The sequence below is a fragment of the Myotis lucifugus genome, unplaced genomic scaffold, assembly GCF_000147115.1.
Source record: "Myotis lucifugus unplaced genomic scaffold, Myoluc2.0 scaffold_61, whole genome shotgun sequence".
NCBI classification, from domain to species: Eukaryota; Metazoa; Chordata; class Mammalia; order Chiroptera; family Vespertilionidae; genus Myotis; species Myotis lucifugus.
In genome coordinates, this window is record NW_005871109.1 from 2,793,004 (window position 1) to 2,865,092 (window position 72,089).

General features: G+C 44.5%; 1 non-coding gene and 1 pseudogene across 1 annotated transcript; both read right to left on the reverse strand.

The window, feature by feature from the left end:
• Positions 1-19,391: 19,391 nt before the first annotated feature.
• LOC106697323 lies at positions 19,392-35,470 on the reverse strand (annotated as a pseudogene).
• A 454-nt stretch (positions 35,471-35,924) lies between these two features.
• LOC111826223 lies at positions 35,925-36,030 on the reverse strand. Its single transcript, XR_002829510.1, has one exon. It is a non-coding gene; the product is annotated as a U6 spliceosomal RNA (small nuclear RNA).
• Between the last annotated feature and the right edge of the window lie 36,059 nt (positions 36,031-72,089).

Here is a 72,089-nt window from a genome sequence, read left to right on the forward strand (position 1 = left end):
ATAAAATGCAAATCAAAATCACAATGTGATATCACCCTATCCCTGTTAGGATAGCTATTATGAAAAAAACATCCCAAAATATAAGTGTTTCAGGGATATGGAGAAAAGGAAACCATTGCATATTATTGGTAGGCATATAAATTGGGGCAGCTACTTTGCAAAACAGCATGAAAGTTCCTCAAAAAATTAGAAATACTGCCCAGCTAGTGTGTCTCGGTGGTTGAGTGTCAACCTATGAACCAGGAGGTCACAGCTCTATTCCCAGTCAGGGCACATGCCCGGGTTTCGGGCTTGATCCCTAGTAGGGAGTGTGCAGGTAGCTGATCAATGATTCCCTCTCATCATTGATGTTTCTATATCTCTCTCCCCGTCCCTTCCTCTCTGAAATAAATAATATATTTTAAAAAATTAGAGAGTTCTATGAAATCCAGCAATCCCACTTTTGGGTATACAGAAGTGAAATTGCAATCAGGATCTCAGAGAGTTTTCTGTAGTCCCATGTTCACTGCAGATTTATTCACAATAGGCCAGACATGGGAGCAAATCTGAATGTCCATCAACGGATAAATGGGTAAAGAAAATGTGGTTTATGCATACAACAGAATGTCATTTAGCCTTTAAAAAGAAGGAAATCCTGCTGTTTGCAACAATGTGAATGAACCTGGAGGACATTACGCTAAGTGAAATAAGCTAGACACAGGACAAACACTATGTGATAGCATGTATATGAGGAATTTAAAGTAGTCAAATTCACAGGCACACAGAATGGAATGGCAGTTGCCAGAAACAGAGGGGAGGGAGAGATAGGGAGGTATTAGTCAAAGGGTACAAAGTTGTAGATATACAAGGTGAATAGTATGGCAAAGTGCCTATAGTTAACAGCATTATGTATGCTTAAACATATGCTGAGGAAGTAGATCTCAAGTTAGGTATTCTTATCACACATACAAATAAAGAGGGCAGTGGGAAACTTTTGAAAGTGATGGATATGTTGATGGCAAAGATTGTGGTGATGGTTTCATGGGTGTATACTTATCTCTAAACTGATCAAGTTGTATACGTTAAATATGTACAGCTTTTTGTATGTCAATTATATTTCAACAAAGTGTTTTCTTTTCTTTTCAAAAGGATGGTGAAAGTGGACACCTTGCCTTCTTCCCAATCATAGGGAGAAAGCATTCAGTCCTTCACCATCTAGTAGAAATGGCGTAGTAGGTCCTAGGCACTATTGAGGGTCTGGGCTTGTTGAACCACAAAATCATTGCAGCCCCGAATTCCTCCTCCCTGTCCCCTTCCTGACACTGCTTGCAGGGAGGATTCTCATGTGTGACTGATTGGGGTTTTAATGCTGGAGAGAAAAACTCACCAAGGCTTCATCAATAGGCTAAGGAAACCGCATGCAGGAGGCCATCCTGTCTGCAAGTTCAAGATTGGGTTTGGACTCTTTGGCCTTCTTTTGACCCTGTAGACAGCAGAGGCACGACCAGGGAAAGGGATGGCATCACTTGGGCTCAGCTAGGGTGGCACTCTAAACAAGTAAGTGAGGCTTTGATCGATGGGCAAGCACAAGATGGAGCATAGGATGTCGAGTCTTACAAACTCATAACCCCTTGTCTACCTTGGCCGGCAGAGTTAGCCCGGCACACTTCCTAACCAAAGGAAGGAATGAAGGAAAGTACAGCCAGGAGAAGCTGAAGAGCTGGTCCTTTGTTGTGTCTTATGTCTTTTAATCAGTGCAATGGGGCAAGCTATTGTGTGTGTGTGTGTGTGTGTGTGTGTGTGTGTGTTTAAATCTTTCCATTCTTTAAAAAAAATTTTAGCTTTAAAATATGAGGCAACCAAGCTGTTGGGGGTGGGGAAGGGTGTTAAGTAACTCGCTCAAAGCCACACAGCTAAGTGGCAGAGTAAGGACTCAGACTCAAGTTTGAAAACCCAGGGTCTTTTCACCTTATCAAGCTGCCTCACTTAGTGGCTGGTGTGTATTGTAAACTGGACACTAAACTAGAAATCAGCTTTATTCCCTCTTTCTTGTTCCTCAGGTTGTAAAAACACATTTTAAGAAGTTGGGGAGAGCAGTGCCTGCTGAGTTAGTCACTGGGGCAGAGACAATAGTGGTGCCTGAGGGTGTCCCATCACATCTGCGGACACACGTTCCTGTTTCCTGTCTGAAGGGAAAATGCCACAGAAGAAGTGGGTGCGATGTCGCCCTCTCTCCCAGTTACCTTATCCAATGAATGATTTAGGAAGGAGACATCTCAGAGAGGCCCACTTTAATTACGCCCACGAAAGAGGAGCTGCTGAAAGTGCCTCTGCTGGATTATTTATGAAGATGGAGAGGAAAGAGGCTTGGAAATAAAGAATTGTAGAGAAGAGGAAGCAAGTGATGCAAAGGCGAGGAGAAAGATAGGGATGGGAGAGGGGAGGGAGGAAGAGAAAGAAGCCAGGACTATTGCTGCTTTTGGGGAGTGGAGTGGGGATGTTGGTAAGGCCAGGGGGAGAAGGCAGCTGGGAAGTGCTGAGTGAATGCTTTCTGTTATTACAAACCATTGCAGAAGGGATCTCAGCTTCTGCTGAGAGGAGATACATTTCTGTTGATGCTCATGTTCAGGTTGACCCCAGCTGATAATGGAGTGACCTTCTATCCACCCTTATGGTTCTGCATGGGAGAATTCCACAAGGTGAAATTATCCTGTGGGACTTGGTCTTTCTTAAGTGACCTTCCCCATACATCCTCTGGGACCTTCCTCTGATCATCATTCCCTTTCCCCCCTTTTTAAAAATTTTAGTTATCCCCTCTCCTTAGGGTCCTTCTCTCTCAACTTGAAAACAGAACTTCCTTTCCTTAAGTTGATTAACCTCTGTAAGCCTCAGTTTGCTTGGATGTCAAAATGGAGCTAGAGCCGTCTCCCTTACATGACTTTGGGGGGTGGAATTAGGCAATGTTGTGTAGCACGGCCAGTTCCCAGGAAGTTTCCATTACTGGGTGTGTCTCTCCTTCCTTGCTTTTCTGTCTTCCTTTGAAAACTGTGCTGTCCAATATGATGGCATTAGCCACAGGAGGCTACTGACACTTGAAATGCAGCTGGTCCAATCTGAGAGGGGGTGTCTCTGTGTGAAGCATAATGATTGCATCCTAACACCTGCAAGTCCCTTACTGGTCATTCTTACCCTGGTCTCATGATTCATGTTACATGTATTTCCTTCTGAGATAGTTCTAAAGTGAATTTTATATATGTCACGTGGCATACACACATATTTAAAGTAATAGCTTTATTGAGATATAATTTACAGGCCATAATGTTTATCCCTTTAAAGTATACAATTCAGTGGTTTTAGAATATTCAGAGTTGTGTGACCATTACCATGATCTAATTCCAGAACATTTTTTTTCAGAACATTTTTATCACCCCAGAAAAAATGCTGTACCCATTCCAGTGTCTTCTCATTCTCCCATTTCCTTAGCCCCTGGCAACCACTAGTCTGCTTTCTGTCTCTATGGATTAGTCTATAATCCATGAGTATTTCACATTAAATGGTGTTATACAATATGTGACCTTTTCACATAGCTTATATATGAGAACATCCCAATTATAATCTCCACATCTGGTGACAATCCATGCAATGTATTTTGTGTGATGTAGTGACAAGCAAGTGCATGGAAATGTAATTTTATTTATATACATGTACCCTTATGACCACGTTGTTGTTGTTTTTTTAAAATATATTTTTATTGATTTCAGAGAGAGGAAGGGAGAGGGAGAGATAGAAACATCAATGATGAGAGAGAATCATTGAACGACTGCCTCCTGCACTCCCCCAAACGGGGGATCGAGCCCACAACCCGGGTATGTGCCCTTGACCAGAATTGAACCTAGGACCCTTCAGTTCGCAGGCCAACACTCTATCCACTGAGCCAAACCGGCTAGGGCCCCTTATGACCACTTTGGAAAATATTGTCTCCATTTCACAGGTGAGGAGCCTAAAGCACAGAGAGGTTATGTAGCTGGCCTAGGGTCACATTTCTATTAAATGGAAGAGCTGGGACTCAGATTGCTTTTCCTACTGTAATCTCCAATAGAGGTATGTGGGGATCTTTTTCTTCTTCTCTCCTCTGAACCAAGCAGAGTATCTGATACTCATGTATATGTTTGTGAAATGGATGAATAATTCAAGGAATGAATCAGCTGAGATATCAGGTGATGGGGAGAGGGGAGTGGCCTCGGAACCCCAGGTATTAGCCTGCCAGACCTCAGGCTGGCGTTGCTGTGGCTGCTGCTGAGCAGGCCCAGCAGGCCTTGTCACCCATGCTGTGTAGTACATGCTGCCTGCCCGCCCTGGGATGCTCGGCTATTAATCCTGGCTCTCCTCCTCCCTGGGCCATTAGTATGTCACTGGGGTGCAGCGGCGAAACCTCCCAGGGCACTCTCGGGGGCAGCATGCTTCAGGAGGACAACTTTCTACAAATCAGGATAGATGGACATAGGAGCCAGTGTCTGCTTGGGTCACCTGGAGTAATTTAGCGTATGAATTGTTTTCTCAGCTGGAGACAGTGTGGGTGTCTTGCTTTTCGTTTGTGCTTCATTGTACATATTACCTCATGTGGAAAATTAACAGGCAAGTTAACCCCTCTGCATGGCCGAGGCTGGAGCAATGGACAAGGCTCCTGTTTAGAATGCAAAAGCTTAGGGTAAGCAGAAGGCTGACCACAGGGCCAGGGCAAGGGGGAGTGTCCCAGGTACCTGGGAGCATGTCCAACCTGCATGTGGGCTCCATCAGCCCCAGGGCACCAGAAAGGGAGCCCTGTGCAGTTCCCTCAGATCTGTGGCTTTCTGGTGACTGTGCTGTGCAGCCAGGTGGGAAGGTAAATTAGACAAAATAAACAGGTTAATAGGCGCTCCAGACACTGGCAAGGGTGCCCCAGAATTTCTCCCAGAATTCTGGGAACACCTTATTTATCCTTTGTTTCTCCCAGAATTCTGGGAACACCTTATTTATCCTTTGTTTCTGACAGTCTCTTCCCTATTACGTGTCACATCATCTTCTGTCCTACATGTCACATCACTTACTTAAACTTCTAGTGCAAAGGTCCTCTGGCCTCCCCTGCTTACCGTCCCCTCCCGCCCTGCTCCCCCAGCTCGGCTGGTCCTGCTCCTCATTACTCTCGCTATTCTAGACACACTGACTTTTCGTTCTTCCCTCCTTCATTCAGCCCCACGTCTTTGTACATAGTTTCCTCTCCTTGCAAACCCTTATTTTTTCTTGGAGCCAAACTCCATTCAGTTTAAATGTCACTTCCTCGGGGAAGCATTTTCTGATTTCACACCTCTCACCTCAAACCATTATATATGGTCTCAGTCTGCTATATTTCCCTATTAATAGCATTTGTCAAAACTGCAATTAAATACTTAGTCTGTAATTAGTTGTTTAATGACTGCCTTTCCTGCTACACTGTTGGCTCTGAGAGAGCAGAGACTGTGTCAGTCTCATTCACCTTTGTATCTCCAGGGTTGAGCACATTGCCTCGGGTTGAGTAAGCCAACAAAAACGTATTGGATGAATGAATAGCTTTCTTGTTAGTTTTTTTTTTGTGTGTGTGTGTGTGTGTGTGTGTGTGTGTGTTTTGCCTTAGCAGGAGGTTCTTTCTGAGATTTAAACTTGGCATTTCCAGGAGGAACTAATTACTAAGTACATTTAGTTCTGAGACTCATGTTATAATCCACATATAAGCCAAAGTACCACACATCACAGGCTAATCTTAGAGCAGTGTCACAAGCAAAGGAGCACAGTTCAATACCAAAATAAATACCCCTTCCACTTCTAGCTCATTTTTCTCTCCCTGCCCTGACCTCTAATTTCTACGCTTTATTAGGCAGATTGACTCAGGTTTCTTGATTGAGCTGGGTGTGCAATGGTAATCCTTACCTGTCAGGAACTTGTAGTTTGATTACATAAAAGGCTCTTGTTATAGTCCAGGCAAGAGATTATGGTAATTTGGAAACCAATGAGGTAAACACATTTAAGATATATTTTAGGAGGTAAAATTGAGGAGGGGTATCAAGGATGTTAGGGCTGGTACTCCATATTAGCCATAATCCAGATGATTTGTCCAAGTTGTTCATGGAATTTCGTCATCCTATTTTCTGGGGATTAATCGTAAAATGGTCATGTGATTCAGTGCTGTCTGTTTCTGAGATGTGAGAAGTCCAATGGAGACTTTGGGGAAAGAATCACCTTCCTCTTAAAGAGAGAACCACAAAGGGGAACAATATCATTCTTTTGCTGAATGTGAACCAAGAACATCTTCTCTACTTGTATCTCTGGCTACTGCTGCTACAAGACTGGAGGGGACAGCCGCGGGAAGGCAGGTTATGGAAAGAGCCTGAGCCCTGGCAGACATCACTGAGTTGCTGATCACAGTGCCCACCCTCCCTGGGATTGTGGATATGTGACATAAAGAACTTTCCCAGTCTTTAAGCCGCTTGGCTGGATTTTCCATTACTTGCAGCAGAAAGCATCCTGAATGATAGGAGGAGCAGTGGAAGCTCAGTGGGCACAAAGGTGTCTTTGTCTTGCTGGAAGATTTCCAGTCACAGGGACCACCTCGCAGGGCTGGGGCTCCCAGTTTCCCTTCTCACCTGCTCAGAGATGGAGCTGAGGCAGCAGGTGGGGGCCTCACTACCCATAGTTGGGAAGGGGTGGAGAATGACCCAGATCAAACAATAAATAGTGAATTCCTCTTTTGGGCTTTCAATCTGCAGTGCAATGGGAAGATAGTTACTTACTGATTTACTTGTTTTTCACCAGCTTATGTTCTAGACTTACTCTTCTTAGATAATGTATTTTTGAGGCATTTCCTCCCCAAAGAAATACTGCATTACAGTAACAGTAATAGAAATTAACATATAGAAAAGGATAAAAAAAATCTCTATTATCCCACAACCAGCACAAACTGTTTTCTTTGCCCATGCTTCCTTAAAATTCTTGTTTATATTCATACAAAAATGTGCACAATGGTAATCGTATCCAGGCATCATTAATTTTTTATTGAGATATGACATTTGTGCTGCGAATTGCCCATATCTGTACAGCTTGATGATTTTTCACATGTGTTCACTTTTGTAACCACTGCTCAGTTCAAGATACAAAACACTTGACTGGGTATCATTTTGCAGTTTTATTTTAAAATTTAATGTCATATCAGAATCATGTTACCCTGCTGTTTATCCTAAGAATTTTTTAGTATGCTACATGGTCTTCATACTGATGACTATTAAAGGCTTTAAAACTTCAATCAAATGGCTGTGTCACAGATATCTGAGCCAACCCACATTACTGGACACTAAGATTGTTTAAAATTATTCTATATCATAAATAATGCTTCAGTGCTCTGTACAGTGGAGGTCAGAAACTGGAAGCCTGTAGCCTGGATTCTGCCCACATACCCATTTTGTTAGTCTCAATGTTGGCACACAATATTTTTAAGACTATCTGAAAAAATTTTTAAAAAGACTATCTAAGTTTTGTTGTAGACTTGTAAAACTTGAGAGAACTCACATGCAAATCTAGATTTCTTGACTCCTTGATAAAAGCAGAAGGTCTGGTCACACGGTCTACACTCCCAGGAGTGGCAGTCATGTGCAGACGAAGGGACTACCTTCCTTAAAAGAATATGCTCCCAGTTTGCCACAGTCCCTGTGACTCCTGATTTTTCAGCCTGTTCACTAAGTTACAGCATCTGCCTTGGCCCAGTAGGCAATTGAATTTGCTATTCCTGGCATATGGCTTCTTTTTCCCTGATGCTTATAAAGATGTCATTTATGCATAAAGTTGTTGATAACTCCAAGAAAATAATAAATAGAAGCACTTTCAGAAGAGCATAGTGAAGAAGAGCCTGCCTATTGTATCCAGGGTACCCTAGTAGCAATCACAGCTCATGACTTTGGTCCAGTCACATCCTCTGTGGGCTTCAATTTTCTCAGGCTTCAGGTGAGAATACGACTCCCACTTCATGGAGCAATTGTGAAGCTCTACTAGAGCATAGCACACAGTAGGCAATCAGTAAACGGTGGCTAAGTTAAAAAAAATCTATTGAAACTGTTGATTGATTCAACATCTTAAAGAGGAACTAGAACATTTACTTTTATAAAAATAAGATTTAATTTCCTCTGAATATTTGTAGTTCATTCAAAAAGTCTTCAGAGGTTGTATAAAGTCTTAATAACAGCAACAATAATAATGATAATTGGATAGGATTAAATAAAGCTGTGTCTGAGTGTCTAAAGAGTGGCCTTCATACTATGATTTCATTGAAGTGGTAAATTAAAAGTGTGCTGCATTAACCCACCATATTAAGGAGGTTAAAATGGGAGAGAGATGGTCCTTAACATTGTTTGAGCTGATACTTTTTTTAGGAGGATCATGATTGCCAGCTACTCCGTTTGGCCTTTTCCAGTTGATTTTAACAGGTCCAGAGATTCTTTGAGGAGAATCTCTAATAATACAGAGGTTTGCCTCCAGAATTTTGAGAGCATAAGTGATTGGCCTCCATATAAGAAACCTTGCCTAGAAGATGATTTGTCTTTCTCTGGTTCAGGGTCCCACCATCTACTGGAAACCTAGGAGTCATATTTACCTTGTTTTTCTCCTCCACATCCAATCTATCAGTAAGCCTGTCAACTCTCCTTCCTAAATATCTCTCAATTCAATTTACTTCCCATCCATAGCAATACCACTCTCACTTAAGCCACAATGCATCCTATCTCTAAACAGCAAATAAGGTGATCTTTTAAATTCTCAACTCAATTCATCTCACCCTACTTCTCAATACTTCTATGACTCTTATTTCACTTCAAACAAAATCCAAACTCCTTATTATTGCACACAAGGCTCTGTGTGATCTGTCCCCAAATTCATCTCATACAAGGCTCCCCCTTTCTCATTACACTCCAGCAACATTGATCATCTTTCACACCAAGTTCTTACCCAGCCCAGAGACATTGCACATGCCTTACTTCTGCCTGCCATCCCAGCTCCTACCCCTAGTTCTTCAGCTCTCTTTATAAGGTTGGCTTCTTCAGGACTCAGGTTCAAAGTCACATTTTCATCCTAGGGAAGCCCTTCATTATCTTTTCTTACAGCATCCTCTTCCTCATACCCCTCACACACTCTCTAATGACTTCGTTTCCTAGTTGGTAGCTTGTTTCCTCATACTAATGTAAGTTTCACAAGAACTGAAATCAAGACTCTCTTATTTACCAGTTATATCCCCAGCTGCTAGCACATTGCTGGGCACATAGTAGGCATCAATAAGTATTAATTTAACAAAAGAAAGAGTGGGTGGATGTAACTGCTGTGAAATTCAGAGTAGTCTCAGGAAGGTTTTGCTAGACTGTGATGTCTAGAAAGAATTTTAACCTAACCACCTATATCGGCATGTGTATGTGTTTGGTATTGCTCACAGAAGCAAGTGTTTCAAAGGATGTGGAAAAATTATCACCTTATCTCTAGCACTGTCCAGAGGAGGTCCTGAGTTCCAGACCAATTATCGCTTATATTTCTCTCTGAAAATTAATGACTCAGCATTGGGCTTATTGATCAGTATCCTGTAAGTTTGATTAGTATGTATTAGAACCCTTAACCTGATGAGTGCTGAGAGAGCTGACAAATCTAATCTGCTGAGGCTTGGATGCACCTTGGTCTCTCACTGGCGCTCAGCCCTGGTCACTGACCCATTGTTTAGCTGTGACCCAGCTCTCATTCTACACTTAATCAGGATATTCAGCTCTGGCCCTGCCTACTCTCTCACCACTTGATGACCCTGTGCCTTCCTCCTCTCAGCTTCTACAATCTCCCTTCTTCCCATTGTATGCCTTCACATAGTCAACAGATTTAAAACTTAAAAACCATTAAGTCAGGATACTTATTGATATCAATAAACTGAAATTAACTTATGAACCAAGAGGTTTGACAACATCATGGACAACATTATGCCAACACGATTTGCCTTACTGGTGAAATGTGATATTACAACCCAGCTCTATGACATGTTACAAGTGTCCAGGTGAAAAGATAGGAAGAAAGCAAAATTCTGGGAGCTATTAAGTGGGACTTGAGGACTGATGAGTTCTGGAGAATAGGAACAAGACAGAATTAATAACATGAGATATACGAAAGAAAAGTAAATTTCTAAATAAGGAGCATATTCCTCTTAGGGTCAGGGCCAGCTAGGATCCTACCATGATTCTGGAAAATATGGAGGAAATTATTCTTCTTAGTCTTTATTTTAAATTCTCTGATCTCAGTTTAGTCATTATTTCAACACCATGGAACCTTCTACTGGGAGCTTTTGCTGTGATCTGGTAACTTGTAGCTCATGGGAATGAGAGTGCTCAGAATCTCAGATCAGACAAGTCTGGCTTTGATTATAGCTGGCTACTTTCCAATCCAGGCCTGTGCTAATGTGTAGTCTTAGGGAAAGTTGTGAGGTTGGACAAATTTATTACCTACTAGAGGCCCAGCACATGGAATTCGTGAACGGGTAGGGTCACTAGGCTTGGCCTGTGATCAGAGCTGATCTTCCCTGGCTGCTGGCAGCTGGTCCCGCCCCCCTGCCGCAGCCGCCACCAGTCACCCTCTGTGTGTGGGGTGACTGGCTGGGCGATCAGGCTCCCCCCACCCCCTGCAGCCCGCATCCGCTGCCACCCATCCCCGGTTCCAGGTTCCCCATCGGGCCATCCGAGCCTGCTGGCCTGGGGGAGAGACCAAGAGGTTGGCTCACAGGCCCCTATCGGGTGATTGGGGCTTGCGGGCTGGGGGCAGCTCCTGCATTGTCTGCCCCCTGGTGGTCAGTGAGTGTAATAGCCAAGTGGTCATTCCACAGTCTGGTTGATTTGCATATTACACTTTTATATATGTAGATGAATTTATTCTATCTTGTTTGTACCATATACAACCCTCAGAGCCTCCACCACTTCCTATTCCCTTAGGTCCACTATTCTCATATTTGTAAAAGGAACAAAGTAGAAATAGGGGTAGTAACAATAATGATGATGGTATCAATCAGGATTCACTGGAGAAAAAATAAGATCTGGGTTCAAATACTAACTTCGCCACTTATTAACTGTGCTTCATTTTGCTTTTAGCAATGTTAAAATCACAAGGTTATTGTGAGGATTCAATAATGTTTGCACTCATCACTTTTCCCCTTTTCAAGTATAGTGATATGTTTTAAAGTTATCTGGAGAGGCAAGGATTAAAACCAAGGAATGCTGCTTTAATGATGTAATTTTAGACAGTGGGTGGCATACATATTTTTGGATTACAGTTTCTCCACGTGCTCCTGACATTATAATATGGAGGTGACTTCTTCCTCTGCCTACATATAATGGGATCTGGGCTTTGACACTATGATTTCAGTATGATGAACATCCCTGGTCCTTGGCTCTGGCCTGTGTAATTGATCCTGTTCAGATGGAAGAGAGATTCTTTAAGTTTTGTTCAGGTCTATTAAATTTTTCTTGAATGCACTCCTTCCTCTCCAGCCCCTCACTACTGTCATGGTTCAGGAACTCATCATTTCCTATATGCATCACTGCATCATCCCTGCTGCTGGGCTCCAACTCTGCTGCTCATCCTTCACACAGCAGGCAGGGTGATCTTTCAAAAGCATGCATGTGATTCCGTCAGCCCTTCACTGAAGAGCCTTCAGTAGCAGTGTGCTTTCCAGCCATAGTGGATCTCAGCCTCTCTTGTAACACACCAGTTTGTCACATCAGTTATAAGGCAGATTCATCCATCTATCCATTCAACAAATATTTATTGAGCATCTACTATGTGTTAGTTACTATTCTATGTTAAGTATTTGAGGGGTACCTAAGTAAAAACAACAACAACAATGACAACACCACCAACAACAAAACTCAGACAAAAATCAATGCATGTTGTCAGAAGCTTGTTAAAAAAATAAGAGTTAAAGTCTGGAAGATTGTGGATGACTTATCTGTTTGAATATATAGTGGCTACATGTTTATTTCTACAGTAACATTTCCCTAAATCACTTGCATGGTGAGGTGCTCCTTGATGGGGAGTGAAAGGGGAATTTATAGCTACTAGTCTGGGAATTGTGTGTAAATCTGCATATTCCTTTGGCAGTGTGCATCTGAACAGTATCATCATTTGGCTACAGAAAAAATGTTAAGTGTTTCTGCTTGTCTACAAGATAGGGTACAAAGCTTTTGGCCTTCATTATTTGGCCTGGGCTTACCCCATCAGCCTCATTCTCTGCCACTCCCTATCTTGTACTGTACCCTCGCTGGTCCTCTCCCCCTAAAACTGTTTCATATTGATTTAACTTCCCACAAATAGAAGGGTTTGGATCATAGATAACTGAAATATGTAAATAATTTCCTTGCAAGGTCAGAGGTTGTCTTGTGGGAGTGGGTACTAAGTCCATGTTGTAAACTGAAAATAAGGAGTGAAGATCACATTTCTAGTGTTTTAAAAAGGTACATTTCTTGGCATTTAGACAAAAAATAGGCACAATCGTATGATAATAAATCTGAAAACATTTATTGGTATTGGTATGTTATTATTCAACTGCAAAAATAGCAAACACGTTGGAGGATGGGTTAGCTTTGGAGGATAAGAAAGAAGTAAAACTTCTAATTAGTGTAGAGATGATCCTAATTTGGTCCATGTGTGAGAATGGAATGGACAAAAATGAACTGGAGAAGAAGACTTTTACTACCCACAGGACGTAAGAAAACTCTCAAAAGATGCAAATAGGAGCCAAGGCCAGGTGGATTCTGCAAACATCAGAATTGCTCCCCCTTGCAAAGTGGACTTGCAATGGAGCCTTAACTCTGAGCCACATGCTCCATTCATCTTATTGTCAGAATAAAGTTTTTCTCTTAATTCTCCCAACTTCTGATGCTGACACTTGTCTTCTCGTGTATGACATCAAAAGTGATGCTTGACACAACAGTGGCAGCTTGAAGAGGGAGAAAGTAAGATATCAAAAAAGCTGCTCTTACTAGGTTTTTATAGAAAGGTGTGAAAGGGAGAATTTAGGCAACACAGATAGGGCTGTTGAACACAATCTGCCTGGGAGTCCACAGATGGTATTGGATGGAGATTCCCTCATGCCGTTTTTTCCCATGACACTCAGTATGGCTGGTTGGTGGTTCATCAGGGCGAGATTCACTAAGAGGTGTAGGAAAATGGAATAACATCAAAGACACCCTTGGGGTATATCTCAGTGTCTTGAAGCAGGAAACAGAAATAGGGACTCAAAGCCAGGAGTCATTCTGGGAACATAAAGAAGAGCATAATAAGCAGGTTGAGGAGTATAGAGCCTATGACTCTTCTGCTGTTGGGGTGACCTTGGGGGATTATGCCACAAGGTTCCCAGAGACAGGGCATATAAAGAGCGGGGCCTCTCCCCATCCCTTTCTGCCCCCACTAACAGGGCTGGACAATTCTCACTTCGAAAGGGCCACTATACAGTTATTTTGGTCTTTGCAGCCAAGACTTCAGTGCTTGGCTTCCCTCCAACAGTGGGTGAAATGCGGTGAGGGGTCATTCTGGGGTGACCCTCACTTTGTAATTAACCTTCCTAATTAGCATCTCACTTGCTTCCGATGGGGCAGTGCACACATGTTTGTGGTTATGTAACTGCCCAACAGGGCTGGGCCAGCTGTTTGTTGGCATCCTAATTGTCTCCAAATCACAGGGAAATGAATTGCAGTGAGAAGAGTAATGAGGAGTGGAGCACCCTGGCAGCCAGCCAACAGCTGCACACTGTCAGTGGCAAAGCTGGGGAATCTGCCATCAAAGTAGGGCCCTGGAGAGCCAGGGAAGGCAGATTCAGGTGCCATCCTGCTTAAGGAGGACTCGGGGGGGAGGGTGGTAAGGAAGAAAAGATTGGGACCCAGGGAAAGAGAGCCCTTGAGTGGGGACAGAAGGAGAGGTTCAAGCACTTTCTCTTCTTTGTGACCTCTCTTTGTTCTCTCCTATCTTCTGACCCCCAGCAGCCTCCAATACCACGTTAGCAGTGATCTGGAGAGCACAGGGAAGTGAAGAGAGGGCAGGGCAGGGCACGAAGAGGATGGGAGTTGATTAAATGGGTCTGCATAGATGTAAATGATGAAGAAGAGCAAAAAATATTAAAGAACAGTTATTCTCCACCCCATGTGAGTTTGCTGTTCCTACTGCCACTAAGGTGATGGTGCCGGCCCTGTCACTGAAGTTGTGGCTGCTGCTGCTGCTGGTGTAGTTATTTAAATGATGGGAATGGAAACCCTAGAGCCTTAAGTCAAATGAGTGAAATGAGGAAGATTAAAAATGTCATAGAATGAGATCAGCACTCTGTAAAAACATCCTAAGAGTTCATAAAATGGGAAGTTAGTAAAAGGCAGTCAGTAAAAAGGAGTTTAGGAGAACCTAGTCCATCAAGGCTCAGTCAAGCTGGTGAATCTCGCATATTCGGGTGCATTAATGTGGCTGCGGCGGAAATCTAACCATGGGTTGATGATTGAAGGAGATTTGCAATGAGCTTGCAGGGGGAGTTCCTTATGGCCAGATTTGTCACTGAGTTCCCAGCATTGTCCAGGGAAGCGGGTCTGAAAATCAGGAAGACAGAGTATTCTTGACCTAGAGAAATGCAGGCAGGGATGTTTCATAGGTGCTCACAAGTGGTTGGGTGTAAAGTTCTTCAGGACTCTTCAGTTTCTGTTGATGAATTGACTCATGAATTTATTCCATATTTACTGGGCACAAGCTATAGGACAGACACTTTGTTAGTCTCTGGGAATAAAGAGGTGAATAAAACAGATGCAGCCCCTATCATCATTGAGCTTTTAGTTGGGCAGAAAATACAGAGAGTTATGCAAGAAAGTCCAGAGAAGAGATTGAGCATGGTGTGTTCTAGGCACTGAGACAGGGAAAATGGCTGGAGATGACACTGGAAAGGAAGGTGAGACCCAGGTCAAGTAGGGCCTTTGCTCTGTGTCAAGGGGTTTGGGCTCTATTCTGAGGGCAACTGTGTTAATCAGAATATTTTTTTATTGCAAGTGAAAGAAATTTAACTTGAACAATCTAAGGTGAAAAGGGATATTTACTGGCCTGGAATCCAAGGAAGAGGTGACCGTACACTGATAGGAGCATCTGAGATGAGATTGAACTGAGGACACCAGAGGACCAGGAGCTTGAACCTGGCTAAGACTTTCCCTGCCTTTCCCACATTGCTGGCTTCTATCTCTTTTCCTACACACTTTCTTCAAATGGTAGAGAAAATGGACACCCTAGATTCTGAGTTTTTACTTACAGCACCTACCACTGGAAAAGGAGTTACTGTCCTTTCTCCTGTCCCAGGTCAGATATCCCTGAGAGGAGGCTTATGGCCCATTTGGGTCAACTATCCATCCAGGACCCATCCTGTGTGTCTAGAAGGTGAAGTAAATGAAATAACTCAGAAGCTACACTAGGAACTATGTCAATTGGGTAGGGTGAGGTAGGCGGTGCTAGATATCCCATGGATCTTCACTACAGCCATCAGGACCCACTAAGCAACCCCTGGGCTTCTAAATCAGGTTCCCAAGATACACTGATTATGGAAGAGATGCAAAAATTAGTGTTAGGTCATTTGGCAAGTAATTGATATATGTATACTATGATTGATGACTTAGAGTAGTAATTCCATCTAAGTCTTCATGATTGTAATTGTGATGCAATGATAATGATGATGATGATGAAGAAGATATCCATCTCTTTTGGGTGTATGGGCATAATTCACTTTTGGACCCACACAGCTAACATTGAGGGTTATGGTAACCCTATTAAGGCAGGGATAGCCTGAACCACCAGCCAATATCTTCCAAATCTCAAGTTCATCTCCTTTAAGCTTCATTTTCAGGGATGTCATTACTAGGAAGTAATGACAAGTAATGACAAGCAGGAACCACATTTTCCTTCCACAATTCATTACCAAATATGGTGCATGCTCAATAAATACTTGATAAAGATAAGTGATAAATTAAATATCACTAGAGAATTCTTCTTATTATTTGTGTGCCTCTATTTGAATAAGCTAGGGTTTTCCACTAAACTTTTTGTTACCAACAGAATCTCCATGGATCCTCTAATAACAACCTTGACAGGCAAAGCTCCAAACAAACATTAATTAAATCTCTTAACACTCTTGTAAATCAGTGAGCCATATGGCAATTATAAAAAATGATAATTTTAAGGAGCAAGGAATTTTAAAATGATTGTTTACTTTATCATGACAGAGAAATAATTTATATACATACAAAAATGAGTATTCAGAGCCATAGGTGAGACAGAAATGCTTGGCTAATTTCTGATGAGCCAGAATCAACTAGGTTATATTTTGATCTTTTTGAGGACAAAGATATATATATTCTCTGCTTTATATCCCTAATTCATATGCCTGTGTTAGATCCACACTATCTAATAGAACATTCTGTGATAATCTGCAATGTCCAATAGGATAGCCAATAATGGCTAGTGTGACGGAGGAAATTTTAATTTATTTAATATAATATAACTTAACTACCACATGAGGCTAGCTGTTACCATATTGGACAGTACAAACTTAGACCATGGATCATGGATTTGGAGGGGATATACTGGTACAAGAGATGTTAATATAATGTTAACCAGATCATGGTCTACATTCAGGGACAGGAATTGTCATAATGGTAAGATTGTGCATTATCTCAGTCATTACAGGTCATTCATTCATCCTTTCAAAGACCATATATTGAGTACCTACTATGTGCCAGGCTCTGTACTAATCAGGGGGTGGGGCTACAAATAAAGACTAATTATTGCCCTGACTTAAAGGTGAAGGGAGAAGACATGCAGAAGTTTGTGATTATATTAAGGGCAAGCATGTGATATGTGGGAATATAGAAGAAGAGCAACTAATTCATCCTGGGGGGTATGGAGTGGGATAGGTAGGTCGCAGAATACTTCTCAGAGAAGTGGAGCTGATTCCTAAAGGAACAGTAAGGATTCTCCCATGTGATGAAGATGTGGGGGGGGGGGGGAGGATATTTTCCCAGGCAGAGGGATAGGAACAGGCAATGGTACAGTACTATTGAGTTTGTACCTTTGGGGGAACTTCTAGATGTGAGATGTGTACTATAGGGTACATGTGGTGAGTGGTCAGCCATGGTCCCAGGAAGAGGGCAGGAGCAGTAGAATGAAGTTTAGATTTTACCGTAAATGGAGTGGGCATTCATTCAAAGGCTTTTAAGTAGGGGAGCCACAAGATCAGATTTTTGTTCTAGACAGACCCCTTGGCAGCAGTGTGGATAATGATTTAGAGGGAGTGAGAGTGGAGACAGGAGTCCCTGGGGGAAGACAAGCTTTCTTCCGTGAGAGGCCCTGAAGTTGCATCTAAAGTAGTAAGTGCTGCTAGCCAGATGTAGACATCTCTGCTCCCTTCTGAGAAATGGTGGGGATGTCTGGGGTGCAGGGTGTGGGAAGATTTGAATTTGGCTTCGGGGAGAGCAAAGAGCCTGGCATGGCACCAGAGAAACCCTCCTTTGGAGAGAGAAATGTGTTTTCTTGAGCTGCCTGTGTATGCGAGGGTGGGTAACCTGAGCTAGGTGAGCCTTGAGGTGAGCAAGCGGACTGGATTACTCTGCTACTTTCCTTCCTATCTTTCCTTTGTATGCATGAACTTTTTCCTGGGTCACCTGCTGTATTAGTTTGCCACATACAAAACAATACCATAGACTGGGTGAATTAAACTACAGATATTTATTTCTCATATTTTTAGATACTAGGAAGTCCATGATCACGGTGCTGGCCAGTTTGGTTCTTGGCAAGAGCTCTGTTCCAGACTTGCAGATGACCACCTTCTCACTCCGTCCTCACATGGTCTTTTCTCAGTGCCTGCCAGTAGAAATACCTCTTCTCTTCCTCTTCCTCTTCTTTTAAGGCCATTGGTGAGTGCTCCACCCTCATGACCTACTCTAACTGTAATCAATTCCCAAAGGCCCCATTTTCAAATACCACCATGTTGGGGTTAGGGCTTCAACATATGAATTTGGGGATGATGCAAATGTTCAGTCTATAATAACTGCATCGGGCAAATGACCAGGTTTGTGGCTTGGTACACACATTTGGATTTCCCAGGGGTATATGCTGAGTTTGCCTCCACTTGGTATCTCAAGAGCATTTATAAAACCTGGGCAGGAGCAGAGGGCTTCTGTTTCTAGAGGTTACATAGTTGATACTCTGCTCCCTGCTGAGCAAGGGCAAGGACCCAGACCCACTCCCATCCACCTATGCTGGGCCCAAAAACGATGTACTCATCTCTCCTGTGGTTTGCCTTTCTTATCTTCCATCTCTCATTCAGAAACAAGAGTCTGTATTTCCTGAATGTGCACAGCTGACTGGCCAAGGAGATATGAACTCAGAAGAATTTGGGTGGTTGGCAGAGGTCAGCTTGGGTTGAGAATGTTAAGTTCTGAGCTGCTCACATCTACCTGTCATTTTGACAGTGGTGGCCTTCGGGGGAAAGCCAGGGTCAAGATGAGATTAAAGAAGAGAGATTGGGGGTTACTAGGAGTGCACACTTTTAACTCTCCCTCGATAAGATGGAGGTCTTGATAGGTAGTGGGTTCCCATTACGAAGGTGTGAAGGTAGATTTGGCAAAGATACTGTAGGGGCATAAAAGCAACAGATGAGGAGTTAGACTGGGAAAGCAACAGATGGAACAGACTGAGGATCAGAACATTATGTACTTCTGTGCCACATCATTTAAGTAAGCAGACCATAACAGGATAATGCTCACTGTGGGAAGTTCGGGTGCCTTGGGAGCACATTGGAAGGGATATGTCATCCAGACTTCAGGAAGGCTGGGAAGACCACCAAGAGGAAGTGATATTTAAGCAGAAACCCAAGGGATGATTAGGAGTTACCTGGGGAAAGGGTGGTGGGATTGAGGGACATAGACCACTCCACTGTGTAATTCCTACGAAGAATGATCTGCCTCAAAGTGTCAATAGTGTGAAATTAAGACACCATCATGTAGAATCAGTTTGAAATTCCTGCCTCATGAGAGATGGCAGGCGTTTTGATACTAAAGCTATTTGAATGAGTTGTTTTTTTTGCTTCCTCATTTTAAATGTGTTCAATATTCATCAAATTTAACACTTTTTGACAGGACCTATGACACAGTAGTGTAGAAAAAAGAATAGAGCCATTCTTTGCAATCTGAATTCTTCATAGTACTGTACGTCCTGGGAAGGCAATGGGCAAGTGTGGACAGTCCAATGAAATGTAGCCATGGCCAATAAACCACAGAACCCCTGCTTCTCCCACCTCTTGGCATCATCTTGGGGATGATGTTATTCAGTCACGTGTCATTACAAAGCTCCTCCTCATAGTCTCCTGTGATTCCTCCAGCCTCCAGGCTGTGAGAACTCTGGAAGGCACAGGCTGAGCCTGAGTTATCTATGGAGGAATGGAATGGAGAATGAGAAACAGACTTATGGGAGGCATAAAGGACCTCTGGGCATTTTAGGGAGAAAATGGAATCTTGACCTGGTTTCCATGGCCAAATTCCAAGAATATGCTTAGAAGTTTGGACTTTCTCCCTTGGGTAATGCACTCATAAATGTTTAGTTAAATGTTGAGAGAACTGAAGCTCAGTTATAATGAACTAAACCTGACTTTGTGATAATCTGTCATATTGCTCACTTGCAGATTTTATGGTCACATCTAACACCCTCTTCTCTGTGGTTATTTGAATAATTATCTTGCTTTAACATGTTACAGAGATGGTATAAAGAAAACTAGCATGGAATTTGGAGACATTGTGAATCTCAACATCTGCACAGTTAGCTATGTGACCTGTGTCACTTTTATGTAACATGTCTTAGTGTGTTTTCTCTTTCAAAATTTAGGGGTAACCTCTGTCTCATAGAAAGTGTCTGATATGGTGCCTGATACATAATATCAATAGATATTCAATAAATATCCCCTTTTCTTAATTCATACTCATCCTTTCTCTTTTCAATGCTCCTACATCTTAGGTCCTGTGAAAGTTTGTTACATTTAATGACTGTAAATCATATTTAAAATGAGGAAGAAAAAACCCTTAGCCATATGGCTTAGAGTATTAAGAAGTGTGTTGTATCTTATAAGACAGGAATTCCAACTTGACTCCAGAAAGAATATACTGTTTGCCAATTTTTAAGACCCATTTCCTTTAAAAGATTTGTATAAGAATGAAGGAATGGGAGACATTTAAACTATCACATTTTTGACAAATCCAGAAAATTCAGTCATGCAAACTTTTTACTTTGAATAATTTTGATTTGAAAAATCATGGTGTAGGTTCATTTTTTTTTCCATGCACAATTCAGAGCTGCCTCAATAAAATGTTGTAGACTCTTTAAACTGGGAAAAATCTTAATGATGACCTGTAAGAAATGCATGTGACAGTGGAATGGATTATTTTCAGGGATGTTAGTTGATCCATAAACTGGTCCAATACGGAAACTCAGACTCAGTTGAGTAGAAGTGAGTTGATCAAGATGTGGTGACAGGGTTAGTGACGAAGACGTTGTGGTGGCCTGCGTAAGGCTTCTTTTTCATATGGCACTTGGGAGTCAGCTGCCTCTCTCTTGACCAATTGGCAGCAGCAGGACATACAGGGAGACTGGCTTCTCTGGCCTTTACCTTCCCTCTCTGCCCTCCTAGTGTGGCCTAGATTCCCCTGCCCAGTGCAGCTAGAGGAAAACATTGTGAGTTGAGCATATTTACCAAGCTCCCATATGTTTCTCTTGAACTATTAGAAAAAGGTCTGGCAGAGACTGAAAGTCAAAGCAAAGGAATATCCTGGTGGGGCTCAGACTGTACGTGGCGGGATCTGGGTCAAGCTGGGGAACCCAGCAGCAGGGGTGTGAGTGGGTGCATAGCTCAGAACTATTGATGGTCTCTTGAAACAGGCTCAGATGGGAGGTAGTGGAGGATCTGTACAGCAGCCGCTGAGACTTGTCCCTCAGCAGCACTGTGGTACCTTGACAAAGCATTGCTGATTGGAAATTAAAATGCATGGAATTGTGAGGGGAGTGTTTTCAAGAAGAAACAGAATCAACTTAGTAGCCCCATTGAGGCTCTTACAGCTGAACACCAGATGCAAGGATTTTTCAAAGAAACCACAAGGCTTTCTTCCTTCCCGGAGCAGAAGGCTCAGTGTTTAGGTTGGTTATAGTAAAGCTGTTTTAGGATCAACTGCCAAATCCCGAGCAAGAGGTGTCAGAGAACTGTGTCAGGATTGAGGCAGACCCAGCCTTGGGACCAGTTTGGACAAGCGGCGCTTTGATTCTATCCGGATCTGTTTGCCTGACTCAGACTCACTGGTGGGGTGGGCTCCTCAGGTCGTCCCGTTGTCCCAAATCAAATATCTGCTGTGCTGTGGGGGGCAGGGGACTGCTGTGCCCAGGGAGTCACCACTTTTTCTTCTCACTCTGCTGTGCTGGACTAGATCAGTGAGTGCTGGCCATATGGTAGACATGGGATAGGACATCCCTGGACCCCTCCTCTCCTGAGCAGGAGGCTCAGCCAGATTCCCTCTTCCTGGGTTCAGATTTCTTCCATTAAAAAGTATAGGCATGGAAATATACTTTATGTATAAAGTGCTGTAGAGGCAAATCTGCTGTTAATCAGTACACATTACAGATGTATAAAAATCACCCCATCTAATCCCTGAACCTATGCATATGTTACCTTAGATGGCAAAAAGGACTTTGCAGATATGATTAATTTAAGGATCTTGAGTTGGGAGATTATTTTGGATTATCTGGGTGGGCCCAATATAATGACAAAGTCCTTACAACAGAGACAAAGGAGTCAGAGGCAGAAAAAGAAGATGTGGTGATGGAGCCAGAGGTTGGAGTGATACACTTTGAAGATGGAGAAGAGACCCTGAGCCAAGGAATGTAAGGCAGCCCCTCGAAGCTGGAAGGCGCAAGGAGAGGGTTCTTTTCTAAAGCCTCCAGAAGGAATGCAGCCCCGCCACCACCTCATTTTTACTCTTTTGACCTCCATAGCTGTAGCATAATTTTTATTTTTTAAAGCATAACTTGTGCAATTTGTTACTGCAGCAATAAGAAAATAATACTACATATATATGTACTATATACACATACATGTGTATAAGTATATGTATGTGTATATACATATATATTATAAGTTTAAAAATTCAAGGAATATAAAACTTGTATGTATTTGTACATATTATATAAAGTAAAAATAGCAATAACACACTTACAGTACTGGTTATGACTTATAATTGTGGTCTTTGGATGTTCTAGCATTGTACCTTCGTCTCCTCATCTCTAAAAAGGGAATATTATCCTATCTCACAGGGTGAAGTGAGGGTTAAATGGATTAAGCTACCTAGTATATAAAGTACTATTAAGAGCACCAGGCATGCAGAAAGTGTCATATTGGATGATATTATTATTATCCTGATTTTTCAGATGGAAAAACTAAAGTTGACTTTTCCATGGTCCTGCAGCTCTGAAGTGACACAGAACCTCACTCTCCACACCACACTTTCTTACCAACAGAAGGAAAGTATCTATATGGACCGAATGTTTGTATTCCTTCAAAATTCATATGTTGAAGCCCCAATCCCCAGTGTAACTGTATTTGGAGATATACCTCCAAAGGTTAATTAAGGTTAAATGAGGTCAAAGGGTGGGGCCCTGATCATATTGGATTAGTGTTCTTAGAGCTCAGTCCCCCTGCAACTCCCCTCCCCATATACACTCTGGGGAAAAGGCTACTGAGGATATAGCAAGAAGGCAGCCATCTACAAGTCAGATAGAGAGGCCTCACAAGAAATCAAATATGCCAGCACCTGGATCTTGGACTTCCAGCCTCCAGAACTATGAGAAATAGATCTATTGTGTAAGTCACTCACTCCATGGTGTTTTTTTATGGCAGTCTGAGCAGATTAATAATATTATCCTTCCCCAGGCCCCAATACTATTCCACAACCATACACTTCTGTTAGCTGTTTGGTATATACCCTTTCAAACAGACAGACAGACACACATACACACAAACTTACAATGTAGAATAATTTTAAATAATATGAGGTTTTGTAACTTGGTTATTCATTTACTACATCATGAATGCCTTTTTTATTGAATTTATTTTAATTATAGAATAATACATAGATATATTCTTTTTAGAAAATCAGAACATTATGGGTAAAGCTAAAGTCTCCTTTGGCCACCACTTTTTTTTTTTAAAGAATAGTTTAATGAACTTTTAGAGAGAGAGGAAAGAAGAGAGAAACATTGAAGTGAGATCTCAACATTGATCAGCTGTCTCTTGCACACCCCCTACTGGGGATCGAGTCCTCAAACGGGGCAGGTGCCCTGACCAAGAATAGAACCAGCAACCTCTGGGTGCACAGGGACGATGCCCAACCAATTGAGCTACACCTGCCAGGGCTGGGCACTCTATTGATTTGAGAGAGAGAGAGAGAGAGAGAGAGAGAGAGAGAGAGAGAGAGAGAAACATGAATGATGAGAGATAATCATTGATTGGCTGCCTCCTGGGCATGTGCCCTGACAGGGAATTGAACCTGGTTCATAGGTCAATGCTCAGCCACTGAGCCATGTCAGCCAGACTGGGCACCACTTTTAATGCTGCTCTTCTCCCCTATGCCTTGAGATAACTATTGTTTGAGTTTAGTGCTTATCCTTCCAGATTTTTGTTTGGAGATCTTTGCACACGTGCACATGTATTCCTAGTAAATGTATTGTATTGTTTGTTGTTTGTGTCCATGTTCTTACCTAATTTGTGTCATACTGTAAAGATTGTTTGGAAACTTGCCACTGTGTTTTTGAGATCCGTCTATACTTATGAACATAGATTTGCTTTATTCCTTTCAACTTCTGAATTGCATTCTATCACATGGATGTATTGAGCATATTTGTCCATTCCATTATTGATGGACCTTTAGGCCATTTTCAATTTTGTGTTATTATAATGCTTCAATTAGTTTCCTTATCCAGTCTTCTTGCATGCATATTAAAGTGGTTCCCTGAGGTAGAGATGCAGAAAAGGAAATTCTGGGTCATAGGATATGCACATTCACAGTTTTAATAGACTGCCAAAGGACCTCCCAAAGTGATCGTCCTCATTATGTTTTCTCCAACAGTGTGAGAGTATCTTTTCTCTACAGTATCACCAACACTTGATTTTGTCAGTGTTTTAAATTTTGAAGATTTGGTGATAAAAATAGAATCCTCTAGTTTTAGTTTGCATTTAGAGAAGTTAACCAATTTAGATAGTTGAGCAACTTTTCAAACTGGCTTTTTGAATTTTCACATTTATGAATTGCCTATTCATATTCTTTCCCCAATTTATTGCGTTGTCTACCTTTTTTTAATGATTTGTAGGAGTCCCAGTGGATATCTTTCTGTCTAAATACATGCAGGTTTACTTTAATTATTTCTTTAAATATATTTTATTGATTTTTTACAGAGAGGAAGGGAGAGGGATAGAGAGTCCGAAACATCGATGAGAGAGAAACATCGATCAGCTGCCTCCTGCACACTCCCCACTGGGGATGTGCCCGCAACCAAGGAACATGCCCTTGACCAGAATCGAACCTGGGACTCTTGAGTCCGCAGGCCGATGCTCTATCCACTGAGCCAAACCGGTTAGGGCTAATTATTTTTTAATGGTTTTGAAGTATTTAACCACATACATCAAGGGTCAGCAAATACTGAAGCCAAATCTGGTCTTCCATATGTTTTTGTAAATAAAGTTTTTTTGTTTGTTTGTTTTTTTTTTTTTTACACATAGTCACTTTTGTTCTTTTACATATTGTCTATGGCTGATTTTGTGCTGCAACAGCAGAGCTGAGTAGCTGTGACATAGGCTGTATGGCCCACAAAGCCTAAAAATATTTTTTATCTGGCTCTTTATAGAAAATCTTTGTTCTCAGATAGATAAATCATAATTTCAGCATTTTTTGTTGGGTGCAGATAGTTTGTTTCCCATTCCCCATTATTTTTATAAATCATCTGTAGTTTATATCATTAGCACATACATCTTTCCCTGCAGATGTGAGCATTTCCTTGGGCTGGATTCCTGGAAGTGAAATAGCTGGCTTATCAGAAGGCTGTGTTTAGTGAAAATTGCTTATTGGAACTAGTAATATGTCTGAATTGGAGCATATTTTACAGAATGATGATAGTTCTTTCCTAGGAATGATGATAGCCCCCATTATTTAGTACCTGCTAGATACCAGGCATTGTACTAGATGTCTTACATACTGGTATATTCTCTCATTTAATCCTCCCAATAACCCTGAAATTGGCATTGAAAACTGCCTTTTGTGAGGAAATTGAGGTTCAATGAAGTTAAGGAGCTTGTCTAAGGCCACAGAACTGGCACATGGTAGAGATAGGATTTGAATCCATTTCTCTGACTTCAAAACTCCCATATTTACTACTACACAGTGATGTCTGTCAGTAAAAAACTAGATGATGCGCATTATTGGCATAACATCGTATTATAAGTAGCGTTTTTGCATAATTGTTCTTCTTTAAATGAACAGGTAACAACATTTGTAATTAATGTAGTAAGTTTTTATAGACAGATGGGTTAAATTAAAGTAATTTTATAGACTCTTAAAACTGTTGGCTTTCTTAAGCAAGTTAAACATTTCCTTTGCAATCTTATTTCTGTTTCTATAAATAAGGGCACAGCTGTGATGTGGGAGAAAGAATACTGGATTTAGAAATTCAAATTTAGAAAAAACATGGTTTCTGCCTCCTCCCAAGGTTGCTGTGTGACTCTGGGCAAATTTCCTACCCTCTCTGCACCTCCGTTGGTCCACAGAGTTGTGAGAAATCAGTGTGAATGGCTGAGAAATGCTGGGCGCAGTGTCTGACATGTAATAGGGTACAATCTACGATGGTTTTTGTGCCCCGAGGGTATTTCCAGGAGGAGGGTTCAATCTAATAAACCCTCAGTATACTTCTGGGAGCTTCTTTTTTTAAGCTCTGCCATGCACCCCTAATATCACACCCTTGGCATAATAGTAACAGCGGTAGCAGACAGTGTCCATTGCCAAGAATGTACCTAATGCCTGCACACATTAGGGAGGCCGGGTTGTGACCTTTCCTGGCATTTCTATATTGCTATACCTGGCCCATGCTCTTTTGCATCCTGAAAACCTTAATATGAACAGATAACATTTAGTCAACACTACTGTGCCAATTTTCTTATTTAATTCTCACAACGGTGCTGGTGGACCAGCATTCCTTCTACTCCTCTGCAGGATAGAATAGATGAGGAAATAGAGGCCTAGACAGATTAAAGAGGCATGTACTGAATAGGTAAAAAATTAGGATTTGATTCCATATTTCTCTAACACTTAAGCCTGAGCATTTAATCACCATGCTATACTTTTCCCCTCCGTTGGGAAGCCTTCCAGAAGAGGATCCCTTGCTGGGACCATGCATGTGCTTACCTCAGCTACGGGCTTGAGTTGGAGGATTTCCCCCCTCAGGCATACAGTGCATCAGACTTGTGCCCGCTAAATGGTCATCTCTCAGCATTTGGAGCAACGGCTTGCCCCTCTTGACCGTCTGGCGCCACGAGTCAGCGTGTCTGCCTTAGACATATTGATTTTTACTGCCATCTCAGCGAAGCCTCCCCAAGCATTAGAAAGCGAGATCTGACAGCTGACCATTTTGCTTTTATCACTGCCTTTCTCCTGTCAATGAAGGAGCCTCTTTCACCCCAGATTGCTTTCTAGCACCCATGTCAGAACCAGATCAATCTGTCTGTGCCATTCTGTTGGGATTGTTGTCATCTTATTGGTTTTAGCCGCCTCCCAGACCATCTTGCTCGCAATAGAAGCTTCAAATGGCCTGGAACTCGTCTTTTATGGCCTCTGCCAGATTAAACATTTAGAACATAATATACCCGGCTTCAAAAACAATTGCACAGCCTTCCAACCAAGCAACATATTGATTTTAATTTAGGCAATTGCACGCGTTTTCAGGCCTTAGGAGGGACTTGGGGCTTCAGACTGCCAGTGGCTCCTGGGCCTTCTCCCTCCCCACTCCTACTTCTCCACTTGGGGTGGGAAGAGCATAGGGTTGGAAACAGAGGCCTCGTTCATTGCACCATATTTTTGCTTTTGGAATTGGGAACATTTGAGCCTCAGTTCCCAAGTGGCCATGAAGTAGAAAGGCAGCAGGGTACTGGGATCAGACCCCTGGCTTCCCAGGGAACGGCACATGACCTTGGGGAGTCATTTCACCCTCTGGACCTCGGGCTTCTCACCTACTGGGGCAATGAGGACATTTAATATCTTAACAAAGCAGATGTTAAGATTAGTTATCAGGTGCTAGAAGATTCCTCAATACAAATTTGGTGAAAAAGTGGACTAGACTGTAAAACATATAATGCTTTTTCATTGCGTGACTAACTATGGCGGAACATTTTAATGCCCAAGAAGGGTTTTTGCTCACCCCAAGGAGGCATAGATTCAACACCACCACCACTGCATGGAGACAATGGGGACTGGTACATTCTACATTTTGGTAAAGATAACGGCATCCTACATACAGGGCTGATGGTGCGTAGCTTGATTAATTCACCAATTCCAGGGACTCAGTCATTGACACCAGACCCCAGCACAGTTTTCACTTGTTCGTTCAACATACATTTGCCGAGTTTTCACCTTGCCAGGTGCTGCTACATAACCATGAATGTTGCCTTCAAGGAACTCGTTCTTTAGGATGGAAGACAGACACACACAATGGTAATTTCAATGCCCCACTCTGATGGCTGTTCCAAACATCTGCCAAGGCTGGGGAAAGCCACTCTAGGTCTCTTTATTTTCCACCGCCACAGGGCTGCTAGGAACTGAAACTCAAATGCAGTGGTTTAAACACATGATCTGATTGTTTTGTGACTTGTAAAAGAAGCCTGGAGGTCAGGGGCTAGGGCCGAGGAGTTCCAGCTGTCACATCGACATGCCAGCAGGAAGAAGAGATCGGGTGAAGGGACAAAAGGCTTTTACTCTCAGCCGAGTCGGCCCTCTTTAAAGTGTTTTCCTGGAAGCCCTGGCCACTTACCTCTTTTTGAGACCACGTGAGCCTGCTAGCTGGGCACTTTGCCGCCCCCTACAGAAGAACGAGGGGTAATGGTTACTGCATAGACTACTATTAGTTATTGCAACATCCACCAATAGAATGTTAGCTTTTTCCACCACCTCAAGATTTCTTACATCTGTTTAAAAATAAAGACGGATGAGGGAGATGTCAGACTGAGCCAATGACAAAGTTTTGTGGTACCACAGCTTCCAGTGGCATGATTAGTGTTGATTTGCATTCCTGGTGTGATGAGTGGGACTAACAGAGTGGAGGATGGAGATGAGATGGAGGGCGAGCTGATGGGAAGCTGGCTCAGAAGGAAGCGACTTCCTTGGGGGGAGACGGGGAATGAGGCACATGGAAAGCTGTCTCTGGCAATCGAGGAGCCACTTTTCCTGTCTGCAATGGAAATGGGGAAAGCCAGAGAGAGCTCTAGGAGGTGGTTGGTAGTTGGGGCTATTTCTTTGGCTAAGATGTCTTGATCTGAATCTATAGCAGCAGCCAAACGAGTTTTGCTACTTCAGCAAACTGCCTGAGAGGCCCCAAGCCCCTGGAATGAGCTTTAGCTCTCAGAAATGAGCCTGGAAGTTATGCTATCAGCCTCTTATCTTCCTAAATTGACCTGTCATGATGATATGAAGCAATTGTGTCTTTCAGATCAGAATAACATTATGCTTAAAAAAACTCCCCACTCTGGTTGCAGAGAAATTAAATTAGAATAATGGATTGAGTTTGATAAGTGAAAATCTAACTTTGCCTGCTTTTAGAGAAATAGCTGAGTGTCAGCCAGAAATGAATGTTTCAGGACCTTGGAGAGTTTGATAAATGACAGATACTAATAACCCATTTTGTGGAAAGGTGCTCAGAGGTGTGGGAAGACATAGGCAACGGGGCCCATTGTAGCATTCATCCTGGACCCGCCATTGACTGCACAGCCATTGTGGAAGTCTGCACATCCAAATTTCTGTCCTCCATCCCACTGGGACACTCCAAACTCAGCATGTCCAAACTGACTATCATCCTTCCCCCTAAGCACTGGGTGGCAGTCTTGACTCCAGCCTGTATATCCAATTCTTATCAATCACAATGTCCCACTGATTCAAATACCAGAATTTTTCTCAAGACCATTTTCTTCTCTCCACCCTTAGTACAGTGGCCTAGTTCAGACTCTTCTTTCTCTTGTTCTGCTACCAACCAACCTTCCAACGGACACTTCTCCCCTCAAATCTCCCCCCTCACCTCTGTCTTTATATGCATGTGATGTTTCCACTCTCTGTGTAAAATTCTTCAGGGGCTCCCTTTCCCTACATGATAACATCCACTCTCCAAAGCATGGCTTATTCCAGTAATCAATCACACAGGTAGCGGAGTGTGGCGTGTAAGTATATTCATCCGGAGCCTGCCACTTGGTGTGTGATTTTGGACAGTTACTTATACTGCCTGTGAGTTGGTTTTCTCATCTGTAAAATGGGGATGATCATCTTAGCTCACTAGGTTGCTGTGAGAATTGAGTAAATAAAATAAAATTGTCTAAACACACACACACACACACACACACACACACACACACACACACACAGAAAAGTGCCAGCCACATAGTAAGCATTTATGAGCATTTGCTATTGTGACTCCTTTCCCATACACTATGCTCCACCACATCTTGTCCTTTCCTCCTAGCAGTGAGGTATCCTCTCTCAGTCGGGCTGTCCCTTATTTTTGTTCAACTAGCCTCTGCTCACATTGACCCCTCTGCCTTGGAAGTTCTCCTGCACCTGGCCGACTCCCAGCCATCTGCTGTGAGTTCAGGAATTGCCTTCTAACCACCCGTAATACCTCGGGCACATCCTTGGCTTCACATTTTACCTTCGTCTACTGGCTTTCAGCCTGAATCCTCCACTAGCTCATGGAAAGGATGGGCTGCATCATATTGTTATTTTTTATCTCCTGCTCCTAGCTCAGTGATTGGTATGGAGAAGTGCAGTAAAAGTTTGTGGACTGGAAGATATTATAGTACTAATAAAAACCCCACTGTCAGAGCTATCTTTCTAAACATAGATCTGATGACAACTTTTCTCTACTCAGAAATGTTTATTCTGAAACAGTGAGGACTGTGTTCAGAATAAACCACAAAACTGGCAGCCCACTGGCCTTGCAGGACCAGGGAGAGCCTGGCTGGGAGATGTCTATGCGGGTGCCCTAAGGCAGTGTAGCCCGAGGGAGAGCAGAAATCGTGAGCTGGAGAAGCAGAGTCTCAGCTGGGTGACCCTCATGTTCTGTGAGCCACTTTTTGAGGGAACAGCTGCCTTCGCTCTTCCTGTGACAAGCCAGCTCTGCCTACTCAACCCCTGCTCATTGAGAACCCCTGGGTGGAGCATCAGAACCTTCTTCCCCCTATTTGGTGGCAACAATGATCCAAGGTGGTAGAGCTGTCAGTCATGTCCCAGGAGGACATTCAAAACCTGGGAGAGCAAGCCCCGCTGGAGGGCAGTGACACCAGCCCTGGGCAGCATCCAGACCTCACTATGTCCAGGCAATACCTTCAATGATTGAATTAGAATGCCTGGTGGTGGGACCCGGTGTCCACCATGTTTAAAATGGTCCAGGTAATTCCAGTATGCAGCAGGTGAGGGAGGACCACTGCTGTAGGAGGGGGAGTGGTGCCGGGCTGGGTCCGAAGAAAGAATTAAACTCAACCTGTCTCTTTCCTTTGGGCCAGATATGCTTCCTTCTTAAAAATCATTAATAGATTAAATTACTTTCCCAAATCTAGTTTGTAATAAGCAAATGATTCTTTACTCTCTAGCTTTTGTTCATCTGTTTGGTTTGCATGTTTTCGGGGTACCTTGGGCTGGTCATTATTGTTGTGACCAAGAGCAGCGATTTTCAACCCGTGTGCTACAAGAATTTTTAAAACGTGCGGTACCTGACTATTTGGTCAGAGGCACCGACCTCTTTTCCCTTTGATTGTCAAATAAAAAAAATGACAACAGCTAACCCAACAATAGCTGTCCAGTGTGAGTGAATCAAAATTATAACTTTTTTTTGTCAGATTAGCAAAAACATATATTGTTTGGTGTGCCACAGAATTTTAGTATTCGTTTATGTGCCATGAAATGGAAAAGGTTGAAAATCTAAGCTTAAGTCCCAGCTTAGATGGCAGGTTAGGCAGGTTCTTAGTTGTAAGTAACAAAAATCAGGTTTTGGGTTTTTTTGTTAATAGGAAAGAAAAGTCAAATAGAAAAGGGATTTTTAAAGAAAGTTCTTATAACATGAAAACAAATAAATGCATATAACATACATTTGCAATTTTAACTATTTTTAAATTTACACTTCAATGGCATTAATGACATTCACAATTTTGTGCCACCATCACCAGTATTTCCAAAACTTCTTCATCAACTTAGGCAGAAACTCTGTACCCAGTAAGCACCAACTTTCCATTCTTCTCTTCCCCCAGCCCTGGGTAACATGATTCCTACTTTCTGTCTCTGTGAATTTGCCTATTCTAGATATCTCATGTAAGCAGAGTTATGAAGTATCTATGGTTTTTTTGTCTGACTTACTTCATTGAGTATAATGTCTTCAATTTATCCATGTAGCATGTATAGGTACTTTATTCCTACTAATGGCTGAATACTATTTTATAGTGTGGATATATCACATTTTGTTTATCCAAGAAAATGAAATTCTTAAAGGATATTGAGAGGTTCTGTAGAAGAAAGCCTGGAGCCCGTGTAGCCAATGTGGGCTTCAGGTTCCATAGGGGCTTTAGCTGGGAATAGATCCCTGAGTGTTGAATCCAGTGGCCTCTCTACTGTGTGGTCTCAGATAAACTACTCTGAGACAGTCTCTCATCTGTAAAATAGCGATAAAAAAATCTTGTTCAATCATTTGAGATAATCCAGGTAAACCATTCAGCATAAATTGTGACACAAATAAGCGTGTTCGTGAATGTTACCCATTATTATGACTTATGCAATCATTGTTTATGCTTCTTCCTAATACAAAATCAGACAAGTAGAAATTTTTTTAAAACATCTTCTCTTAAGGAAAGAAATAAAACTAAGTTGCTTTTTTGTATGTGATTTCAATTGATTTTTTTTTTGGCAGGGGTGGGGTCCTTGGAACTTCTGAGGAAAGGAAGGAGGCTCCCTCCTGACTAAGAGGGCCACTACCTTGGGCAGTACAGCCTGTTGTCCTCTGTAGATGGGGCACCCTTAGGGCTATAGTTTCTGAGTACAAGCCCACCCCATGGGAGCACGAAGGGCAAGCTGGGTGGAAGTGATGTCTGTGGAAAGGAAATAAAATATAGTTTCTTTTGACATGAAGAACTGTTGATTCTGACTGGACTCCCCTGCTATGGGAACTAGTTATAGACCCGGAGGATGCTATGGTTCTTTGGAAGTAGATGGACCCGGATTCAAATCCCAGCTCTGTTGCTTATAGGCCAAGTTACCCATTTTATAGGCCTGGAAGAGGTCACCGTGGGAGCTACAAAGGGTGGTAGCACCCAGGAGATCTACTGCACAAGGGTGCTGTGGGCAGAAGGGTCCTCATGGAGCGCCCAGAAGAAGCCAGAATATCAGGCAGAGGGGTCTTGTTGCTTATTAGTCTTTCACTCCCTCTGGCCTCTGCATAGTCAGCTCAGACATCTTGGCTGTAAGGAGCCTTCTGTGTGGTCTTTCCTCAGCAAGGAAGGAGTATGAGAATTTCCCATCCATTACTGGTTGAGGTCCAACTTGAGCAACCTTGTAATGTAGCTGGGCTCTCTGATTCCTGAATGTTTTAGTTAGTTGCAAAATTGTGGGTTTTTTTTTACATACATAAACGTTGTTAGAACAAAATAATCTTCACTCACCATTCAGATGCCCAGAGAAATCAAACCTGTAGGCTGCATTTAGACTTGGCTCTTGCCACTGCCCAACAAGGCCATGTGAGTGCTGGCAGTGCAATTGTAAGGTGTTTTCTGAGACGTATCAGGGGGCCCCCTAATAGTGGTGTTTAGGACTGCATTGTAATCATGGCAATAATAATGACAATCTCTTACGTGATACTGATCATTTAACTGCATCACTAATTTATGCTTTTCAAAAACTGTTTGTGTCTAGCCTGTGATGGAAGACTAGCTTCCATTTTATCTATCTATCTATCTATTTATCTATCTATCTATTTATTTAAAATATATTTTTATTGATTTCAGAGAGGAAGGGAGATGGAGAGTTAGAAACATCAATGATGAGAGGGAATCATTGATTGGCTGCCTCCTGCATGCCCCACACTGGGGATCTGACAGGGTTCTTGTTCCAGCATTAAGAAGGGTTCAGCAATCTGGAGAAGGCTGTGCATAGATTAAATAGGAGTCCAGAGATGAAGCATAATTTTGAAAGGCATTTGGGGGTCAAAGGAGCTTACCTTAAAGGAAACTAAGATCTAAGTTTTAAGGTTTAAGGTCTCCTCGTCTCAGGACCCCATGCTTTTTATTAACACAACTTGTCCTGAGGCGAGGCAGAGATATATACTTCAAAGGGTATATGCACAAGCATTGTCAGAATGGGGGAATTAGCCTACGGCTGTTCAGGTGTTTAGCCAGTAGGAGGCAATAACATGTAGATTAAGATGCTCTTTAGCTGTCCGGCAGCCAAGCAATCATCCCTTTTCAGGTTTGGGGAAATGCCATCAGCCATTCCCAGATTCAGCCCTGCTGTCATTCTGGAATTGGTCTCGGCAGGGATCAAGCCTGCAACCCGGGCATGTGCCCTTGACTGGAATCAAACCTGGGGCCCTTCAGTCCGCAGGCCGACGCTCTATCCACTGAGCCAAACCAGCTAGGGCTAGCTTCCATTTTACAGATGTGGAAACTGGAACTCAGATATCGATTGCTAACAGACGGCCCATCTGGGGTCAGTATACGCACTTCTGGCTTCTGGTCTGGCGGCCAATTTATTTCCCCCACTATGAGGTAGCAATGTGGAGACTCTAGATTTTATTGACGTGGTGGTTTGTGACATGGTTCCAGGAAGGTCACTTGATCTCCCTCTGCCTGGGAAGGGGGCAAATCTTTCTCTCTTCAAATTTCCAAAGAGGAAGCAATTCTCAGCCAGAGCAGGAGCCTGAGCCTATTTTGCAGGCAGTGGGGTGTACAGGTGGCTCATTGCCTGTGCCCGGGGCAACAGTAAATTGATATTTGCTGCTCTCCTCGCCTCTGGCAGACATGGGGAGGAAGGGCTGGGAAAGTGACATTTCTGTAAATAACTCCACCTGGTTCGGAGGGCAGGAGGATTGGCATGTCCCTGTAGCCTCATCAATTACCATCAACCCTTGCAAAGGGAGCCCCAGGAGAGAGCATCCCTTCACACTCTTATGATTATTTTTAGTCACCTAATCCTGTCCATACTCTGGGGGGAGTGTGGTTTGCTCAAAGCAGCCTCCTTCCAGATGTGTTTACATCCTTCCAGGCCCAGTGGGATGCATCCTTCAGCCCCTCCTCTATGTGGAGCAGAGGACATGCCCAACATTGGGGCATAACGAAGATGTGGAAGGGGAGACATGGGCAGGATGCCCGAGTTTCTCAGTTCATGTGGGTTTTGTTTGTTTGTTTACTGCAAAAAAGCTTTATTGTTTCACTTGGTCCAATGCATGGGAGAGGGCTTCAGGGTGGTTAAAAGAATGGCTAGTAGTTTCGGAAAGAGGCTCAGGTAAAAGCCAGACACCAGGGGAAGGCAGAGGAGCCTCTCAAAGGCCTCTGGGCTCCAAAGGCTCCAAATCATGCTTGAGGGTGAACCTTTTGAAGAGATACTCACCCAGCCCAGCCTGGGGGCTGTTAGTTGACCGGTTGCCCATCTTCTTGATGAGTTTCACCTCCTCATCCAGGAAGTGCTTCTCCAGGAAGTCACAGAGATGAGGGTCTGTGTGGGTAGAACCCAGGGCATGCAGCTCCAAAAGGGCCTGGTTCAGGTTCCTCTCCAAGGCCAGGGCAGCTTTCATGGCGTCCTGAGTTGGCCTGCCTCCCCCCCCACCCCCCCCTGCCCCCGCTCATCTTGGGAAGGCTTCAGCACATCCTGGAAGAGAATGAGGCCACCGAGCTTGTTTTGCAACTTTAAGAGATGCTCAGTGCCCTCAAGCTTCTTCTCTGCCAACTCAGGCCCACGCCCTTGATAGCCACATTGTCATGGTGGAAATAGAAGCCCAGAGAGAGGTAGGTGTGGGAGGCCCACAGGTGCAGGTTGACCGGGCGGTTGACCGCGGCCTCCACCTCAGTGGAATAATTCTGATGAATCTGGGAGCTCATGGTTGTTCAGCAATAAGGAGTTAAGGTAGAAAAAAAACTGGTGTGTTGGCTCGTCCCATGTGAAGGTGGTGGCTGGATGAGACGCAGGAGAGTGGCTGGAGGCTGGAAGAAGGGGGTCCCTGGGTCTGTTCTGTCCAAACACTGTTGAAGCAAGAGACAGGTCTGGGACCCCCGAGGGCATGCCTGAATAGCCTCTTTGCTGCTAAAGAAGGCAATTCGGTGTAGTGATTAAATAAACGTGCTTTGCAAGCAGATAGACCTGATTTTAAATCCCAGCTCTGCCATTTACCAACTACAGTGTATGTGGTTTTCGTTGTTATTTAAAGCTTCATCTCCATTTCCTCATCTGTAAAATGGGATAATATCTCCTTCCAGGGTCATTGTGAGGTTTGAATGCAGTCGCAACACAGCAGGTGATAGGTGGCTATATGGTGCCTATTCTTTTTTTTACATTTTAAATATGGAATACTTCATGAATTTTCATGTCATCTTTGCCCAGGGGCCATGCTAATTTTTTTGTATCATTCCAAGGTTAGGATATGTGCTACTGAAACAAGCACTGGTGCTTATTCTTATAAGACACTGCTAGTTACTGTGTGTGTGTGTGTGTGTGTGTGTGTGTGTGTGTGTGTAGAAACCCATGGGCAGGACAGGTCAGAGGGGACTTCTTGGTAGGAGAGGTGATTGAGCTACCTGAGTGTCTGAAATATGTTACTGGACATGCCAGCTGGGTGCCTACTGCCTGATTATGGGTTGGCAGAGTGCCTTAGACCAGCATTTAGGAGCAGCTGTTCCAGCCTGGGATGGTGGCCTGGGCGGCCAGTGTCCAGCGTTAAGGCTTGGCAGCCTGTCCAGACGGAGAGTTCTGTTGGCTTGCCACACTGAGAGGAGCGTTTGTTTAAGAGCGAATCCAGCCCCTGCAAAAGTGAGGCTGCCTAAAGTGACAAAAAGAAAACATACATTTTTGGGTGGGTTATCTGCAGGTAATAGATTTTTTAGTCAATGTTCAAATTTCCACAATTGCTTTCGTATTTTCCCCCAGTGGAATCTAAATGACGTTCACACATGGCAAGTGGTTGATATTTCTCTTAGTCTCTTCAGCTGATAGATCCCCCAGCTCTCTTGTTATCCCCTTCCATTCATTTGTTGGAGAGACCAGGTAGTTTTTAGATGGGACTACATCCCTGTGGTGTCAGCTCCCTGGCTCTTTGTCCCCTATATTTCCTATAAAATGGCAGCAAGATCTAGTGACTTAGTCTGATTCAGATTTGTTTGTTTATCTGTAGGTCTACATTGTAGGCATTGTCCTGTGCTCCCATCACTTGGCACATATTGACTGGTTGTCTCTTTGTGATATAACAGCCATTGATAATCATTTTCCAGATTCATGATTTCATGTGTTTGCAAAATAGTGACATTTGATTCTATCATAAAAAATAAGGAAATCTTGCCATTTGCAACATGAATGGACCTTGAGGGCATTATGCTAAGTGAAAGAAGGGAATGCTAATACCGTGTGATTTCACTTATATCTAAAACAAATAAACACACAAAACCCCTAAACTCTTAACTACAGAGAACAGATTGGTGACAGGGAGTGAAATAAGTAAAGGTGGTCAAAAAGTACAAACTTGTAGTTAAAAAATAAATAATTCCTGGAATGTAATGTACAGCATGGCTGTAGTTGATAAGACTGTAGTGTATATTTTAAAGTTGCTAAGAGAGTAGATCTCATCACAAGGAAAAAATTGTAACTATGCCTGGTGACATGTTAACTAGATGACTTACTGTGGTGGTCATTTCACAACATATGAAAATATCAAATAATTATGTTGTACACTAATATAATGTTATATCAATTACATCGCAATTAAATTTTTTTAAAAATAAGGAAACAAAAATTTACAAAAAAGAACACAATTATTTTCCCAAAGTGTTATACCATTAACAATCCATGAAAAATGTAATTGCTCTATATCCTCATTGACAAATAGTATTATCAAGCTTTTAAATTTTAGTCATTCTCACAGTTCTGGGGGCTAGACGTCCAAGATCATGGTGTCAGTGAGTTTAGTTTTTTCTTGGCTTTTAGATGGCTAGCTGCATGTTGGGTCTTCACATTGTCTTAGCTCTGTGCGTGGGCATCCTTGGTGTCTTTGTGTGTCCAAATTTCCTCTTTATATAAGAACACCAGTCAGGTTGGATTAGGGTTCACCCAACAGCTTTATTTTAACTTAATCACCTCTTCAAAGGCCCTGCCAGATACAGTCACTTCCTGAGGTGTCCTGGGGGTTAGGGCTTCAACATATGAATTTGGGAGGACACAGCTGAACTTATAAAAGGATTGTATTGGATCTATAGATCAATGTTGAGATAATTGACATTTTAATAATATGGAACCTTCCAATCCAAGAGCATGTTATGTCTCTCCATATATCTACTAAGTCTTCTTTAACTTCCCAGAAATGTTTTCTGGTGTTTAGTATGGAGGGCTTGCATATATTTTATTAACTTTACCCCTTGCCGTAGACCAATTCCAGCATGTCATAATTTCAAGAGTTTCATCAAAAGGTTGATGAAACTTGGGGACTCAACAGGGTTGAGTCACACATGTAGTCACCATCTGGGAATGGCTAAAGCCATTTCCCCAAACCTGAATAGGAAACTGATTTGTGGCTGCCAGACAGTTAAAGGGCATCTTAATCTACATGTTATTGCCTCCTACTGGCCAAACACCTGAATAGCCGTAGGCTATTCCCCAAACTGACAATGGACTCTGTACCCTTTGAAACCTTACCCTTTGAAGTGTATTATCTCCACCTTGCCTTAGGACAAATTGTGTTAATACAAGCAAGGGTCCTAGACAAGGAGGGAGTCTTCAGTTCCTTTAGCTGAAGGTCCTCTGACCCCAATGCCTTTCAAAATTATATCTCGTCTCCGGACTCTTTATTAGTCTCTGGATTCCTATCTCATCCACGCGCAGCCTTTTCCAGATTCCTGAACCCTTCTTGATGCTGGGACTTTCTGAATCCTGGAAGCTCCAACATCCCCTAGATTTTTTTTTATGATATTGTAAATGTTATTTTCCAAATTTTCTAATTGTTTGGGGCTAGTGTATAGAAATGCAGTTACTTATTTGTATGTTGTATCCTGAAATTTTGTTAAATTCCTGTGTTAATTAGTATATTTTTTGATAGATATCTTATCTATACAATCATTTACTTCTCCTTTCCAATCTTTATACTCTTTTCTTGCTTTTTTTTTTTTTGCATTGGTTGGGACTTTCAATACAATGCAGAATAGAAATGGTAAGAATAGACAGCCTCAACTCATTCTGGATCTTAGAGAAAAGTGTCCCAGGTTTTACCATGAAGGCTGAGATTAATTTTAGTTTTTTTCATAGATACCCTCTAACCATTTGGTAGGTATGAAAATGCACTTTTCAGATTTCCAAGCGTGGAAAGCTTAAAGACAGAGAGCCCAACAGCTGCATTCTGAAATCCATCACTTTGTGCTGAAGTCAGACTTCCCAAAGACTTCTCCCAGCCAATGCCTAGGAGATGTGGGATTCCTCTGGGGGGCCGTGACTTTGGCCCGAGGACTCCCTGATGGCTTTGCCTAACTCTCTAAAAGCTTCACTGAAGTTTCAGATGCTTCTACATCACCTGCCTTCTTCCCCCACTCCTTCCCCAGATTTGTATCAGGACCTGACAAGTCTCTCATTCTCTTCTAGGCCTTCTCCTCATCTCCTTTCACAATATTGTCCTCTAATAAATTTCTTGCATGTCTAATCCTGCCTTATTATCTGCTTTTTAGAAGACCTGTACTAACATGGGGGTTAAGGAATTCCTTTTTTATTCCTAGTTGCTGAGAGGGTTTCCCCCCCTCTTAATCATGAATATGTATTGAATTCTGTGAAAGGATTTTTCTGCATTTACTAAACAATCATGTGATTTTTCTCCCTCTTTCCTGTTTATATAGTAAAGTTCATTGCTTTTTGAAAGTTAAGCCAACCTTGCATGTCTGAGATAAATCCTAGTCGGTTATAAAGTTTTATCATTTTTTATATGTTGTTGATCTTAGTTGCATATTTTCAAGGTTTTTATATCTATATTCATGGGGGACATTAATCTGTAATGTCTGGTATCTTTATAAGGTTTTGGTACCAATGTTATTCTGGTCTCATAAAATGAGTTTGGAAGTATTTCTTCTTCCTCTATTTTTTTTAAAAAGTTTTTGTAAGATTGACATTATTTCTTTTAAGTGTTTTGATAGATGTCACCAGGGCAGCCATCTGTGCCTGGCGTTTTCTTTCTTTTCTTCTTTGCATTTTTACTCTTTATTTCTGGCATATTTCATTGTCTGTAAGGACATTATTCTGCTCATTCTTCTTGTTGTTTTTTCTTAAAATAACTTTGTGTGGGATTGAAACAAAATCCTTTTTTGTTGTTTATGCTTAAAGGGCATGAGCTATTCTATTCACTTTGGTAAGGAGAGTGGGCCAGGATTGTTTTCCTAGCTTCCTAGCTCTGGTGTTCACTTTTCTGTTGTTATTACCAAGTGTTCAAATATATGGCTTATATATTCTAACATCTGCTAGTTCATTTAACCTCCTCCAGTTTTATCAGGAACTTTTCTTTCCTTTTTCCCTAGTGCCTTGTCCTATGGAAATTAGATTCTACCCGAGTAATTTCTATTCAGTTCACACCTTTGTCCTGAAGGGAGCTCTTGTAAGTTCTAAGAGTTCCTAGAACCCAGGCTGCCCCAGCATTCTCTGATCTTGTGGTCACAAACTGAAGCCTGCAAGGTCCCTGCTGGTTATGGCTGTTTTCCCCAAATTGTGTTTCCCTTCACTAAGGCATTGTCTCTTCTATTGGCAATTTGGGGTTTTCTGGCTCCCGAGTTTAACATAAATCCTGTGTCCTTTTTGCTTTCCTCACACACTTGTTGATGTCACATGGTCTGGGGGATATTTGGGTTTTTTTTCTCATTCTCAACTGCTCATATTTTGGGGCTGGTTAGATTCTTGTTTTGCTGTAGATGTTGTCTGCGGGATTTTGATTTTGCTATCGTAGCTTGTCTGTTTGTGGAGTGATGAAAAAAGATAAAAAAATTATACCACCATTGCTACCACCTTCCTAGAGTCCCTGAATGTCTGGGAATTTTATGGTGAAGGTGGGTATAAAGATATCCAATTTTATGCCTGCCTTAGGAGCTTAGGCAATATGTACAAACCACCAAGAGTTTTATTTGATTTTGAAGTGTTAGAATTCTTGCAAGAAACTACAAAAGACCTTCAGAATTGATGGTGGTAGGTGCAGAACACTAACAATAATATAAGTGGGGGAAAATAAGACGAGTTCATTGAGCTCTTCTTGGTACCGGGTATTGTATGAAGTCTTTTGTGTGAATTTTCTTAATTTTCTCAACCACCTTATAAAGCAGGTACCATTATCTCCCTTACTTTTCCACTTTTATCATAAGGCAAGCAGTATCACTTTTACTTTACAGTGCTGAAGATGAGGCATAGAGTGGTTTGTAACTTTTCCACAGCCACACAAATCTCCCAGACTTTAAAGTTGGTGTTTGTAGCCATTCTACCATACCACCCTCCCCTTTGTGCATATGCAGCAGTGGATAAAGGGCTCAGAGAGTCAGGGAATCACTGCCCTGTAGGGACCTGAACTCTTGCCTGAGCCGTGGAGATGGCACCATGTGTCTAGCCTTGATGACTTGTCCTGCGGATACCATGCAACACTCTTCCCTACCTCACAAAAAGAAAAGCTTTGAAAGGTATCCTCTAAGAAAGTGGCAACTCTATAGTCCAATGGCAGGAAGAGAGGGCTCTCCCCAGGGAGGCAGGGCAGCCAAGATGGATGTGTCAGTAACGACAAGGCCAGTGGTAGAAGCTTCAGTGGAGATCACCAAATGACAGATGGGAGATCAGCCTCGGGGGAAGTCTCAGGAAAGCTTACCTTGCTCTGGATGAGAAAGTATGAGCCAGACTCTCATCCTGAAGGAAAGGTCTTTAGCTTCCAAGTGTTTCTCTTGAGAAACGCAGGCCATTGATGGCAATTGCTACCCAGAGACAATGTGGACTAAGGCTGGGGGTTCTAGAGCAAGATACCTGGGTTCACGCGCTGGCTTTGTCACTTCCTGGTTGTGGGACCTTCAGCAAGATCCTTTACTTTTATTTTTTATTTTTGGCTTCCATTCCTCTAGTTGTAAATGATACAGTAGTAAGACAGGCTTCATTGTGTTACTGATATAAAACAGAATGATCCCTTCTGTTCTGTAAGTCTCTGTCTATGTACTTTCCAATTATAATCCATCCTTATTATTTGCAGATTCTATGTTTACAAATTTTCCCACCGGCTAAAATTTATTTGTAACCCCAACACCAATCTTCATGGTGCTTTCATGTCATTTGTGGAGAAGAATTTGAGTCACCCAATGTGTGTGTTCCCCACTCAGGTTGAATTAAATTGATGCTCAGCCTCCTTGTTTCAGCTCTCGTATTGTAAACACTGTCCTTTCCACAGTCTAGTTAGTGCCACGTTTCCTCTTCCTCTTGCATTTTTGTGCTCTTTGTTGGTGATTGCACTGTCTAAAATGCCCCCAAGTATAGTGCTGAAGTGCTAGCCACTGTTCCTAAGCACAAGAAGGCTGAGATGTGCCTTACAGATAAATATGCAAGAAAGGCAGCATCACATGGACCTCGCCACCACTCCACGGTGCAAGCGCACAAAGCCAGAACCCAGCAAAGTTGCCATGGCCCTGTAACATCCTGGCAATCTGACACCAAGCACCGTGACACAATTGCTATGGCACACACGTGACCAGAACATTAACCGTGACAAAATGGGTCTTGGCACCAACACAACAATACTACAGTGTGAGATTGTACCCAGAGTTCACACCTCACACACCACCATGCCATAGAACTGGCATTATAATGTGACAACCTTGGAGCACCACTGCATGGATCATGATTCCATCACATGCATATCATGCTATCTCAGTGCCCAGACAATCACCAGCATCTTGCAGAGCTCCAGTATCTCTTTTGACCAACTTCCTTCTTAAAAAAAATATTTTATTGATTTTTTTACAGAGAGGAAGGGAGAGGGATCGAGAGTTAGAAACATCGATGAGAGAGAAGCATCGATCAGCTGCCTCCTGCACACCCCCTACTGGGGATGTGTCTACAACCAAGGTACATGCCCTTGAACGGAATTGAACCTGGGACCTTTCAGTCCGCAGGCCAACGCTCTTTCTACTGAGCCAAACCGGTTAGGGTGACCAACCTCCTTAAGGGAGTCTCATCAGGTATTTTGGGAGTCTTTAAGCTCAGCCTAGAAGCACCACTGACATAAACTTCTGAAGGAATTCCCTCTGGCCGCTCCCTCCCTTGTGCTATTGGTTGACACGCCCGCCTTCTCCCCTGGGTATGAGGAGAACAGAGATCATTTCTTTCTCACCTTTGCGTCTCTTAACACTTAATAAAGCACCTGGCTCAGAGTGAGTGTAAATAAGGAAAAGGCTGGTGAATGTGGCACTGAGTTAAAGAAATCCAATGACCTGGAGGGATGTTGTGTAAATCACAGTCACAGGTCCAGAGGTACCTTAGACTAGAATCAATATTTCCCAGAGTTTACTCATCCCTGCATTCATTTTTGCCATATTTGTGTATTACCAATTATTACCTCAATATCTTTAAATGTATTCATTAAAAAAGAACACACACACACACACACACACACACACACTTCATTCCTTAAGAAGAAAACAAAGAGCCCAAAGAATTGATAGCCCCTTGTTCTGTGTCGCTGTGGGATTTATGCCAATGTTGGCCTCTGTGCCCTGCTTGGTGTGTGAGGGCTGCATTTCAGGTGCTGCAGGAGATGAGCGAAGCCCGAGACAATCTGTGCCCCTGAAGAATGGACGGCTCCGTGGATTTGGTGGCATCAGCCTAAGCGGGGGCGGGGGGGGGGTGGTTTGAGACTGTGCCTGACTGAGGCTGGGGAAGCAGCTGCCTCAGGAAGACTAGGAGACTTAAATCAGCCTCCTGGGGCCTGCTCTTGGTATTTGTTTCCAATACCACCCTCGCTAACATTTGTTGAGCTCTTTCATTAAAGTGACCTACTTTCTCTTTAATTTTCATAGCAATTGAATGAGATTGGTAGTTTTCACTATCCCCAGTTTGATATTTGGGAAACTGAAGCTCAGAATGGTTGTGCTTTCACAAGGCCGCATAGCCGGTAAGAAGCGAGCTGGGGTTCAACCACAGGCGGGCAGCTCTGCGCTCCAGAGTCTGGTCTCCCAGCCGTTGCACTGCACTCCTGCTCTGTTTTTCCTCATTGGTATCCTGCTGCCCAGTGTGGCCAGGAGACACACATAGGAGTGGGATGATGTCTAGCTTCGCCTCTTTGCTTGGACGAAGCCATTCTCTGAGGGTTTGGAGAAGCTGGTTGGTGAGCCTTGGAGCACCCGAGAGCTCGTGGTCAGCTGAGCTGTGTGGCTCTTCATCTTGGAACATGTCTGGGGGCCCAGCCACCACTGCAGCCTGAGGTGTTCCAGAGACACAGTGGGACGTACTCTCAGGCATATAGAATGAGTAACATAAGAAGGTAGGATGCGGCTAATTCTATTGCCAGCATTTTGCTTGATTAAATGACACTCCCAGAGATGTGTAGTAGTAATTACTTCTTCTCTGTCATGTCCCCCTTTTCTCCCACTAATTTGTTCATGAAATACATCTACAATTCGAGCTTGCCATGGCTGGTTACTTCTCAATCTACAATGATTTCATCTTGCTGATTTCGCTGGGGCTTTGTCCTAGTTTGCTCCTCAATGTGGGAGGCCCCTGATGGAAGTCTTGAGATGGTGAGCACAAATACTTACCTTAGAATATGAGCTCATTAATATTACATATGAATCAAGTACATGTGCACACATGTTCATAGCAGCCCTATTCACAATAGTCAAAGGGTGGAAATTGCCCAAATGTCCATCAGTGGATAAACAAAATGTGGTAGATTCATGCAATGGAATATTATTTGGCCACAAAAGGGAATGAACCTTGAAAAGATTATACTAAGTATAAGAAGCCAGACTCAAAATATCACATGGTTTCATTGATGTGAAAAACCCAGATTAAGTAAATTCATAGAGACAGGTGTAGATTGGTGATGTTAGGGGCTGGGAGCCGGGGGGAATGGGGAAGAATTGTTTCCTGGGTATCCAGCTAGGGTGATGAAAACATTTTGGAACTAGATAGAGGCAGTGGTTACACAACATTGTGAATGTACTAAATGCCACTGAATTGCTCACCTTCAAATGGTTAATTTTATGTTATGTGATTTTTACCTCAGTGAAACAAGACCAAAGTTTAAAAAATGTTACGTGGGAGATATTTGGGCAAAGCATCACATGATTATTAAAAGGGATTTGAAGTCATGTCAGCACCTACCCAGTCCTTTAGTGGAAGCAGCATCTGTATTTTCTCATCTTTACACATTTCCCACGCCGACAGGGGTGCTGCATGCTAATCCGGGTGTCCCAGGAAAGCAGTAGGGGTGACAAGAGGGTGACAGGGATGGGAAAATAACCCAGGCAGGGAAGTTAGACTCCAGTTTAGGATACACTAGGCCATTTCTTCTGCCTGGGATATGGGAAGGAGGAGACCTTTTTTCATTTCAATTTCTCTAGGACGTACAAAAAAATTGATCAGAGGATATATAATTAAACAGCAATATAGTTTTAGAGAAGTGAAAAATGTTCTATTCATGAATTTTTTCCTTCAAGTTTATTGTTTCACTTAATTATAACAGCAACATAATCTATATATATAAAAGGCTAATATGCAAAGTGTCCCCTCGGGAGTTCGACAGGAAGAATGGGAGTTTGATCACTCGCTATGATGTGCGCTGACCACCAGTGGGTAGTGCGGAACATGGCAGGCAACCAGCGGCAGCTGTGGGAACTGAGGGAGCAAGGCAAGGAGGAGGCAAGAAGGAGGCAGGGAGGCAGGAAGGTGGGGAACCTGATTGGCCCTGATCGCCAGCTAGGCCTAGGGACCCTACCCATGCATGAATTTCATGCACCAGGCCTCTAGTACTTATTATAAATTGGGAAGAATGTAAAGCATAAAGAAAAAGGGGGAACATTACCTATTACCTCTCCATGTAGAAGTAGCTACTTTTAAAAGTTTAATATATCTTTCCCAGTATTTTATCTTTGCCTTTTAGTCACATAGCTAAAATCATATGATGTACATACATTTTTAACCTACTTCTTTTTTCTCATTATATTGTAATATAAGCATTCCTATGGTGGTTTATTAAAACTACTTTGTAAACATTATTGTGTTGGCTGCACAATATTCCATTGTCAGGAGGTATGGCTTATTTAACCAGTCCCCTATCATTATACATTTTGCTTGCTATCTAAGAGCTAAATATTGAAAACTCCCCAAATGCATAGATCTCATGGGAGGAGTGACCCAGGAGGTCACCTGATTGGGTGACTGAAGATACACAAACCTTCAGTGGAGGTGTCTGGGTACACTCTTGGGAAGGCATGTGATTATAACTTTGCTAATCCTATATAATAAAAGGCTAGTATGCAAATCAACCAAATGGTGGAATGATCGGTCACTATGACGCACACTGACCACTAGGGGGGCAGATGCTTAATGCAGGAGCTGCCCCCTGGTGGTCAGTGCACTCCCACAGTGGGAGAGCCACTCAGCCACAAGCCCAGAGCTGGGCTCACAGGTGGTGAGTGCAGCGGCGGTGGTGGGAGTCTCTCCGGCCTCCGCGGCAGCACTACAGATGTCTGACTGCCGGCTTAGGCCCGCTCCCTGGGGAGTGGGTCTAAGCCATCAGTTAGACATCCCCCAAGGGCTCCCAGACTGCGAGAGGGTGCAGGCTGGGCTGAGGGACCTCCACCCTCACCCCCAAGTGCATGAATACTGTGCACCGGGCCTCTAGTAGGAAATAAACTCACAGCAGTAAATATCCTGTTTGGAGCACAAACACAAGGGTGACATCAGCACGCAGCCTAGACAAGAAAGAACCCAAAATTGACAGACTCATTCAGGCAGCTGCCCAGTGAGAAGGGATCCTGGCCCAGAGATTCATAATCTTCACTTCCCCGTAAATATTTCCTGAGACCCAGTCTAGATAGTGGGCGATGGGCACCGTAGAGATAAGGCACCCTCCTTGCCTCAGAGCAGCGTGACATGCGGTGGGCAAGCCAACTGTTGTGTGATTGTGAAGACTGCTGCGCAGTGCGGTCAGAGCCATGATAGGGCAGTGCATACTGGGAGCACAGCGCAGCGTGCTGGCCCAGTCGTGGTATGGCGTGGGAAGTGGGGACAGGGAGGCTGCCCAGAGAAGGTGACTCCGATGCTGACACTCAGTAGATGAACTGGAATTACAGAGTCCTCTGAGCACCCCCAGTGGCCACCTCCCTTCTGATTCCACACTCACCAGGCGGCCATTGGTGAATTATTTGGCTTTCAACATCCACAGAGCAACAAGGCCCTGTGCAGGTCCATGGGATGGGTGCACCTCTCATTGCCATGACCATGTTAGCATCTGCTCTTGAGCTTGGTTCCTGAGAGTCTGTCCCTGAGAAATGGGCCTGCCCTTTGTTCCAACCTGGTGAGTTTTCTGGGCCTGCAAGGCTAAGGATGCCAGGGCCTGAGGTGTGATGAAATCGCCAAGGGGACCCAGTCCCCCAAGAATGCCTCTCCCGTAATACTCCAGCTTCATGCATGCCTTTTCCTTTCTAAAGGCAACAGCTCCCTCTCAAGGGGGTGGTGCAGAATATGCAAGATGCTGTGGGCAGTGAGGCTGGCTCAGAGCTGGTGCTCCGCACTCTAATTCCTGGCCCCCTCCCTCACGGACTCCCCTGCTTCTGTTCGAGGGTAGCTAATGAGTGGAGATGAGTCACATAGTTCACCACACCCTCCAGCTAGTTCTCCCAGTTCATTAAGCAAGCCATCCGTCAATGTGACTGTTACTTTTAGAGATAAATGTTTAAAATATCATCGCTTATGACTAGTTGTTTTTTTTTAAAAAGCTCAAGGACTTGTTGGAGAGGCAGGGGGAAGATAGTGTGCATGCACAGGGCAGCCAGAAAATAATACTGGAAACTATTTGATGGTGAAGGTTCCCTCCTCTAGGTGGGCTGGAATGCACCAACTCAACCCGGCTGGTTGTTTAGGGTCAGCATGGGATCTGACCAGGCAGTGCTCATGTGGTACAACCCCCGCCCCCCGGCCCAGTACAAAGACTGGCTTCTTTCCGGACTTTTCCTGCTCTGCACCTGTGCTAGTACTGGCACCAGTCACCTTTATATCTGTGTGGGGAACAGAGGCTCTCCTTCCCCAGACCTCTGTGCCTCAGTGGTATACCTGGAACCAGTCCTATTGAAGAGCCTGATGTGGGCTCCACCTGGGAACCCCAGAAAGCCCCGCTGTCCATCCCTCTTGTGAGCTGAGAGCCAAGGGAGTTTCACTAAGTTTGGTTTCTTAGGTAATGGAAGCAAGGTCATGAAAGAATGGGAGACAGATGCCTTAAGCTGTAGTAGCATCATTTCCACAGGCTTAGGCGAAGCTTTGGGGAACTTCCATAGATGCCCAAAGTAGTCTTGGAGTTGAACTCAGACCTTTGGGTAGCCTGGATGAACTGAGCCAAGACTACAGCCCTGGGATGTCAGAGCTGTCTGGAGCCTCCATCAGGAATGCCCCTGACCACACACACTAGACTCACCCATTCCTTTCACTTCTTGTCCCCTGCCTGCTCTTCCCTTCACCTTCTTTCCAAGCTTTTCTCTGAAAACACTTGTCAGTCAGAGTCCTGGGGTCACCATGGCTACACTGAGGGGGAGGAGTTAACCCGAGGTGCTTGCTCCAATTGGAGCTTGTTGCTGGCCACCCTGGGCTGGACACAGCCTCTGGGCCCTGACAGGGCCACACGGGCCCTGATAGTTCATGAGCCCTGACACACTCCATGAATACAGTGGACCTGTCCTGCTACTGCTGCCCTGACCCTGGGTCTGTGGGATGAGGGCTCGCTTGTCAGCTGGCTGAAAACATCATTCTAAGCTCTATACTTAGACTTGCATTTAGGAATAAATACTCCTTTTCAGGGACGAAACTAGAAGGTGATAATAAACCAACCCTCCTCTACCATCACCAAAAAGAAAATCGAAAGGGAAGAAGTGGGGTCTAGCACTCAGTTCCTAATGTAATGCTCACGCCTGTCACCTCCCCGCTCTTGTCCTCAAGGCTGCTTCAGTTTCCTTTAGGGTCCTCAGATCTCAGGCATTGCCCCTGCTCGTGCACAAAGCAGAGGCCTGCGTCCAGCTCCTAGGTCAAGAGCAGCGACGCTGGGGCCAAATGTTTGTGTTCAAATCCTGGCTCGGCAGATTATAGCTGTTGGATTTGGGCTCGTTACGTTCTTCTCTATGCCTCAGTTTCCCCATATGTAGAATAAAAATGATAATATTTCCAACCAAATAGGGTTGCTGTGAGGATGAAATGAGTTAATATATTCAAAGCACTTCAAGTACAGTGCTGGGAAGATGGGAAGCTATGTCTGCAATGACAAGGTCCTGGGTGGTGACTGGGTTTCTGGCCGGGGTTGAGCCAGCCTGCTTCAGACAGGATTCTGCTCTGCGCTTTGGGTCTCTGTCACCTGTGCTCTGAGCCATTTGCAATAACAGATGATATTTATTGCAAAGGATTTAATTAGAGGGACATTGGTATTTAATCCCCCCAAAAACTCTAGGATTAAAAAATGAAACCTGACTTAGAGAAGGCGTCTCAGGACAGGAATGGGAGACAGTAGGTCTCAGCTGAATGACAACAGGAGCCAGTTTATTTCTTGCAGGAGCAGCCAAAGTCTTTGAACCCACCCCTGAGCCTTCCCAACTCAGGACCTTGCTGCCTTCTCCCTTGGTGTCTAGATGCAGGCATGTGTCATGCACGGGGTGCATGGGGCTCTCAGAAGCTCCGGGCAGGTCCCCGAGCTCTCCGTGTGCAGACTGCAGCAGGAAAGCCCACTCCGACCTTCAAAAACAGAAGCAGTGCCCTGCGGGGCTGTCGGCTGCTCTGCCTGCCTCACGAAAGCGGAAACCTCTGAAACTGCTGTAGATGTACCTGGAGTTCTCAGTGTCTATGAACTCAGGGAGTTTCTGGCCAGTGTTTGTGAATTTAACGAGAGAGAAACACACACTGTCTGGCAATATCTTCAACTGCCAGAAAAGCTGCCCCTTGACAAGTATAGGGGCATGTGTTAGGAGGGGGTCTCCCGGGGACCTGAAACCCCCAGCAGTGCAGCTCCTCTTGGCCAGCGTAGAGTTTGCTGAATGACGTCTGTGCCCCTCCAGTGGCTGATGAGAGTCATAATAATCAAGTGCATTAAGCACTTACTGAGAGCTCTTGTGTCTTAGAACACTTACTCCTTACAACTAACTTGGAGGTGAGTACCTTTATTATCCCCATATGCAGATTCACAAACTCAGGTTCAGAGAGGCAACGCGTCTTGTCCAAGGCACACAGCTGGTCACTGGCAGAGCTGGAATTCAAATCTGTTCTGTCTTTCTAGCCCCAAGAAGCTACACTTTTGCCTGCTTCGTGTGGTGCCTCTGTGTGTGATGAGTAGACAGAAAGGTTATGGACTTGGGTGCCGGATTGGCCTGGCTCTGCCTTATGAGCTGTGTGGCCTTGGACAGACCATTTAGTCTCTTTAACAACAGCAGCAGCGGCGGCAATAACAGTGGGTACTTACCTGGCACTTGCTAGGAGCACCTGTGCTTTACTGTCCTCATTTGTTTAACTTGCAACAACCCTAGGAGGTTGCTACCGCTATTTTGCCAGGGAGTAATAACAGCAACCTCCGTGTGATCACATGAAGATTAAATGAGCTACTATTTAGGCAGCGAGTTAGGGCTAAATTGTAGGTAACGTGGTTGACTACAGCGCTGACTACATAGGCCAGCCCCTCTCTGCCAACAGCCTCCGTTTGTGAGAAGAGCCGAGCCTGAGCTGGATCAGATATCTGTGTTTCTTTGATTTTCTCTGCTAAATGCATTAGCTCTGTGTCATGAAGCTGCCGGTCCTGCTATTTTCCCCAGAGCAGCCTAGGCACTCCACAACCGTCTGCTGAATGGATGGGCCAGGGGTCAGCAATCCCCTGTAGTGAATTTGTCATCATGTCCAGAACAGAAAGGCCGTTTTCTCATCAACAGAGAAAACTCATCTCTGGGAGGAGGCACTGGGGCCACCCGTGAGTCCCCTGTACATTTGGGTGGTGTTTGGGGGCATTCTGCATGGCTCACCACCATCCCACTCCCCAAAAGGTGACTTACTTTTCTGCACACAATTCCTAGGATTTTGTTCCTGGGGGCCAGAGGTGGGAGGGGGGTCTAGTGGGGAGAGGAGCCATCACTGCATGGACCAGAGAGGCACTTGGCATCCCGGTGAAGGGCGTGTGCCCCTAGCACATTGCCTGGACAGAGGCATCCTTGTTCGGGAGGCTGTCCTCCGGGCATCACGCACCACCTAATGTGTCCACTCCAGTCCCTTTAACGGCCCATTTCCACCCTGACAGGAAGGTTTTTTTTTTTTTTTTTAACTGAACCTGAGCATCTCCTCCTCTGGAGTGTAAACTCATTTATTTTGGTCCTGTGCTCTGAGCAGAGAAGGGCCACCTGGTCACCAATTTCGATATAATAACCCTTCAGATCCTCAAAGACTGTTATTAAATCTCTCCCTGGCTGCCTCTTCTCCAACTAAATAATTCCTGCTCCTTTCACCTTTCTCCACAGGCCCAGTTCTTCCATTCGGTGAAGCACTGTTCAGATCCCCCCTGTCTTTCCTACATGACCAGGAACTAGGAAGCTGAGGGGTCAGCTGAATGTTAGAGGCCGCTGCTAGCTGAGGAGGGGGCGGGGGTAAAGGGCAGTGTGTGGGGGATCAGCCCATGGTATGCTCTGTTGCCCCTGGTCACTTGCACGCAGCCTCAGCTTCTCTTCTTGCTGCCACCATCTAACAGATGGAAAGAAGAAAAAATGTGTCCTGGCTGGTTTGGCTCAGTGGATAGAGTGTCAGGCCTCGGTTTGAAGGGTCCCTGGTTTGATTCCGGTCCAGGGCACGTACCTTGGTTGCAGGCTAGATTCCCAGCCCTGAGGCAATTAATTGATGTGTATTTCTCACATCAATGTTTCTTTCTTTCTTTCTCTCTCCCCCTCCCTTCCATTCTCTCTAAAAATCAATGAAAAAACATACTTAGGTTAGGATTTTTAAAAAGAAGAAGAAGAAAAATGCTTTCCACCAAGGGACAGCCTTGGCCACCAACCCTCCACCCCCTCCCCACTTCCTTCCAGCTCTGCCCGCGTCCATGTTGACCTCAGCTTTCCAGCTCCTCCGCTCGGTTCACATGCACAGAGAGGACAAGCAGAGAGCTGAAACAGGCACCCACAAAAGCAAATAACAGTGACAGCTGACATGGCCTGGTGGCGGCCAGCTAGCTGCATGCTATGCTCTGTTCTTCAAACAGCCGGATGGTCTGTACTTCATACAAGAAGATTCTAAGTCTCAGCTATGAGCCCATAAGGCACTTGTCTGAGAGGAGTCAGTACAGCCAAAATGGAAAGCCAGGCAGTGGGACTTAGGACAGTGCTTTTGACACCTGCTGTCTCATTCTGCTCGCTTTGCAGAAAGTGTATCAGGGATGGGAAAAGAGCCCATGATGGGTACACCAGGAGCAGGTGACTACTGTGGGCCACTGGGCTAAAGAAAGGGGTTCTGAGAAACAGAGAGGCAGGAGGACCAGAAGGGAGCGTCTCGAGAAGGAAGATGCGCGCAGAAGGGCCAAAGGTAACTTTTCCATGTTTGTCTTCCATCCAGGCTCAAGGTGACCTGTCCCCATGGAGCCCATTTTCTGGAAGAGGCCTGTTTGTGATCCAGACCTGTCCTCTGATTGCACAGATGTCACTGGCCTCTTCTCCATAAGGGTTCTCCCCAAGCTTCTCCAGTTCCAAGACTCCAGATCCCTCCAAATCCACCTTCTGGTTCCCAAATGGGCTCTCAGAGGTGAGGCCCAGGGGAACACCCTGGAAAGGTATGGATCCTCCATTCCCCAGGCACTGGCCTGGACCCAGCCCTCCTGCTTCCCAGTTCACAGGGTCTGGCCTCTGACTCCACTCCCAGCATACTCGCTTCCCAATTCCTCTTCTGCCCTTTCTTTCCGCCCAGCCATCACCTATAGAAAAGGAGTCTTTGCTCTTTTTTTTTCCCCCTCACCACAACCAACTGGGGTGTGGTTGGCTAAAATATGACCCTCTGAGTAAGAGATAGCCACCTCCTAATCCCTGGAACCTGAGAATGTTTCTGTATGTGGCAAAAAAGAGGTTTCGGCAGACGTGATTAAGTTAAGGATTTTGAGGTGGGGAGAGTACCCTGGGTTATCTAGGTCAGCGGTTCTCAACCTGTGGGTCGCGACCGCTTTGGCGGTCAAACGACCCTTTCACAGGGGTCGCCTAAGACCATCCTGCATATCAGATATTTACATTACGATTCATAACAGTAGCAACATTACAGTTATGAAGTAGCAACAAAAATAATTTTATGGTTGGGTCACAACATGAGGAACTGTATTTAAAGGGCCAGAAGGTTGAGAACCACTGATCTAGGTGGACACTAAATGCAATCAGCTGTGTTCTTATCAAAGCGAGGCAGAGAGGGATTTGGCACCATCTGGTGTCAAAGTCTGGGAAGAGAAGAAGGAGATGTGAAGACAAAATAAAGAGAGGTTTGAAGATGTTGGCCTTGAAGATTGAAGTGATGTGGCTGCAAGCCAGGGAAAGCCAGCAGGCACCAGAAGCTGGAAGAGGCGAAGAGCAGATTTCCTTCCCAGACCCTCTGGAGTGAGCATGGCCCTGCCAACCCTTTGATTTTGGCCTAGTGATACTGATTTCAAAGTTCTAACCTCTAGAGCCATAACAGAATACATTTCTGTGCTTCTTTGTGGTAATTTGTTACAGCAGCCATAAGATAGCGAATATATGGGCACAACCAGTACACATTTGCAGGTTGAAGTTTACCACCATGTAAAAATGTATGGACCCCATTTTTGCAATTCATTGTCTAGGCGTGGGATAGCAGTGGGGGTATAGGTAAGAATTCGAGTTCATAGTTTAGGGAGGTAGTACTTCTTTTCATGTTCAAGGCTCTTAAGGCCAGAAGCTTCTCCTATAGCAGTGATGGCGAACCTATGACACGCATCTCAGAGGTGACACGCGAACTCATTTTTTTGGTTGATTTTTCTTTGTTAAATGGCATTTAAATATATAACATAAATATAAAAAATATAAGTCTTTGACTTACTATGGTTGCAAATATCAAAAAATTTCTATATGTGACACGGCACCAGAGTTAAGTTAGGGTTTTTCAAAATGCTGACACTCTGAGCTCAAAAGGTTCACCATCACTGTCCTATAGAGTATGAGAGGAACTTGTTGAACTTGTTAGTTTGTGCTTCTTAGAGATGCTTGCATTTTTAAAAGAGTGCTGTCCTCCCCCCTCAAAGTGCAATCTTTAATCTTGTGTCTTCCCTAGGCTCTGCAGGTCCCTGAGAACTGGCTTTTCTGTTGGCCCCTAAAATGCTAGAAGCCATAAATATAGAGAACAATGAAAAGCGGGGTGGGTGAGGGGGTGAGGCTACTTAGCTTAGGTTGTCAAGAAAAGCTTTTTGAGGACATGACTTTTATGCTTAAAATCCAGGTTATTTCAGGCAGAGAGAATAACACGAGCAAAGGTTTTAAGGCAGGAAAACACTCAGACGTGCTCTAGGACGGAAAAGAGGCCTGGTGCTGAGGAGCAGAGCGAAGCTGACCATGCAGAGCTCTGTCGGCAACTCTGGAGAGGCTGGCTTTTCTTTAAGTCAAATTAAAAGCAGGCAAAATCCCAGACCCTTTGCAGTCTAACCTACCAGAACTATCTTTTTCCACCTCACAGATGAAGGTATTGGGACATAGAAAAATTAAGTTAAATAACTTGCTCAAAGTCACGCAACTAATGAATAGAGTCCGGATGGAAAACCGGTTGTAGATGATGCCAGACCCCATGCTCTTAACCCCCACAGCCAGGATCTCCAGTGGATTTCACTGTGGTTGACGTGCAGCTCAGCCTGGCTGTCAGTAGAGATGGACCTCTCGGGGCACAGTCTCCGATGTTGCAAACTTTAATTATTATGTCAGTCAGAGAAATGATCACTCAAGACACGGGGAGGAAGTGTGGTTAATTCATCCTGTGGTTGGGCCCATGGGGCCCATGGCTTTGACTTCTAATTGTGTGAAATGCCTTTGTAATCTAATGGGCTCTAATGTGGAGTGTTAATGATTCAGAAACTGCTAGCTGATGTTAGAGAGGAGAGAGAAAGAGATAGAAGAGAGAGAAGTAGAGTTGGGGGTGGGGGCGGCAGAAAGAGAGAAGAGAAATTCAGTTAGCTCCTTGCCTGGGATCTATTTTCAAAATGGTCTTCTCATTCCTCTTTCTCCCATTCTCACTGCTCAATAAATGTTGCTATTATTATAAGTTACTAGAGGTCCAGTGCATGGATTCGTGCATCGGTGAGGTCTCTCGGCCTGGCCTGCAGGGATGGGGCCGAAACCAGCTCTCCAACATCCCCTGAGAGGTCCCGGATTGTGAGTGGGTGGTTCTCGGGCGACACACCCTGGAATTGGGCTCCCTCCTCTCTGGAACTGCAGCTCGGCAGCTCCTGCATTGAATGTCTGCCCCCTGGTGGTCACTGCGCGTCATAGCTACCAGTCGGACAGTTGACCGGTCAGATGATCGCTTAGGTTTTTATATATATAATTTCTTCAAAGTGGTGGAATTATGGGGGAACTCCCTGAAGAGAAAGAAAGCCAAGAAGATGGAGGAAGGGAGGACATTGCCAGAGGGGCTCGCCTCATGGGATGGGTGGGGCCAGTCCTGCTGGGTCTAGACCAGCGATTCTCAACCTGTGGGTCGAGACCCCTTTGGGGGTCGAACGACCCTTTCACAGGGGTTGCCTAAGACCATCGGAAAACGTATATATATTAAATATTGTTTTTGTGATTAATCACTATGCTTTAATTATGTTCAATTTGTAACAATGAAATTGGGTGTCACCACAACATGAGGAACTGTATTAACGGGTCGTGGCATTAGGAAGGTTGAGAACCACTGGTCTAGACTGAGCCCTGAGCCACTGGAGGGCACAGAGTGGAATGGAGAGATCCAGGTGCCCCTGCAATAGGACCTCCCTGGAAATTGTTCACTTTAGTGGAATTCCGGGTTTTATGGCTCCCCCTGTGCTACCAGGTCCAGGCATAGAAGAGGAGATCCTTTAACATTGGGAGAAAGATACCTAGCTTTGAAGGTGAGGGTAGGAGGTAGAGGCAGGGGGAGGGGGATGCCCTGTATTCATCTCTATACCTATTGTTTAGCACAATGACTGACACAAGAAGTGTTGCACTGCAGTAGTGGATGGAATGAAATGATTCTAGCTCAGTCCTGCTGCCTGTTCCCTGGGTGACCTTGTTTAAGTTGTGTTGCCTCTTTGAGCTCAGTTTCCCCATCTTCTGAGTGGGCACGAGAATAGCAGCCATCTGTCAGAGTTCGTCTTGGGGAGAAAGCGCAGCGAATGCACCATGTGAATTCTAGGGCCCTAAACAGTTCTAAGGCACGAAAATCTCCCAGGCTGTGTCTGTTGTTCCTTTTCAGATATGCCAAGGTATCACATTTAGAAATGGTGAAAAGGTCTCCCACTGATATAATTCTGCATAATAATGAGAATATACATTTTCTTCTCCATAGGATTCAGGAAAGCTATTTTCAATTTGAATGGGAAGAGAAAATGCTGTCAATAAACATAATAAACATATTGTACTCCCTCCTCCTACCACACACAATTACTCTGTGAAAAGGAAAAAAAAGTAGCTCTCCACTGGCTTAGGACTAAAGAGTCAGTAACAGTATTTTTGTGCCTCATAAAGACTTCCCCTTTGTCCTCAGTCCCAGCAATGGAACTTTCTCCTCCTCCTCCTTCCCTATTTAACTTTGGGTAGTCTGATGTCCTGAAGATCAGTTTCTCCAAGGAGATCTCAGAATCCGTTGTGATCCTTCACTCCAGGGTTTCTGTGGGCCACCCGGAGGGGCTGGGTTCTGCCTCTGGGCTGGCTGTAGTGGCTGTGCTAAGGCCCGGGTTTCTGAGCTCAGATGGTTGTGAGGGATACATGTGAGGTAGTGTTTGCTGGTGGAGGCTGCATTCTAACGGAAATGCTGAGCAATGTCAAGGTAACAGCAGCCCTCCTGCCAGGAGAAGGGACTCATTACCACCCATTTTCTGACAGTGAATAGGAAATGCATTCACACAGAGGGAGCATTTAAAGCAAAAGTCTACCCAGTGAGTACAGCATTCTGGGAGCTTCCATCCCTGCCTCCCCAGCCCTCAGGCCCCAAGCTCCTTTTTCCTTAGATACAGCCAGGAAGTTTCCCAGTCACCTTGGTGTGTGGATCAGCCATCCAGGGCTCACCTTGGGAATGCACCCTTTTCTTGCTCCCAAGAAAGACCTGGAGGGGAACTTTGCCAAGAGCTCCTTCACTCCTGGGGTCTTCGGGACTGAGTGCCCTCTGGATCCCAGGCCTAAGGGATTGCAGAGTAGAGAAGCTGTAACAGAGGCCTTACCCCCAAATGAGAAAAACATCACCCCGGTCCTTGCTTTCCATATACTTCCACCTTGGAGGCCAACAGAAATGACATAGATGACTAGATATCAGACACAGTTGTTTGAGGCTGAGCAGCCCCTAACCTTCGGTGCCGGTGAGTGAACTGCAGTTTCCCTGCTGGGAGAGGGAGCTGGTGGCTGGACGCTGGGAACTGCGCCACAGGAATCCAGTTCAAAGATGCTGGGGAAGAGGAGTGAAGAAGAAATCTCCAGTGCGCCGTCATAGCCCCCAAGGGGTTCCAGGAGGGCATGCTTTCCTGCACCTCGGCTGATTTGGAAGGTGACAGAGTGGAAAGGAAGCTTGGAAAGAGACTACACCAGGTATAGGTAAATATTTGTAGGCAGAGAGATAGACCCTGGTTCCAGCCTTGGGTTGGCCACATCTGAAGTCCATGACCTTGTGCCTGAATCTTGGAACCTCTGAGTTACCATTTTCTCATCTAGAAAATGAGGCCAGTGATGCCACCCTCTTTGGGTGAGGTGGGATTTAATTAGAGCAAGTGTGTGAGGCCCGTGGCACAGGGCCTGGTATCTCTAAGCTCAGTCAGCAGCGGCTGTTTCTAGGACTTTTGAGCTCAGATGTCCATCAGCTGACAAACAGAGGAGGTGTCCCCAGTACAATGCTAGCATCGGGTTTACAACCCCACCACTTCTTCAGCACCTTCAAGTGCTCCTGAGGTGTACCTGTGGGTGGCTGGCCCTTCCCCCCTCCGAAATGTCACAAACCCCTGCCCAGACATGCGATTGGTCAAATAGTTGGCCATGCAGTGCCTGGAAGTGGCTGCCTCTGGCATCTGGAAAGCACTGCAGAGCCTTGGAGAGCTGTGCTTTTTGAGATACTGTCCGGCTCATTCTGCCACCCCTTTGGGGCCAGGCTTAGAGGCAGAGTGAGATCCCTAGTTCTACCTGGTCAGTGCTTGCTCCCCTCCCAATAGGCCCAGGTGCTAAAGTGCTGCACCAGTGCCTCTGGGCTCTTGATCTTCCATCCTATGAGGTGATTATATTGCAGACTGCAGACATGGCCTGGGTCTGGAGGGGGACTGGTGACAGGAAGGGTGAAATCTGGCCCGGGTTGAAATCCTAATGAAAATGGACCACTGACCAGCTATTACTCAGTTCCTTATGGTAGAGTCCGTAGGCACAATCAGAAGAATCAGCTATGGACTGAGCAACCCTGTGTGATTTCAGTTTACCACTTCCAGCTCGGTTTTATCATGAGAATAACAATACTTACCATATTGACACACAGAGCGGGTATTCAATAAATGATTTTTGAAAACAAAAACAAAACAAATAAACAATGGTTAAAGTGAAAGCATCTAGCCCTGGCCAGTGGTGTTCAGTGGTTAGAACATCGGCCCACTAACCGAAGGGTCTCAGGTTTGATTCCAGTCAAGGGCACCTCCCTGGGTTACAGGTTCCCCACTCCGGTTGGGGAGCATGTGGGAGGCAACCAATTGATGTGGCTCTCTCACATTGTTGTTTCTCTCTCTCCTCTCCCCCCTCACCCCTCCATCCCACTCTCTAAAATCAATGGAAAAAATATACTCCAGTGAGGATTAACAACAACAACAACACGTGAAAGCATCTAGCCTGATGCCAAGTAGGTGATAAATATATGTCAGTAGAATCTGAATTTTACCCATTTTCTTCTCTGTGAAAATGAGAATAATATTAATAACACCTACTTTGCACAGAATGAAGTGGGACAATCTGTGTAGAGCCTAGCAGAGCACCTGCCTTGCACTGGGTTTGCAATATCTGTTCTCTGCTATTGTTATCAACTGTACAGGTAGGGGATTTTTATAATGTGGTTAATTTGAAACCAGGAAATGAGAAATAACTACCTCAGGAGTCCTCAGCTCTCCACACGCCAGCAGGGGGGGGGGGTGGATGGAGAAGCAAAGGGAGGGACAGAGATAATGAAGAACATTGTGGCCTACTAGGTACTTCCCAAGATGATAGGATTCTAAATCAGTTCCAAATGATACTTTTTTTCCCCTTTTTCCGAGAAAGAAAGCAATTAGAGGCTACAAGAAGCCGAGAGTGACCAGGCGTGCTGTCCTTGGTACCCTGGGAGCACGTCAGGGGACAAGTCTGATTTTCATCTGCAAGAAAAGGACTCCGAGCATTCCTGACAAACGGCTTCATTTCTAGACAAGGCTGTTCGCTTTGGAAAGCAAGAGCAGAATAAGGCGAGGCTGAGCAAGGGAGTGTCAGCTGCAAATGCATCCCAATCATTGTGCAAGACAGATGTGCAAGACCAGGGCTCTGTGTGAGGATCATCAGACTAAACCTGGTGCGTATTTGACGACAGCTGAGACCTCCCTGTCCCTTACCTCTGGAGACGATAGAGTAAGTCCCCTTCCCTGGCTGCGAAAGCCCAGCTTCTCTGGGAGATTTCTGTAAGTCCCCCTGGCTTCGTATCTGCGGCACGTTTATCGGGTCTGGAACTCATCCCTCTTCTAAATTTACACACACACAAGCTCACACATGGAGTTGCGTCTACCGGACTTTACTGCACATTTGGCTAAATGAAAAAGGTACACAACTTAGAACGGAATATTCGACACCCCTGTCCTAGACCGTGCCTTAGCCATTCCTCAGCTGGGAGTATCACTTCCCACCTTTCTCTCATTACCCTCCCCCAATCCACAGTCAAACCAAGAGGGTTTCTAAACCTGCTTGTTGAGGAAGGACAGGAGGGTGTGCTCCACACATGGGAAGACTCTTCCTCCTGATCTGAGCAAGACAAAAGGTCAGAACCATCTGCCTGGAGCCGTAGGCCTCCCTTGCCAGCCTGGAGAATAGACTGGCCAGGCTGGCTTCGTGCCCTGCAGCCTGCACACAGGGCTGGGTCTGTCATCGGGCATGCCCACTTGCTGCGTTGGACTAATAAGCCTGGGTGACAGGTGGCAAAGCACAATATTATAGGTTGAGGTTTCAGCCAGAGGCCAACACTCATGCTGACCAGACCAGCTCTCCAGAGCAGAGATGGCACCAGCCTGCAGATCATACCACTGACATTTGCTTCTGCTCCGTCCTACAATGGCACGAGAGCAAATTAAACACACCTCTGAAGAGCAGGGACCACACAGCTTTCTTTTCCCAGCATTCACTGAGGGCCTCCTCTGTGTGTGAATGCTCCATAGGTGTCCTCACAATGGCCCTGTGGGGAGAGAGGATCTCGCCTTGCAAAGGCAGACGCAGGCATGGGCTTCCAGCCGGGCTCCAGAACTTGCTCATATCACCCTTCATGGCGATGATGGCCCATCCCTCCTGGGAGAAGAGGAAGGACACTGCCATTTACAGGGCACAAGCTGTGGTGCCTGGTGCTTCCACATCACCCTTTCATTTCTCGTTGCACAGCTCTGACATATCATTAGCCCTACTTTTCAGACAAGGAAACCAAGTCTCAGAGAAAGAAAGGTCACAGGCCATATTATTATTCTGACTGCAGCTCTCCTTGTTGTCACCCACAGAGCAGCGACCCAGGGCTCGGTCCAGCATGTGTGGGTGCCATTGGGAACCCCACCAAGCTCTCCACCCAGCTCTGCTGGCTCATTGTCGCCAGGCCTCTCCAACTTCCAGCATTTCTAACTAGTTACAGTGCCCAGGCCCGCAGCCACTGGGAGCCTGGCCTGGAACAGCAGGAATTCCCTCCCCAGCAGAGAGTGGCTTCTGCTGCCCATGTCCTGTGACCAGATTGTCTAGAACAAGAGAGCTGAGCAGGAGGTGCAGGAGGTGCAGGAGGTGCAGAAGCATCCAGCTGCAGCCTCCCTCCTCAACACCCTCTGCCAGCCTTGCCATTGCGGTCCAGTTCCTACATCACAGGTCTTAGTGGGCCTGGAGAATGTTCTTGACTTTCAGCCTTTGCTCTAGGGCTTTGATCTGATTTGAATGTATCTTGGTCAAGCAAGGTAGGTGCTCCTTTATACAGATCAGGGTGAAAACAGCACCCCAAGCCCATTCCAAGAATGCAATGCTTGAGTGCTCTATCAGTCATGGTTCTACCAATAGGACATACACACACACACACACACACACACACACACACACACACCCGAGTATATATACATATAGAAAGGGGGGATTTATTTTTAAAGAATTAGCACACTAACTGTAGGGGCTGGCAAGTCTGAAATCTGTGGGGCAGGTTGGCAGGCTGTAGACTCAGGTAAGAGCTGATGGCAGGCATGATTCTGAATTCACAGCAGCAGGCTGGAAACTCAAACAGGACCTCCACATTGCAGTCTTGAGAGAATTCCTTCTTCGTTGGGAAACCTCAGTCTTTGCTCTTTTAAGGCCTTCAACTGATTGAATGAGGCCCACCCACATTATGGAGAGTCATCTGCTTTGCTCAAAGTCTACTGATTTAAATTTTATCACATCTACAAAATACCTTCACAGCAACATCTAGACTGCTGTTTGACCAAACAACTGGGCACCATAGCTGAGCCAAGCTGACACAGAAAGTTAATCCTCACAAGTGCAATCTGTGAGTAATAGCGGCAAGTCCAGAAGGCCAGGCCAGACCCTTCCACAGCTCCTTGATGTATCGGGAGTGGCCTCATACAGGAGCTGCTGCAGTGGCCACACACAGAAGTCACCATAAATAGCAGTAGAAGCTCTCCTCTGGGAGGGCACTCAGTGGAACTGATCAGTGCCCTTTAGGTGAAAGCTTCTAAACTTCCCAGGCATGAAGAGGTGGCTTTTGCCGTGGCAGACCTGTGTACTTGGAAGCAAAATGCCACTGGCTGGGCACCATGACATTTAGGAAATAGGCAACGGAATCTCACCCACAGGAAGCAGAAGCAGGTCAGCTACCCCAAAGGTGGTGCCCAGAGCACAACAGTGGAGATGGAATCTCCTGCTCCACCTGCCACCTCAGGCAGCAGTTCCTGGCGAGCTGTTCAGCTCTGGGGCCTTCCTGCCCTCAGAGGCTTCACCCCAAAGGGAAACAGAAAGAGAGATGTCAGGTGTTGCTGCTCCAGCTCCTGGTTCTCAGTGTAGCGAAGTGCCCTACCAGAGAGTCTTGTCTCCCTTTTCCATAACAGAAGCTGGCTGCTGCTGCTTTTGGTACAGGCAGGGCTAAAAGCTTACGTTTCTTAACAGGGGCGACCTGAAGGAGCTGATCATCCAGAATAATAATAGGACCGGCAAGCCTCACCTCCCTCTACATAACTGCGGGACCCAGGGAAAGCGCATGAATGGAGAACCACGCTCCATGTGCTTAAATAATTGAGTTATAAAATGTGCAAACATACTGTTGAATAAAATATGTTCTATTCTCCTACTTGGTTAAATATGCCTTCATAGGCACCTGAAAGGCCAGGTTTTTTTTTTTTTTATAAATCTTATTGATTTTTTACAGAGAGGAAGGGAGAAAGATAGAGAGTTAGAAACATCGATGAGAGAGAAACACCGATCAGCTGCCTCCCGCACATCTCCCACCGGGGATGTGCCCGCAACCCAGGTACATGCCCTTGACTGGAATCGAACCCAGGACCCTTCAGTCCGCAGGCCGACGCTCTATCCACTGAGCCAAACCTGTTTCGGCTGAAAGGCCAGTTTGAAATGAGCATCCTCAGCTTCTACTGAGTTCTGAGAATATATTGTTACTAGAGGCCCGGTGCATGACATTCGTGCACTTGGGGGGGGGGGGGCGGGTGTCTCTCAGCCTGGCCTGCACCCTTTAGCAGTCCAGGAGTGGGCCTAAGCCATCAGTCAGACATCCTTAGTGTGCTGCGGAGGCAGAAGATGCTCCTGCCACCACCGCCGCTGCACTCACCAGTCGTCAGCTGGGCTTGTGGCTGCGCAGCACTCCCCCTGTGGGAGCACACTGACCACCAGGGGGCAGCTCCTGTGTTGAGCATCTCCCCCTGGTGGTCAGTGCACATCAGAGGGACCAGTCGTTCTGCCGTTTGATCGATTTGCATATTACCCTTTTATTATATAGGATAGGGCGAACTGAGACAAGACCCCAGCCTCGAGGCTGCCTCTCTTACTCTGCCTATTCCTGGCTCTGGCCCATCCTTCAAGGGCCATTGCATGCACATAGTATATGCCCCAGCATGCATGTCTAAGCTCTGTCTGTAAGGCCTGTAAGCAGCTTCTCTTGGCCACCCCTCCAGCCTAGGGGTGTACACACTAGCAGAGTGGTCTAACTTTTGGAGGAAGGGTCCAGGAAAGAGGTCTGCTCAAATCTGGGAACCAGACTCAGGCTGTCTGGGCAAAACTTAATTCAGGGCACCCAGAGTACATCTGGCTGCAGAGTGTGGGACAAGCTGAGGGTGGGCTCATCCTTTGGGCCCTGTGGACTCTTTGCTTCATGGAGAGGAGATCTAAAGCAGGGCTCTCTAAAGTGTGGGTGCCAGGGCAGGGAGCCCTCTTGTCTAAGAGTGGTCCTGTACATGGGAATGGTACCATAAGTGCCAAATCAGCAATAGCTTCTTGCTCTGGGTACCAACTATTTTGTGACTTGTTATTCAATCTGTTTCCATGGTTATCACTTCCCCTCTCATCATCTCCATCTCTTTTTTCCCTTCTCTTTAATCTTGGAGATTTCACCAAGTTTTCCTACATCACAGATTAGATTTTTTTTATGGTGAGTCAATTTTTCTGACCACTGCCATTTAGGGGGCATTTAAATTTTTTTAAAATATTTTATTTTGGGTTCTGTAATCTTTTAAATTCTCTCCAGTTCCCATTGCATCCCAGATTTTATTTCAAGCTCGGTTTCCACTCGTGATTCTCTACTTTACAGAGACCAGGTCTCCTTTCATGGCATTGAAGCATCAAGTAGGTTTTAAATAATTTATTCTGTCTCATAGTAAATAATTTTTCAAAGATATAATTTTGTTTTTCTTTATCAAAGATATAATTTTGCCTTTATTGTCTTCACATTGGGTTGTTGGTTGTTTGTTCATTTGTGAGAAGAAATTAATCTAGGTTTTCATTTTGCCAACCAACTTCTCTAATTCTCTAGTGTCTGGCATCTCCCCCTGGCATAGCTTGAGCTGCTGAGTGATCTGAAGGGCATGGCCTCTACCCCAGTGTCAGGTTCCCAGCAGTCGATGCACCTGTCTCCGGACAGAGGCATGGGGTCTTGTTCTGAGGTCCCCGTCCTCTGTCTAAGCGTGAACCTGAGAACTGTTCTTTCTGACTGCATATAGTACACAGAAAGCCCTGAGCCCTGGCATACTGGGCTTCTAGGGGGTCTGTCTCTGTCCCCATTTATGGTTTTCTAGGCACAGCACCCTCTACTCTCAACCCTATTGTATTCTTAGAGTTTTCATTTCTGAACAGATCTAGAGAATAGGGCTGGGGGCCGGCTGGTTTGGCTGAGTGGATAGAGTATCAGCCCGTGGACAGAAGGGCCACAGGTTCGATTCTGGTCAAGGGCACGTACTTTGATTGCAGGCTTGATCCCCAGCCCCAGTTGGTTGGGGCACATGCAAGGGGCAACCAGTCGATGTGTCTCTCTCACATCAATGTTTCTCTCTCTCTCTCCCCCCTCCCTTCCACTCTCTCTAAAAATCAATGGAAAAATATCCTTGGGTGAGGATTAAAAAAAAAAGAAAAGAAAGAAAATAGGGCTGGGGGAGGGGAAGGGAGCAAACAAATTAGCATGAATTTGGCTGTTTCCAAAAATAAATATTGAACGGGAAGATGGGTAGCTCTCTTGTGTTTGGCAGATAATCACATGCCCAAGCCAGGGGAAGATGGTGGGGGATGGGGGCGGCACACAAAGCTTTTTACTGCCTCCCCCCTCCTCCTGTTTTCTGCTTAGGGTTCAGAGGGCAGAATATTTAGTCATTTAACTGAATATCTCAATCCAACCTCAACAGGAACGAACTAAGTGTTTGCTTTTTAAATCAGCTGTATACCTTAGAGAAATTTCCACCTGGGTTCTGGGAAAAATCTTTTTTTAGCCGTAGATTCTGCCTCATTCAGAGATTATTTAGTTGCAAGTGATAGAGCCATGCAAGCTAATTTAAGGAAAAAATAGAATTAATTGGAAGGACATAGGAGGTGGAAAATGAAGCTATGCCCCATGAGGGACTGGGAAACGGAGTGCTCTGATTTATACTGTGGGATGTGATTAGCTTGTCTTGGCTGAGAGTCAGAGTGAATGCTCCCCATGCTGGTAGCAGTAGGAAGATCAGAAATTCAGTTTAACCTTTCAAGGCCACAGCACCTCCCCCTTTATATGTACAATGCTTCTACTTTCAACTCAGGGATTCTGTTCATCTCATTGTGCAGCAGGCCTTGGTGGAAGGGTACTGGCTGCTGAGCTAAAGCTGCCCTCCGTAGGTCAGATCTGAAGCCTGGGGGCTGTGGCTGCAGCAGGTGTTAGGGCTCCACCTTGCCCCAGCCATGGTACATTTTGAGAGGTGGTGAACCCACTGCCCAGTGAATTAACTATGCCACCCAGACTCTCCTACCATGTGTGGAGGCTGTACCTGGGTGGCCCAGTCAGCACAGGTCCAATGTCTCTCACCTTATCAGTTGTTGGGGGGGATTGCAGGGGAAGCAAAAGCCTGCTCTCTACTGTGGGAAATTATTCATGGAATATAGTGATATCTCTCTCAAATCTCTATAGATTTTGGTGTGGAACCCTCTTCAACTGCTATGGTTCCTCAAGGATTTTAGGTGGGAAGGCTCCATGCTTTAGGCCTACATGTTAGAACATTCAGTAATTGGCCTTTTCAGTACAATTCATGGCCCAAGAAGAGGGCTCAAAGCAGTGCCTGAAAGACTGGAGGTGGACTGGTTTTGGTGCTTGCAAACCCACAATCCCTGGTAAGTGGAACAGGACTAAACATAAGGGTGCCAAGACTAAGCATAAGTTCTACTTGTCTTTATTCTCATTGGTAACTTATCTTGGGGACTTTTTTTGGGATTCTTATACCTATCACTGCTCCTGGATTTGGATTAGGTGCATCTAAATTTGCCCCATAGAAATTCTACCTTTAAATCTTGAAGGGAATGGGTTAAAGGTATGGGTGTCTTTCCTCCCAGTACTCTGAGTCCACTCTGCAAATTTCCCCCACGTTCTCACCAGAGCTCTGCACACCATCAACAAGTAAAAGAGTCCCACACTGAGTCTTTTCCTCCTGGCTGGGACCACCTGCCTTACGTCTACATAAACAAGAGAGGTTCTCAAGAGCAGGTCAAGATGAATGTTAACTTTCTTCTTCACCAAAGGAAAAGATTAATGAACTCAGATGGGGCACTCCAGAATAACCTGAACCAGAAGTGAATATCATTAGTACCTAAGGTGGTCTCTTCTCTTACCCTCCTTTTCCCTCCCCCTGGCCACTCCTCTCTGCTTCTCTCCGTGGCTCTGTTCCATCCACCCATTTTTGCCGAGTGCTTTTCTCTGTCCTGCTTAAACACGATGCAAATGTAGCTGCCCCAGTCCCCAGCTTTACACACTTTCCTAGTTGAAGTGCTCTAGAGAAGCCAAGCAGAACTTTGGTGCAATTTTAAAGTCTGGGAAGAAAGAATCACATTGGCCAATTTGGGTCAGGTGTTCATCAGTGGACCAATCAGCTCTAGCCAGGCTGTGGGGCCACAAGTCTACTGCCCAATTAGTAAAGGCCACAGAAATCTGTCTGAGAGTGGAGCTGGCAGGGCAGGGAAATGGGAAAATGTCCACCAGTTTCCATCACTTTATTGCATTTCTTTCTGGTATTTTGATAAGAGGAAGAAGAGAGTTCCCCAAATGTTCAGTGCTAATCTGAGAAAGGAGTCACTAGGTCAATCTCCTGTGGCATCCGGAAGGCCTGTCATCTTACTTCACGAAACAGAGACTACCAAACTTTACAGGGTGTGGAGGTTTTATATCCAGAAATCTACCAAACTTTGATCAGCTTTAAGCTTTTCTGATACAGTGGTGAATAATTCCAATATGTGATTATTCGTCATTTGAATCCAGTAATTCAAAGGGGACTGAGAACAATAAGAATGAAATAAAGTCTGGAATATAGGGTTGAGGATGTGGAGTATGAGGTTGTAATGAAATTTCACTTTTCCTTTTATTTTATAATTTATCTAGGTCACCATGAAGTGAATGCAATATATTTTCTGCCACCCTAAGTCCCCCCGGGCAGAGCTGTGCGCCTCCCCTCTGCCTTCCACAGCACTTTGTTCATATTTCAATTTACTATTTATCACACCGCCTGGTCATTATTTGCTGATGGGTCTGTTTTCCCGGCTATACCAGGTTCCTCTGGGGAAGAATCTGTATCATGCTCCTTTTGTACTCTGAGCAGACTTGAACACAGTAAAGGTTCAATAAATATTTGTTGAATGAACCAGACCCAGGACTAGATGAGCGCAGGCAAGCCTTGGGTATTCGTGCAGCATCCAAGTTGAAGAATTCCCTGCCTTTCTGCTTCTTACTATGTGGACTCCATCCACGGCGAGGGGTCCTCTCATGGCTCTCTGCCTCCTATAACTCACTCTCAGATTGGGGATCTTCCCTGCACCCAGCCCACTTGGCTGAGCCTTCACCCTCTGCCTACCTCTCACAGTCCTCTTCCTGAGAGACCAGACCCAGCACTGCCTGGGTCCAACCTGAACAGACAGATTTCTGGCACCATGACATTGCCCAGTACATGATATGGTATAGCTTCCTGCTTCACGCGGGCTCTTCTGTTTTCTTCTGTATGTGAGAATAGACGGTGATCCCTACACTCCCTTTCCTGTCCCTTACTCCAGTGTGGACCATATTTAAACTTGATCTGCACTTTGGCAGTGCAGCCCCTCCCTCCACCCGATTTGACGTCATCCCTCTTCCTCATGCTATTGGTTGACCCCTGCTTTTCTCATTCTGTGTCCTCATCAGCTGCATGCAAATACCACGGCACATAAGGGCCCTATTTTCTCTAGGTCACTATGCTGAGGGCTCAATGTGAACCCGTCCTGGTCCCTTTCAGAACTTTTACATGCATTGCTATGAGAGTGGTGTTTTCCCCCTGGTCTAGCTGGACTATTCAGTGTTTCCTCAGCTGGATAGTTGCCATGGCCACCATGTCAAACTGACCCTTCTGGAAGCTAAGACTGGGATATATTGGCCCTCGTAAAATCAAAGCCAATTTGTGTTTGACTGGCTGACATGTCATGGAGCTGAGCACTGCCTGGCTTCCTAAGGCAGCACAGGGGAGATGTGGGAATAAAGCCACCCACCAGAAAGGAAGCAGGACTACAGGCAGGCTACTTCTGTCACTCAGGGAAGCTTCAGTCTGGCATGAAAGCAAGTGTCTGTGGGGACCACAGTGATAGCAGTAATTGCATTAGTTTCTAGGGCTGCCATAACAGAGAATCACAACATGGGTAGCTTAAAGCAACAGAAATTTATTGTCTCATAGTTCTGGAGGCTGAGTCCAAAATCAGTGAGTGGGCAGGGCTGTGCTCTCTGACCTCTGTAGGGTATAAACTGCCTTGCCTCTTTCTGTTCTGTTGGTTTGCCCGCAATCCTGGGTGCTCCTGGGATTGCAGCACTTCAGTCCCTGCCTCTGTCACGTAACATTCTTCCTTCATGTATCTGCATCTCGGTGTCTTCTCCTCCACTCTAAGGACACCAGTCATATTGGATTAGGGCCCACCCCACTCCAGTAGGACCTCATCTTAATGAATTACATCTGCAATGACCCTATTTCAAATAAGGGCACATTCTGAGGTGGAGGGGTTAGGACTTTGGCATATGTTTTCTGCAGACACAATTTCTATTCACAACAGTAATGCCGAGGGTGTCAGAATGAAAGCTTGGGATTTCATTACGTGAATGGGGCTAACTAATGGAGAATTTAGGATGAACATTAATGAGGGACCCTGGTAGATTGTTAGATGGTTTAGGACTCAAAGCGAAGTTTGTATTCCATTATGATGACATTCAGGCCAGGTACATAGGAATGCCTGACTCTTATTCCCACCAGACTCTTAACCAAAGGAAGTACCCACAAGGATCATTGGCCAAGTGGGAAACCAAACACTGGGCAAGTGCCTGGACTTCAGTGCCCATTAGTAAAATATGGCACATTGATTGTCTAGGTGCTGATTAATCAGTTTAAAGTGCCTTCTCCCTTAGAGAGAGCTAGTAATGCGAGAGGCAGAGAAAAGCCAGTGGTGGAATGAGTCAGTTGGGAAGCAGGCAGTAAGACTCTAGCCACTAGTCTGAAGCACCCATTTTACTGGAGCCTGGGTCTGGGAAAGTAGTTTGAAGTGATGATAGCCCAGTTCTATGAACTGGGGTACCACATGAAACTCAATCTGGGCACACGATGCATACAAAGGTGTTCAGCACATGCACGATGAATTCCAGAAGCAGGGCTACAAACTGGTTAGATCTCTTCTCTAGCTTCTAGCCAAAATCAGTAGACACATGGATTGATCCAAATGCAATGGGTAGTGGCTATGGGGAGATGGGAGGAGGGCGAAGCACAGATATGGAAACTAGAAATTGTGATAGAACCTGACCTTTCTATCTACATGTCCCTTCTTAGTCATTAGTTTTCATCACTCTTTTGGCCCTTTTGTACTCTCCGCAGCGGTCATACCCACTTGGCAATACTCCAAGCCTAGATGAACTCAACCAGTTCCCTGCATGAATTTGAATAACTAAACATTGCTGGAGAAAAATCACACACCTGAGACACTCCCCTTTAAACTCATAATTTCAATGCACTGCCCAGAATGTCTAATTATCTAATAAACTTGCTATTTCACCCTTTCTGATATTTCATACCTTCACCTTTCTTCCCAAATCTCCTACTTCATTCCTGCACGACTCATTCTTATCTAATTATCCTCAGTCAATTGTATCTAATTGAAAAATTAGAACCATCAGACAAGCACTAGTCTACATCTGCATTCATTTGCATTTCCCCTTCTGCCCTCCTGGAATAAAAGAGAAAGTGTGCTTCCACCACAGCTCAGCTCCTCCTGGAACCGGATCCCATTCCCTCTCACTTTTTCAAGGTTTTACTCTTCTAATTATCTCCTATCCCACCTAAATGATCAGTCCTCCCATTTTCTATGGAATGATTTTCTTCAGCTCACCAACATGCTCGGCTCTCCTTTTTTCCTAAAAGTCCTTTGTTGGTTCCCTCGTCCCTCTCTAAGTACTTACATTTCTCTACATTCCTTCACAACTTATTGCCTCAAAATAGTTATTTACATAATCTCCATTGTTTCACCTCAATTACTCTTCAAATTATCAAATTGTGTCTCTTCCCTTATCATTTCACCAAAATCGTCTCACATCAAGGTCCCCAACAATTTTCCTGTTGTCATATTGTCAATTTGTGTTCTTGGCCTTACTCAGTCTCTCTGCTGCATTAGACCCAGATGACTACTCCCTTATTTGACATTACACCATTGGTTTTCTTCCCATGTTTGGTATCTCCAACAATTTCTTCTCAATTTCTATTATAGACCCTCTTCATTTCCCAGAGTTCACATGTTGGTGTTTCCCAGGGTTTGTTCTCTTTCTACACTCTCTTCCTCAATAACCAATTTTTATGCCCTAAAATATTGTCTACATGCTGATGATATCCAAATTTGTGTCTCCATTTCAATCTCTCATTTGTGCTCCAGACATGTGTATCCAACTGTCTACCTAAATTTCTACTTGAGTACATCATAGGCACTCTCAGCTTAAATATATCCAAAACAAAACTCTTGAGTCTTTCTCCCCTATATCTTCCACCAAACCTATTCCTTTAATAGTCTGTTGATCCATTTCAGTAAATGGTGAGGCTATCCACTCATTTGCTCAAACCAAAAATGCAACTGTTGTCCTTTATGTCTTCATCTTTTTCAATAAACAAATCCTGTCATTCCTATCTTGTAACACATCTTAAATCTATGTATCAGCTTCTCTTATTCTTCATTACTCAAAGCCTTTTGCATCTTTCTCTGGGGCTGCTATATATAACCATTTTAATGGTCACCTGCTTGATTTTTTTTCGCTCCTTTCAAATCTATTTTCATAAAATGATCAGAGGAATCTAAGAACAAATCAAGTCACACTTCTTCCTTGCTTTAAAGACCCCTTTGCATCTTTTCATTATGTTTTTAAGATTGAACTGAATTTACATGTAATAAAATGTGCAAATCTTACATGGTCCATTCATTGAGTTTTCATAATTATAAACACCCGAGTAGTTACTAACCCAAACAAGTTTGATCTTGCATGAGTAGTTTGTTCTTTTTTACTTGCCTAGCAGTATTTCATTGGATGAATATACAGTTTGTTTATTCATGCTTTTATTGATGACAATTGTTTTCAGTGTTGGGCTATTATGAATAATGCTGCTGTGAACATTCATGTACAAGTCTTTATGTAGATATATGTTCTCATTTCCCTTGGGTAGTGTAATTGCTACCCAATTAGTAGTGTAATTACTGGACTATACGGTAGAATTATGTTTAACTTTTAAAGAAATTGCCAAACTGTTTTCCAAAGTGGATATATTTTCATTACATTTAACATAAAACTTAAATTCCTTACATGGCCCAAACTCTTTTCCTCTGCAGCCTTATCTCACTCTACATGTCACCTGCTCTACTTAGTCCCTCAAATACATGAAGCTTTTTCCCACCTCTAGCCCTCATCTCATTTATAATCATTTTTTAATTTACTTACTTTTTCTCTCTCCTCCACTAGACTGTGTCCTCCTTGAAGGCAGGAACATGTCTGTTTTCTTCACCACTGTATACTCCGCTCTCAGTGCCTTGTATGCAGTAGGTGCTCAACAAGGATTTGCAAAATAAATGAAAGCCTATCGACTGGGCTTTAGAATGCTTTGGGATACAGGTC